Below are 72089 nucleotides of genomic sequence, written 5' to 3'. Positions count from 1 at the left end.
AGTGTCCACCTTCCCGGGGACGCGCGACAGGCGCACGTGAGAAGGAGTCGCCACTTGCCATTTTACGACCCGAAGGTCGAAGGCCGACAAGTTACCCGGGTCTAGGGGTATGGGATACACCTAGTATGTTAAGGCAATGGTCTGTACGGAACTGGAAATTCCGAATTCGGGGGTTCTATTACGTGTGGGCCTATATCCCACACGCTCTTTCGGTACTTTAACTTGCTAGGCTTGCCATTTTATTTATTTACCGCATTATTAAGTTTCGCTCATCTTACGCGTTTTGACACCGTAAATTCGAAGAAACACTCCGACCATCCGCTCTCCGACCGGGATTCTTATAAGAATAAACGTACAACATAAATCCTTACATTGTCCTCTCAAATAAATAAAATACAAATTACAGCAATTGAATCCCAGTCGGTTCGTGTTCGGCCATTATTCCACTCGTGCTCACCGTATGGTTTGGAAAAGACCGAAAATTAAATTAAATGCGCACTTGGTGTATGGGGGCATTGGACCTCGTGATCGAAGGTTATGGGCGTTGGACCCAGTGTGAATCGAGTTCTAAAGGATCGGGCTCGATCCGCATAACAAACAAGTGCAAAAATGTAACAAGCAAGCTCAAATAAACAAACAATGGGGTTTCTTGTTATCGCCGAATTTACGTGAATTAACTGATTATTAACCGGGATATGTTGGCATACAAATCCTACCTTAAAACAAACAAACAAGATGATAGATAGGGTATGTAGCATTCGGCATCATTTAACGGACTTGACAAACATGATGTCCATAGTCAAGTCTCGAATGTGTGGGTTATTTTTAGATTATTTTGTATCATGGCAATATGGCTTTTACAGATTAAGAGTGTTTTCACCTAAAACCCAAAACCTAATCCTCTACTTGACTATTTGCCCATGTTGATTATGCCGAGTTTGAAATTAATCCGTTTTTCCATGTTTTAACCCGTTCTAAACACAAACCTGCACTAGAGTGACGGCAGAACAAGAACCGGTAATCATGCCCTTGAATCGGTAAATATGTGTGTGCATGAAAATCAAGATTACGTTGTACGTATCTCGGTGCTTTTGAAATTGTGAATTTTGAAAAGGGCATGACTAACAGTTCTTGAACTATCAGTGCGATTATAGATTATTAATCAATTCGTGCAATTTATTTAAAAGAGTCAAGTGATTTAATTTAGCCAAATTTAACGTCCCGATTACCCCGTATGTAGAATTTTAGGTTAATTAGAAATTTGCCGAATGCTTTGGTCTACGAATTTCGAGTCGTCGATATAGCCATTAGTTGACCATCCGATAAACTCTAATTTCCGACATGGTCATATAATTACAAAAATGAAATATTTAAATGGGGCACATACATTGTCGGTGGGTGATCTAAGTAGAAAAGGGCCGGATATTTCAGAAAATGTCCAGGGGACTGAATTGAACGATTTTAAAAGAGCAGGGACTGATTTGAAAATTCTAAAAAATTGGGGACTGATCTGAAAATTCTAAAGATTAGGGACTGATTTGAAAATTAAAAAAAATGGGGACTGTGTAAAAAAATTACTGAAAGTGTCCTAGGGCTTATTTGAAAATCGGGACTGATCTGAAAAATAAAAAATGGCCCCAGGACTAAACTGAAACAACTCAGAAAGTTCCTTGGGATGCTTGAAAAATTCTGGGAATTTCAGGACTGATTGGAAAATAGTAAAATGACTGGGACATGATTGAAAAGAATTTTTGAAATTCGGGGCAGATCTGAAAAGGGTGAAAAATGGTCCCGGGACTAAACTGAAACGATTTGAAAAGTTCTTTGGGATTCTTAGAAAAATTCTGGAAATTCAAGGACTGATTGGAAAATAGTAAAATGACCGGGACTTGGTTGAAAATAAATTTTAGGGTTCGGGGCAGATCTGAAAAAAATAAAATGAGTCCTCTGGACATTAATGTAACAAAATGGAAAGTTCGTAAAATCGAGTTCGGGACAAATTCGATCACCCACGCGACCCAAGAACACTCAATTCACATTATATCCATCAAGCAAGCAATAATAGTCAGGAAATGAGCCCTAATCATGCCACTAAGTCGAGAATTTACCTAATCCGGAAAGTTGAGGGGCTTCTCTGTAAATAAAAAAAATCGCCGGACAATCGGGTCGGATCGGATCGGATCGGATCGCCCGCCTGAAGGAGAAACCGCCCGGAAGAGAAGTTGGGCTGGACTGGGCGTTGGGCCTGGCTGGGCTTGGGTTGGGCTTGCGAAAAAAACGAACTGGGCCAAGGCCCGTTAGCTAAAGGGCGGTCGGGATTGGGGGCAGCGGCGGCGACGAGGCTGGGGGCGGCGGTTCTCGCCTCTGGACGTCGCGACGAAGGCCGGAATGGACGCGGGAGGTAGCTCTAGGCGCCGCCGGCACTCCGCCGTGGTCGATCTGGGCCTCACCGGAGTTTAAGTGGTCGGAATCGGGGAGTTTTTGCGGTATTCCGGCGACGGTTTCCCGAATTCTCCGATCTCCAAATTCCCCGAAACGAGAGCCAATTTTTCGATTTCGTTTGCTGGGTTGTGTCCCCCATATCCGAATTCCATTTCTGTTTATTTAATTGCAATTTCTTCCATGTTTCCGTTGAGATTTCAGCCGATTTGGAGAAAATCGCGAAAAACCGCGATTTGGGGTAGTTCCGGGCTGGCGGGGATCGCGGGCAGCCGGCGAGCGCTGTCCGGCCTGCCCGGCCTACCCGAAGACTAACCTTTTTTTTTAAAATAATATTATTAATTAATTAATTAATTAATTAATTTCATAATAATTTTTTTTTAAATGATAAATTGGAAAATGACAATTTTGCCCCCCCTGGAGTCGGTGGACCGAAATTGGGTGCTGACAGAACCGACTAGGGCCCTTGAGCAAGTTCTAATCATATTAAAAGTTGTAGTGATCGAATCAGGTTATATTGGCGCCGGTGAGATTTTGGACGAGGTACCTAGAACTCGCTAGGATGATGCGATGCAAGTGCATAAAATAAATGTGCGTGAAATAAATGTGCTTCAAATAAATGTGCAAAAAGCAATAAATAAACATGCTCGTGTGGTTTTTTGGGCTCGGAAGCTAATTTTACTCATTTCAGGCGATCAATGCAAAGTTAGCCATTTCTGAGAATGTATCTCGTATCTGCATCCCGCATTGGTCATTTTGACGTGCATTGTCAATCAGACCGAATAATTGACCCTTAAGCCGGTATTGCAAATGTGAAGCCAAAGACGTCTTAGGAGTCCGAAGCCGGATTTCTCAGAATGCTTTCTAAGTTGCTTGGATGATCCGGAGATCGCTGCGATTTCTGTTCGTTGAGAACAGACCCCGAAGGATTGAAAAAGTGCGTCTGACACCCTAAAAGCATTGTTTTGAGGGATTAGATGGATTATGCAATTCCGTCTGAGGATTTCACACTGAGCCTTGGGATGGCTAGCACTGTGTCGGGCAACTATCCAGCGTCAAGTTTCCACAAAAAGGACCTCCGAATATGGATTTCCACTGAAAATGGCATTTCCTACTATTCGAATATCACTCGGGAAACTGAAAAAGGGTTTTGCTGTCTGTTTTGCCTAATTGCGTATGTCCGCTAGAGTTATCAGGGCAATGCAGGGTCAACTTCATTTGTCGTTATTCCATCAGATCAGTCTCCGGTTATGCATTTCTGAATAAGGGTATGCTTGTTATGTCGCTCGGAAGTCGTTCAAAGTGTCTGTGTGGCTTCCAGGAGACAATCTGAAGCATTATTCATGCTCTGTATGTTTGTGGGACATAGTTGTGTCTAACATTTGGATTTAACTTTTTTCTGAGAAATCGACATTTTTGGACTCCCACTGAAAAGTTGTCTGTATACAGAAAGTTGTTTTGTATAGAGCAGATGATATGCAAAATGTGTTTGAAGGCACTTTTCATCTGTTTAGCACTGATGTGCATTTTTGGAGTCCAATATTGGCTATCTTCCAATGGTCGAGCGAATTATCGAAAAATAAGACTGTCCGCGTGGTATTCTGAAAAATGCCGGTTTGGGGATTTTTGGCTTCTGCTTGCTCTATTAGCTCTAGATGACCTAGGAAGTTCTTCTGGTGTTCATCCATATCATTTGCTTGCTCTTGCTGACTTGAGATTGAATAATGATTTGTCGTTCTGTTGAGCCGTTTTTTGTATTCCCGCTCAAGTCGTGACTTGGATCATTGCGGATATGCATTGTTCGAATTGGTGAGCCAAAATGGGGTGCTGACAATTGTGTTAAAGAAAATTCGAGGATCGACATTATGCGAATTTTTTTTTTCATTCTCGAGTATCGTTCCGAATTTTGAAAAATCGAAATCAATGCACGTAAAGCCGGAAAAGGTCCCGTAGAGTTTTGTTTTATTTTTCTTCTTTTTTTTTTGAAAATCGAAATTGGAGTTAAATTAAAGAAATTTCTCGAGTTCGACAGTAGTGAGTGCACCAAGCTCTAGTCAAAGATGACTTCTGCGGTAAATGAGGAACGCAATCGAGTCCTCTTTGATAGTCTTTAAGTGCTGATGGACCAAAACAGGGTACTGACAACTATCCAAGCAATCGGAAAGTCAATTGTTTGAGGAATCTATGGACTATGTCACCGTGCAACATGGCCCCTTGGTCCTCTATATCTTGATTGAGCTCAAGACATGGTTGTTGTCATCTTTGTATGACTCAATCTCGTTTCTTGGTTCCAGGAAAGTCTGTCAAAGCAAATAAGATCGATGTCTCTATATCGACTCATTTGGGTATGTCCATACACTTTCAGACTTCACCCACAAAGGGGTCCGGTGAGATATTGCTCCCATTACGAAGAATGAACAAATCCTATCTTGATCACTCACATTCATCATTACGTTTTGCAGCAGTTATTGCCTTTACAACAATCATGTTATGATTGGTATTTGACAGTATCATAGTATATGACATACCATGTATGAATCAATGATGACCTCAAGTCAAAAGACATCTACACCATAGTCATTATGAGAATTGCTAATGACAATCTCGTAATGAACCATGTAGTAATCTCATGGTGGGTCAGTCCAGTCCGCATTACCCCCAATGCATACTTGTGGTGTGACTTAATGTCTGTACATACATGACCTGTGAGACTAATTATCAATCACCACTACACTGGTCTCGTTATAATATCATCATCCTAGTTAACGATAACACTTGACCGGGAACGTTTAGAAATAATGTTCATTATTGATAGGATCTTACAATCAAATCATACTTAGTGCCTATCAAATCTACTATTCCAAGGACTTAAATGATAGCGCAACCACATAATAATAGCAACGCCTTTTGGCATATAAATGTCATAATACATAATTGATGACAAATTGCCTCTAGGGCACACATCAATCCCAACAATCTCCCACTTGCACTAGAGTCAATCTGGCATCTCTCTTATGCCCATAGACCTGGTATGAACGTCAAGCTTGCGTTATGCAGGAGGTTTCGATCTATAATATTCCTATCCGTTGGTATTCTGCATACATCATCATCTCCACTATCGATAATCCCCCACATGAGATGGAAGCGCCTGAGTATATATTTGGATTATTGGTGAGATCTGAGTTCCTTAATCTGTGCAATAGCTCTATGGTTGTTGCAATAAAAATCCAGTGGGTCTACTATGCTAGGAACCATGTCAAGTTTTGCTATGAGCTTTTGATCCAAACAGCCTCTTTTGCAGCACTAGAAGCAGCAATATACTCAGCCTCTGCAGTAGAATTGGTTATTGTTTCCTGTTTTGAACTCTTTTCAACTTACAACGCCTCCATTTAGGCAGAACACATACCTTAACTACTATCTGCTATCATCCTTATCGAATTGGAAGTTATGATAGATGTAAACCCTTATAACGAGCTCATCTTCACTTCCATACACAAGAAACATATCCTTAGTCTTTTGTAAGTACTAAAGGATGTTCTTTACAATAATTCGATGTCTCACACCTAGATTCATCTGGTACCGACTTGTCATACTCAAAGCAAGCGAGACATCTAGCCGATCGCATGACATACATGATAGATACAATAGCTGACGCATATGGAATCCTAATCATATTGTCCCTTTCTTCCCAAGTAGAAAGGCACTGAGCCTTAGAAAGGGACTTGCAATATAGGTAGTGATCATTTCATAGAATCTTGCATACTAAAGCGCCTGAGCACTATATCAATGTATGCACTCTGAGCCCGAGCAATCTCCTGGATCTATCCCTATAGATCCTGATACCAGCATGTAAGTTGCTTTGCCTATGTCCTTCAAGGAGAAATATATTCATAACCGAATCCTTACTGATCACGAGGAAGAAATGTCATTCTCGATCAGAAGTATGTCATCTACACACAACACCAGGAAGACTTTCACGCTCCTACTAACCTACAGAGCTCATCTTTGTTCTTAACCAAAACCAAACTCTTTGATTGCGTTGCCAAAACAAAGATTTCAGTTCCTTAGTAAGATCCCGATGGATTTAAGCATAACCACTGGGGAAATGTTTCATCATAGTCTATACTATGAACTTGTTTGAAACTTTTAGCCACCAACAGGCCCTTAAAGGTAATCACATGGCCATCCATGTCGGTTTTCTTCTTGAAAACCTAGTTACACTAGATGGGGTTAACCCTTTAGGTGGATCAACCAAAGTCCATAGTTGGTTGGCATATATGGACTCCATCTCATATCTCATGGCCTCAAGCCATTGCTCGAAGTCTAGGCCTGTCACAGCTTTCGCATAGGTTATAGACTCGTGATTGTCTACGAGTAGTGCGTCATTCTCTTGAGTCGTGAGAAATCCATATCTTACCTGACCTAAGTAGCTCCTTTATTACTTGAGCAGTCGTCTGTTTTGCAACATATTGTGGAACCTGCTCTTCGTCTGCTTTCGTCGATGGTTCTGTGTTACTTTGCAATTGAACTTCCCTAAGTTCAATCTTGCTCCCACTAGTTCCACTGAAGATAAACTTTCTTCAAAGGAATAGAGCTGCATGAGTGACAAACACTTTGCCCTCGATAGAATTATAAAATAGTATCCTCTAATCTCCTTAGGATACCCCAAAGTAACAATTATTTGATTTAGGATCCAGCTTATTAGAAGAAAGACACTTCACATAAGCCTTACATCCTCAAATCCTCATAAAAAGACGCATTGAGACATTTCCAAACCATATCATTTTATGGTGTTGAACCCATTTCGACGGAGCATGATTCAGTGTGAGAGCGGCTGTCTATAATGCAAATCATCAAAACGAGTTAGTAAGGTTGCATGACTCATCATAGACTGAACCATATCTCATAAGATTCGATTCCTCTTTTCAGCAACATCGTTCAACCATGGTGTTCTGGAATGTGTGAATTGGGATAGTGTCCCTCACTGTTTGAGATAGTCTGCAAACTTTTAGCTCAAATATTCGCCTCCTCAATCTAATCGGAGAGCCTTGGCCTTGTTTATATTCAAAAAAAAAATTAATTCAACTCCACTCAACTCTACTTATCTTCAATTCAACAACACAATTTTTACCTTTCCATTTTTCTAACTGTTCAATTCAATTTTTAATACTAAATTCTCTCAACTATTCATTACTTTTTTCACAATTCAACAACACAATTATTAATTCTTCTCAACTATTCATTACTTTTTCTACAATTCAATAACACAATCATTACTTTCTCTCAGCTATCCATTACCTTTTCACACTTTTTCTCATAATTCAACAATACAATCATTACAAACTAATTAAAACTAAAACTCAATTCAACTCAATTCCAAAACCAAACATATTCTTAATACTCTTTCCAACATAATCCTCTACTTCGTACTTAAAATTTTTTAAACTTTTCAAATGATTTGAGTTTGTTCTCATCGGATACACATATCCATATCTATTGAAATCGTCAGCATACATAATGAAGTAGAGATAACCTCTTCTTACAATTTTGTTTAGGGGTCTGCATACATCTGTATGTATGAGGACTAGAAAATTACTAGCTCGTTCATCTCTATGAGTAAATTGAGCCTCGGTGATCTTCCCAAATAAGCAACACTCCCATGCTTCAAATGATTTCGAATCAAATGAATCCAGCAATCAATCTTTATGGAGTATGGAATGCGATTCTCACTTATATGGCCTAAACAACAATGGCAGAGGTATGTCAGATTCAAGTTATTGAATTTGAGCCACTTAGTTTCCATGTTAGAAACTGGCATGTCCAGATCAAGAACACATAAGCCATTACTCAAATTTATACTGCCATACAAAACATCATACATATCCATAGAACCACACTTATTCTTTATAAAAAATCAAAATTCTTTCTTTCTAAACAACAAATGGCTATGACATTTCTATTGATAGCAGGCACATAGTAATAGTATTTGTAGATTTACTACAAGCCCAGTTCGCAAAGACAAAAGGTAAGGTCCTACGATTAATGCAACAACTCTTGCTTCATTTCTAACCCGTAGGTCCAACTCGCCTTTATGCCAATGATCCACTATTCTTTAGGCTCTACACATTTACATAAATGTGTGCGCCACATCCAGTATCATATATCCAAGATACATAAGTAGTAGATACATTGACTTCCATAACATGGATGCCTAGAGTGGAAGTCTCACTTCCGTTCTTCTTCAACTCCTTCACCACCTTAGCCTTTGGGCTTTAATGCATCCAAACCATTTGGACATGCCCTTGGCCTTTTGCATTTGGTCCATCAATATGGATGTTCCCTTGCTGTTATTCTGCTCTTTTGTTCTCAACATGCAGAGCAAGTCAGACAAAGGCTTTTGTCAAGTAGCGACTGTCGGATTAAGACTCTAGCCAACTATTGACCAAATGAAATCCAAGTCGCTATGGGTTCTCAACATACCTAATCCTCTTGAGCACATGAGGACCTACCAGACTACCCACAGTTAACCTTGCCTAAAAGAGCGTCTTGAAGACCTCAAACTTCTCTTGCCAGGCTTGCCCTTGATAGAGCTACCCATGGTGTACGATCATATCATATGCAACCATGTTCTCGTGTTGTTTCTGCAGCTTCAAATTCATGATGGCCAGCATGAGATAGGCAACATCTAAAGGTGTCTCCCTGATGCTTCCTATAAGCATCACTTCCAACTTGAGAGGCATTATCAGGTGGTCACTAAGAAGAGCTTGCTCTAAGACATAGAAACTTTTCTTCTACTTAAAAACAATTCTCATGTTTCAATACCAATCTAAGAGCTCATTCTCGGACAACTTGTTCTTTTGAACGACAGATCCCTAAAACAAAGTACTAATAGTATTAATTGTCATGGAGACTATCACAGAGATATGCAAAATAAGTATTATGACATCACAATATTTAACGAGGACTTTGTTAATTATTGCTCCCACTATTATAATCAAATTAATGACCTTCAAACATTGATTCGAAAAATCATATTTTCATAGTGGGCCAAGATTCATATTTCACCAGGTTTGATTCAGCGAAGGCTAAAAGTCCCAGAACTGACTATTTAGTTAGGTGTCTCTGCGAGCATGGTTTTTAGGCCTCTGTCGCCGATTTCGGCGTGTTCTGTTAGTTCACGTGACCTAAGATCCAATTTAGGATTGGAGTCGCCACTACACCATTTAATTTTGCCAGTGAGCCACCTAAACTTACTTATAGGGTTAGGGCACTAAACGCCTAAGGATTTAAGTTTGACTCGATCTTTCTAACCAACGAAATAAGTCTGGGGGCTTTGATAATAGATTAGAGGCCCGCAAGCCAATAACTCGCCATTTCGGTACTCTTCTAGGTTCCTAATAGTTCTAACACTTTTTATTCGTTAAAGTCGAGTTATTTAATCCTAGACTCAAGTCACATTCGCGAATGTACAAGGAAATTAAAGAATAAATTACAAACTCCGTACAATATATGTGCTCATACAATTATACAGCCCAACTCAAAATGGGCCACACATTCGGGCCAAGAAAGAATAAAAAGACCATACCTTTAGGCCAATCATACACGAGTCATATATTCAGGTCAACATTCACACAATGGGCCGAGCGGAGCATAGAAATGGGCCTAAGGTCCGAGAAGAGGAAAATGGGCCTATACCTCCTAACCTAGAAAAATTCTAAGTTAATCCCCATATTTACACATTTTATTTACGATTTTTTTTCAATTTTATTTACATGGCCATATTTACATAAATTAGCCAATTGATCCCCGAAATTTTACAAAAATGATCCTAATCCCTCAAGGTCAATTTGACCTTTAAATTTATTCCTAAGACTCACACATGAGTTAGTTACCCGTAATCCCACGAATTATGCTCAAATTTACATGATTATCCATCTTAATCTTGATTAGCACAAGATTCGCAAGAGAATGGGTTTTATTACTTAATTAGTCGATAATTAGACGAATTAAGGACTTTAACTGATTCCCGAGTCCTGAACTCACCTCAAGGTCACAAAGACCTTCTTAAGCCCTAACACGCCTAATTAGCATCTAATTAACCTAATCCCATGGAATTAATCTCAATTTACGTGATTATATTCAATTGGACTTGAATTTTACAAATTGAATTGAATCGACACAATTGATTACCAATCGATTGTCCACATGTATACATAGACAATCCAACCTATGTAATCCAAATTAGATTCAATTAGTCTACCATTACAAGTGGTCGTAGCCTAATTTGCTAATTTTCACTTGATTAAGCCTAATTGGACTCTAAGTCATGAAATCAAACCTAATTAACATCTAATCAAGTCTAATCCCACTCAGCCATCCATGCATCCATCATCATAAATTCACTATACATCAATTAGGAAAGAAATTGGAGGAATTTACTATATTTACAAGCCACATAGCCTATTCAAGCTTCAGGAACCACTGATTATCCCAATTAACAACTAATTGAAACTAATTAACCACGAAATCAAGCAATTGAGGCCTCGAATCAATTCAGCATAGAACGTACAGCATGCATATAAGGTCGATTTCGTGCTAATTTCCCCTAATTGGGTTAAATCAAGTATAATCATAGCCAAGTTCGTAATTAGTCCGATTATACTCAAATTGAGGCAAATTAGACCTAATCACTAGACAACCAAAATGTCACCATGAGCAATTAAGCAAGATTAAACCTAATTAGAACCTAATTAGCACATACATAGACTAATTACAACTAATTATGCACAAATTGACTCAATTAACACCAAATCAAGTCTAATTAACATGCAATTAGTCTTTTTTCGAGTACAATCAAGATTAATGAGCCAAATTTAATCCTAATTAAGCAAGATACTACTCAATTAATCCTAATTAAGCAAGATACTACTCAATTAATCCTAATTAAGTTGTAAGTCACACTATCTACCAACCTAAGCATCTAATCTATGCATAATTATTCTAATTAAGCAAGTATCCACTGAAATACAAGCTAAATAGCTTGATTTCAGCTCTCGACAGAGGCTTAGAGCCTCACATTACCTTGATTTCGAGAAATTTTCGGATGTTCGATCTCAAATTCGGCATTCTGATTATACTGAGGAAAAGAGAAAAGAAAGTGAGGGAAAAAATGAACAAAAAAGAGAAAAATACAAAAGAGGAGAAAGCACGAATAAAAATAGTAGAACTTTGGGATAGCATTCTATTTGCTCAAGTAATAAGAGGTTTCATATTAGTAAGCAAATCGTTTCTCAGAAAATATATTGTATTACCTTCATTGATAATAATCGGGGTTTAAACTCTAAATTATCCTATTAATTAAAAGGAACATAGGCTCAATTAAGAGATTTGGGTCGGAAATTTGGCATTACTTCAACACATGAAGTTGGCCAAAAGTCCATAATCTGAAAAATGACCATCCATTTTTAGAGGAAGTGGGCTCGGGAATCATTTTGTAATTTTCGAAATTGCAGGGACAAAAATGAAGGGATTTTTCAAATTTTGGTGGTCCGGAGGGTGCCAGCTATCTGAACCTGTCCGTTGGGAGTAGTTGGCCTGCGAGCGCAGTTACTAATCGCGCCTCCGTACAGGGACGCGGGAGGAAACCGCGCCTCTGTCCTAAAATTTCACATCGGTGGGAACTCACTTAAACCAAATGAACTGAACTGATTTGGCCGGGCGAAAATGACATATCGACCTTCAAAGTTTCAAAAACCTTTCATTTTCACCATTTTTAGGATTTTAAAGCATATTTGAGCGGAGAAAAATTATCAAAAAATATTCTCGAGTTTAGAAAAATATTTTCACTAGAAACCACCCCAACATGAACATTTTCAATACGTGAAAATATCAATTTTTCCGTCTCGAACCCCTGCCCAGTTATTTGAATCAAAGGGTTTTAATCAGAGAAAATTTATTGTGCCTTTCTACATGAAAAATACGAGCAATTGAGTTTAAAATAAGGTATTCGGGGAGTGAGCATCACCTTTTAAAACTCTTTTTACACGCGCTTCCCCAGATAAAGCAATATTGCCATTTAACTTGTACAAATTTTTAAAAATAGGCATGGACAGTCAAAATTAAATACTCGGCACTCGAGGACTGATCTGTTTATTCTCGATAGTTCGTCTTCATATGGGCAAGCCTTAGGTGCTTTATCAGTTCTCTGATTTGATGTGCTCTTTGAACGATGATCCTAGCCCGAGCCAGAACGAAGTACTTGCAGTAGGGAACTCTTTCCAAATCACATCGTATGCAACTATTGATTAGTTGGGTGAATAACTCTTTATTCCGATCTTGCTTGTAGTTCGATACCCAACTCTTTGCTTCTGAACTTCTAATCCTATCAAGCTTGCTTAGCTAAGTTTGATCGGACAGTAAACACCACGCCTTACCAAGATAGATGAGGGCAAGGTATACACACTCATCAATCTTGGTCTGGACAAGCATTACTTGTTAGAAAGGCAACATTCTTAATATTTTCTTTGAGGGTTTTCAAAATCGATCTAACCACATACTATTAGGCAACTCTTGCATAATAGATCAACATGTGTAACCATTACACATACTTATTCTCCGCAAATCATATTTACAACAAGCCATAGAATATAGCAAATATCACATACCTAGTATAAGTTATAACCTAATGCATGTCTAACAGTCACGTTGAAAGACAATCGGCAAAAGCATGCAAGCTCTTAGCATAAAATCATATTTTATGCCTCTATATACCTAAATTCTAACTAGCATGCTCTGATACCAATTGGAGGAATCGTGTGCTGCAACAATGAAAGCAACGAAAATCAGAAAATTCAAAATTTTATATCGCACGAAACCTAAAACCAAAATCATATTAGAAGAATAGAGATAGATAAAGCGTACCTGGAAAAAAAAAACCTCTGCCAACTCGTCAAACTAAGAGTTCCACATGTCACGCCTCTATCAGTATCCATGCCAACCGCGTCAACGAAACTCCAGGACTAGTAGTGCTAGCAACCTATACCCAAAAGAAAGCCACGCACAAGATAAAATTATTAGACTAATGGACCTAAATAGGGCCCTTGAGCAAGTAGTAATCATATCACAAATTGCCTTGATCGAGTCGGGTTATATTTGCACCCAAACTTCGATGCCTTGAGACATAGACTTAGGTGCCTATTTATAGGCTTGGAAGGACCCCATAGAGGAGTTATTGAATCAATATGGGATGGATATCTCGGCCTCCTTTAGCTGCCATTTGGCCACCCTTAATTGAGCCACTTGGTCGAGTCCCCACCATGCCATGTGTCGCCTCTCAAGTCGCACCACATGTCGTCTTCAGATTGATCCATTTGTCATCGTATGATTGTGCCACGTGCAGACACCTTATTGGTCCATTTTTCATCATATGATTGAACCAAGTTTCATTGCCGATTCGCCTCTTATTCAATCCATTAAATCTAATAATCGAAATCCAATCAATCGAAAAGTTTAATCTCATTAAATTTATGGTATTCCAATTTGTGCCTTAACTCATCTAATCTCTATTAGATGAGGTCGCCTTCATCATCTGTCGATTTGGTCATTGTGTGTGATCTTGTAGGATCCCGATTACACTAGCAGTAATGTTGAAATCTCCATTTCGACATTACAAACAGTGAGTGGCATCTAGCAATGTATCACTACTATCCAAACAATCAGAAAGTTAATTGTTTGGTGAATTTATGGATTATGTTACCGTGCAACATGGTCCATTTGTCCTCTATACCTCGATCGAGCCCAAGGCATGGTTGTCATCCTTGTATCAATCTCGTTCCTTGCTTCCGGGTAAGTCTGTCAAAGCAAATGAGTTCTATATCGACTCATTTGGATATATGCGTACACTTTCAAAGTTCACCCACCAAGGGTTCTAGTGAGATATCGCTCTCATTATAAAAGAGGACAAATCCCATCTTGGTCACTCACAATCTTCACCATGTTCTACGGCATTATCCAGTTACTACCTTTATAATCATCCTATTACAGTTGGCGTTTGACAGTATCAAATTATACGACATACCATGTAAGAATCAATGACGACCTTAAGTCAAAGGACCTTTGCACTATAGTCACTATGAGAACTGCTAATGACAATCTCATAACCACCCATGTAGCAATCTCTTGGCAACATTTTCGACATAATGTTGATCTTCGAATTTTTCTGAACACGACATTGGATTATTTTTCAGATATCCGATTGAAAAAAATGAATTTCGAAAATAATCGAGCAATTACAGGCGACGCATGTTGGAGGTTCGATGTCGATTCTTATCGAGATTCGATCTCCATTAACGCGAGTTGGACTTTTCATAGAGTCTATTATTTTTTGAATTTCTCAATTTTGAAAGATGCCCGCATGAGTAAATGAAATTAAAAATTAAAAAAAGAAAAGAAAAATAAATAAATAAATAAATAAATGTATGTAAAAGTAGCAAGAGAATTCCCCTTACCACCCCGTTTCTTCTTCTCTCTTTCTTCTTCTGCTAACTTTTTCTTCCTATTCTTTAGTTTTCTTATCTTTTCTTCTTCTTCTGCAGCTCTCCCTCTGCTGCGCCTACCAAAATTTTCGGCTACCCCAATCATCCTTCCTCAATTCTCCGCATCTTTATTCCATCTCCATCCTCTGATCCTCTACAGCCCCTATACCCCGCCTACCCCATCGATCCTCTTCCTCACGCATCCCTTTACCATCACCAGTTTCATCATCATTTTCGTTTTCTGCTTTCTAGCTCCTTCAGCTCCTCTCTGTCTTTCTCTCACTCCCTCTCTTTCCATTTTTCGACCTGTAGTAGCTCCACTAGCAAACACATGGACAGCAGTATCCATCTACTGCTTCCTTCTAACTTTCTCGGGAAAAACAGACAGACAAACAGATGCAGCATCCTTTCTCATTCTCTTCATCTCCTACCCTTTCATCTCTGCCATCTCCATCCCCTACTACCACCTATCCTCACACAACCATCACCATATACTCCTTCTCCCTTCCTTCAATTTCTCTCGGCTTTCTCACTCACTCTCTCTCTCTGATCCTCTTTCTCGGGCTCCCTTACTCAGGAAAACACAACACACATAGAGACTTCACGACTATCCTTTCCTTTCCAACTCGCCTTCACGCCGAAACCATCATCATTTTGCTTCCCCACCCTCTGCTCCCAGCTCCTACACGATCCGTTCCTCTCCTTCCTTTTTCCTCAGCCACCGACTTCCATCACCATCGTCCTCTTCATCCCTTACACACAATAACTCCACCAGCCACCTTATCCCTTCTCATTCTCTTTCCATCACCTCCTAATCCTTAGCTACCTCCCGACTCCATCAAAAACGCCATTACCATGCCTCTGACCATCACCAGACCATCACCATCTCATTCTCTTCTTCTCTCGCTCTCTCAACTTCTTTTTCCTTCTCTCTCACTCTCGGCCTTCCAAACAACACACGTACACACACACAAACACAGCCTCCCTTATCCTCTATCGTCACGCCACTTCCATCTTCCTCTTCCGCTCTATTCCTCTCACCTCTTCCATCTCATGCCTACTGCTGCTCCCTCCTCCCTCAAGCTCTAATCGCTACTCTTCCTTTCCATCTCTATCCGTGCTGCCACCTGAATCAACTCTCGTTATTATCCTCATCTACTGTTGTTTGCAGCTCATTGCAGCTGCCACTATGCTACTTGTTGCTCCTACTCCGAGCTCCATAAGCTGTTGCAACTCTGTTGTCTTGCTAGTCCTCCCCGAGTTTCTGCTACACCTCCTCGAAGTCCATAAGGTATTGTCGCTACTGTAGTACCGCCCTTCCTCGACCTCCCGAAGTTGCCATGCTGCTACCTATTCCTTCCTCGAACTCTTGAGTTGTTGACGTGCCTTCGCTGCCACTGAGGTGCCCTTGCACAAGCCGCAACAAGCTTGTTTCGAGGGATCTTCAAGGTTCACGGTGGCCCTTCCTATGTTAGTTCGGAAGAGGTACGAAAAATCCCAAACTTTAGTGGCTTGCATAGGGCTCCATTTTCGTTTGGTTTAATGCTCGTATGGATGACGATGATGTCAAATGGATTTCGAATTGAAACGACAAAAAAAAAGGAGGCATAAATCGGAGTTAATATGAATTTGGAATTTTAAATGAACCGGCATGTTGTGATAAAAACCAACCCAAGCACGAACTTGATATTTAAAAGGACATAACTTAAAATTGGTTGTTTGAAATGGGAATGAATCAACACAAATTTGGATTCTATGTGCATTTGGCCTTAAGGAATAAAACCGGTTCATAACATTAGATCGACTTTCATCGATCACTTGATCTAAAATCGATAAATTAAATCTCGTTGTAATCGTTGTGACCATAATTTGTGTGTTTTGAAATGTTCTTTGTCATTTTAATTAAAACCTCACACAAAACCGGATTAATCACGTAAAGTCGATTTAAAATTGGATTTAATTCCAGGGCAATCGGGGACTAGAATTCCATTCGGACGGTCCGTCAATAATCAATTCGATGATTCGAAACCCGTAAAACCAAAGCATTCGGTAATCTACTCAAATTAATCAATCTCACACGTGTAGTAATTGGAACGATCCATTCGGCTAATTAATTCACTCGACATTTAAATAAATCGCATGAACCATCTAATAACTTGTAATTGAGTTGATAAATCATGAACTGGTAGTCGTGCCTTTTTCAAAACTGATAATTTTTTCTAAATTACTGAAACACGTGCTCTGCATAGCATGAATATCTAGAGATGACTTGCGCGTCCTGACTCGAATTCGAGCCCGATCTGAGGCGGCTCGAGTCGGGATGTGGGAATCCTTCTTGGACCACTTCCGGGCAGATAGATCGGTCTCTCAGCTTCTTAGGGTCCACATGACCCTGCGCGGATCCAAGGGATCGGTCGAAACCTGCTACCGGCTGAGGTGGCCTGCATCACCTTGTCTTATATTCCTTTCATAAAACCATTCTCCCGTCACAAGGGCATAACGATCGATTCATGACTTACCAACAACCCTAAGGTTAAAGTCATTATTATCATAATCGGACCGCACTAGTTGGTTCGACCGGTCGAACTGAAAACCGAACCTATGCCCGATCCGGTTAGCTTAAAAACAAAAAATGCATAATAAACCGAAAAAGTCAAAAAATCGATCGGTTTTTAGGCAAACCCATCAAACCCATGTGAACTAGCCAATTAGATGGGTTCATAACTTTTTAAAAATGAAGGAACTAACTGTAAATTTGAAAAGTAAAATAACTCAAAACTAACAAAACCCTAGTCTTCGTTGATCGTTCTCTTCTTCTCTATTGCAGAGGCTGCAACATCTCGAGCTTGAAGTCTCCCTCTCGAACTCGAAGTCTCCATGTGAGTTCTGAACTGACGCCTCTTCTTGGCTTCCTCTTCTCCTTTTGTCTCTTCTCGGCTTCCTCTTTTCCTTCCATTCTCCTTCCCGCTTCTTACCGGCTCATCTTCTAGTTCCAATCTTTGAGACGTTCTAAACAGAGTTGCAGAAGAGCTTTTGTCGGATTTTGCTTGATCTTTCTTCTTCTTTTGCAGGAGAGCTTTTGTCGGCATTCCAACGATTTGGGTATTGATTGATGTTCTGCACTTGCAGTTTGGGTATTGATTGATTTCTTTCTACTTGCAAATTGGGTTTTGCACTTGCAATTCGGTCACTCTCAGTCTCAGTTCTACACTTTCGTGAGAGAGACAGAGAGAGTCGCCTGTGAGCTCAAGTTGAGAAAACCGAGGGTGAGAGGGGAGCCGGGCGAGTGAGATTGAGCTGAGAACGTGAGAGTTGGAGTGTCGAGTTGAGGGGAAAGGGAGCTGGTCTGTTTTGTCCAAAGCTTAGAGAGGGAGGGACGACGTGAGAGGGCAAGGGATAATAGAGGCTACAGGGAGTGGAAGCAAAAGGGAAGGAAAAGGAAAAGACAGAGAAAAAGGAAAGAATCGGTCGGAGAGGTTCGAATGGGTCACGGGTGAGAAAGGAAAAACAAAAGATAGAAGGAGTAAAGGGAAGAAGAGATGAGTTGGTTACAGGTCTAAATTGCATAAAAGGAAGAAGAAAGAAAGGAAAAAGCATTGCAGGTTCGCAGAAGAAGAAAAGAAAAATAAAAGAAAATGAAAGGCGGGAAGCAAAATGAAGGGGAACAGATGAATAAAACAAACATGGGGCCGACCTCTGTTATATATATATTCTTAAAATAATAAATATTTATTTATTTTATAATTAAATATGCGGTTCGATCCATCAAACTCCCGGTTGAATCCATAAACCCATGAATTCATAACTCGGCCGGTTCGATGTCCGGTCCGGTTCTAATAACACTGGTTAGAGTGATGGAACAAACTTCGAGCTACGGGGAGAGATGGGTGGCCTGTGCAAGTGCGGCTCTCATTTGCATAGCTCTCTCTCTCCGACCGACGTGTTTTGATCATTCTAGTATAGATCGGGCGCTTAGGAATGTGGATTAGAGGAGTAAGCGGGGAAACCCCGTGAAAGGTTGTCTAGTCCTTCATAGGACATGAGTAGTGACTTTGGTACCCCCGTCTATGCATAAAATTCAAAACTGCATTAATCACACAAAGGACCAAAACTGACTAACGAGCTAAGCATTTAGGACTAAATCAACAATTTTAATACTTATAGGATCAAAAGGACTAAAGGGCAAACTTATAGAACTATCGGTGTAATTTTCCGTAATTGTATTCCTTTATCTTGTAATGGTCAATAAAAGAATCTCAAATTTCACCTAATACCATTACATTCCCTATATAGAGTTTACTTCATTTCATTCTTGTATACTATTATGTGCTATGATTAGTACTTGCATTTTTAGTAATTCTCGTAAAGCTTAGTCCCTCTCGAGTCCTCTCCTCTAACTTAGGCATTAGAGGGTCGAATCAACTTGCCACCCCCAATTTAACTTTCTTTGTCATGTGTCAGGATTAGGTTCACTTCAGCATCCCATCAAGGAGTGATTGTCGGTCATTCCATCAGACCTTTCTACAGCCTCCTACCAATTTTTGTACTTTGCTTGTCCTTGTAATGTGTGTCAGACAAATTTCAATGCGGCCAATGTTACATGGCTCGAGTGGCATGGGAGCTCAGTTGCTCCCTAGTGTCAGTCTTCCCTAAATTTTTAATCTTATTTCTTGGCGAGGCTATCAAGTGGATTGAGAGGCATGGGGTCCGTCCATCATGAGGGCCAGTTGTTTTTCTTTTTTCTTTTCAATGTGTGCTCTAATATCAGAAAATCTAATGGGTCCCAACTAATTCAAATCGACCCAATTGAGAAATTAAATTCTCCTAATCATGAATTTTCTTTATTCACATGACTTCTCATTATTATGTCAAGATGCAGGCAAGACTCAAATCTTTGGGGACATAAGCTAGCTCTATGTGAAATTTGGGGGTGCAAAGTGGGTTAATGTAAAATTAGGGTTGAAAAAGAAATTCTCCTAAAAGTAAGCGAGCCCGTCTCCGTTCGTCATCTCCACCTGACCTTCTGCGATCGGTAACCTCTCCCCAGATTCATTCATTTACGTGTTGGACTCCCCGATCTCTCTCTCTCTCTCTCTCTCTCTCTGAACTGCGGCAGATCTGTACACAGCACTGTCCGCGCGGTCGGTGATGGCTCCGCCGGCTCAATCTCACCGATCTCCGTCGCCCTCTCAACCTTCCGGGTAACTCACTAATTCATCAAATTCCATCTCGCTCATTCCGACGCTGAATTCTTCTTTGGCTCCGATGTCAAGAAGTAGAGGCCAATGTCCATGCTTCGCAGTGTACAGTCGTTTTATCGGATTAGTAGGGCGTTTACATGATCCCTGCATTTAGTGTAATTGAATCTTCTGTTGTCTCTACTGGTCCCGTTGGAAGCAGGTCAGGTGCTTGCATTAACCTATGAATAGGTTATATGATCGTGATTGTGAGTAGCTGCTGGCGGAACAGCAATTTATGCTGTTCATAGTGGGTATCTGATATGAAATTGTCCCACGGGTGGAATTATTTCAGTTTGCTTGTGTTTGAATTGGAGGCTAATTTACTAGGCTCACCAGTAGACTGACCTAGCAATATCGAATTCCAGTTGTTTTGGCTTTTAAAAGAGGTTGATCCACAAATATCTTGCCGTTAGCATTACAGTAGTAACATAGTTGATTTTTCCACGGGAAATTAATATGATGATAACTTATGTTGTAGCTCCAACGCATTTGACTAGGGTCTGATAATTATTAAGAAGGAAAAAAAAATGAAAAAACTTGATTGTGCAATTGGTTTTGATACTTGAACTAGCTTTCAAGATCTATATTGCAATTGAGGACCATATCTAGTTCATATTTGGCATATGCTTCAGTTTGGCATTTTCTATCTGAGTTTTCATTGCAGCTTTCAAGATCTATATTGCAATTGAGGACCATATCTAGTTCTTATTTGGCATATGCTTCAGTTTGGCATTTTATATCTGAGTTTGCATTGCAGCTTTCAAGATCTATATTGCAATTGAGGACCATATCTAGTTCATATTCGGCATAAGCTCAAAACGTTGTTTGGTTTTGTGCTCATTTTTAATTTAGTCATAGTACGAGAGAACTTATACGTACAAAATTCATCTTGAACTAAGTCTGAGTTAATGAGCCCAAGGTGATGCATTTAGCAAGGGGCATCCGTAATACACCTTGAAACTTGCGTTGTTCACCCATCAATGAAAAGTACCCGTTATATGTTATTTTGGGTATGGATGCACTTCTCACTTATACGGTAACTTTTCCAGAAAAGGGGAAGTATCAGATTTAAAGTCACAGCTCCGGCAGCTAGCGGGCAGCCGAGCTCCAGGAGTAGATGACTCCAAGCGCGAGCTATTTAAGAAGGTCATTTCCTACATGACGATAGGCATAGATGTCTCATCTCTCTTTGGTGAAATGGTGATGTGCTCGGCAACATCAGATATTGTTTTGAAGAAAATGTGTTACTTGTATGTTGGGAACTATGCCAAGGTTAACCCGGATCTTGCTCTATTGACGATTAACTTTCTCCAAAGGGACTGCAAGGACCAGGATCCAATGATTAGAGGGCTAGCATTGCGGAGCTTGTGTTCATTGAGAGTTGCAAATTTGGTGGAGTATTTGGTTGGACCCTTAGGATCAGGGTTAAAGGACAGTAATAGTTATGTAAGGATGGTGGCTGTGATTGGGGTTTTGAAACTATATCACATATCATCTTCAACATGTATGGATGCAGACTTCCCAGCCATACTGAAGCATTTGATGCTTAATGACCCTGATACCCAGGTGAGATCATTCTTCTTCTGCTCATTTGTTTGAGATGGCGATCCATTTGTTATCAGCCTGTCCTGGATTGTCCTATTTAGGAATGTCTGTAATTCCCTAAAATGCATATTGTTTTATATCAAATGTTGGATTATTATTCTCATCTATTGTCAAACCTTCTTGTCTCAATAGGTGTTAGCAAATTGTTTATCAGCCTTACAAGAGATTTGGACTGCTGAAGCAAGCAAATCTGAGGAAGCATCCCGGGAAAGAGATGCTTTACTTAGCAAGCCAGTGATATATTACCTCTTGAATCGGTATGCTTGCAGCCATGTTTCTGTTTAAGACTCTAAGCTTTTATCTTGACGCTGATTTAGGACATGCATGACTTGAATTATGATTGGCACTTTTCAAATGGTTATGCTGTGAAAAGATTTCAAAACCAAAATATCTATTTGCTTCAATTATCTTTTGGGTGGAATATATCCTGGTATAGCACATGTACAGGAGGAAGCCTTGTTCAGTGTGTGCCACTGAATTATGTGCTGTTCTTGTTTGATAGAACAATGCTCTTATTTGGCATAATTTGTCTTTTCTTGTGAATTAGATGTATTGAGTAACAAATCCTTTGTTTGAATGGTAAAAGAGAGCAGCAAGTACAAATTCTTAGGAAATCTGTGCACAGAGATTGATATATAGTCATGGCAATACTGTTTGAAACACTATTCTCTTCAAACTCTTCCCAAATCTTTACTTGAATAGTAAGTTGTGAATTTGATCATTGCATTGTCACAGTATTGCTTTTGGAAATACTACTCGCTCATACTCTCACCAATTTTTTCACCTATAAACCCAGAACTTTCAGTTGTTTGAAGCTACTGAAAAACTTCCTACTTGCATGCTTTCAGGATTAAGGAATTTAGTGAATGGCCACAATGTCTGGTGCTGGAGTTAGTAGCTAAATACGTGCCTTCAGACAGTAATGAAATCTTTGACATCATGAATCTCCTTGAGGACAGACTTCAGCATGCAAACGGTGCTGTTGTATTAGCTACTATCAAGGTGTTTCTGCAGTTGACCTTGTCCATGACAGATGTTCATCAACAGGTGCTTAATCTAGCTTTGTTAATCTTAAGATATGATATATCTATCACAGAAATCTTAAATTATGATATACGCAATTATTGAGTACAATTTTCTTTTCCTAAAGCCATTTAACTTTTAAATGTTATAATATTGGTGAAATCTTAAAGCAGTTGTTTCATGGTTGTGATTGTTATGTGAGCCCCTGGATACTCAAATATTTCATTTCCTATAGTTGATAATTACTAAGGTCAGAGCATGATTCCATAGGAGTATATTTAAGTCTTTGTTGATAATCTGCCCCTTTTGTGTTGTTTCGAATTATCTCAGTTTGTACTTCTTGTCACTTAACTATTCCAAAAATATTGATTTGGTTGCAGGGATGGTTATTATTCACTATTATTACCTTTAAACTTGTTGAAACTTTTTTGGGTTTAGGTCTACGAACGTATTAAAGCTCCTCTGCTAACCCTAGTGAGCTCCGGCAGTCCTGAGCAATCTTATGCAGTTTTGAGTCATCTGCATCTGTTGGTGATGCGTGCACCAGTTTTATTTTCTTCAGACTACAAACATTTCTACTGCCAGTACAATGAATCATTCTATGTCAAGAAGTTGAAGCTTGAAATGCTTACAGTGGTTGCAAATGAGAGTAACACCTATGAAATTGGTGAGCATATCCCTCAATCACTCTACAACATGCAATTTAAGCACTTCCTAGTAAATGGATGATTTTGAAAATATTTGCTGAAAATGAAATATGTAGGCAATTATTCTTGTTTTATGTTTAGAGAAGAGAGAAGAGTCTATGTTAATTCCTTTCTTCGACTTTCTTGAGATTATTTCAGTAACGGAGTTATGTGAGTATGCTGCAAATGTTGACATACCTATCGCCAGAGAATCCATTCGAGCTGTCGGAAAGATTGCACTTCAGCAATATGATGTCAATGCAATTGTGGACAGGCTCCTTCAATTTCTTGAAATGGAAAAGGACTATGTGACTGCTGAAACATTGGTAAATATTAATTTCGGCTTGTCATTGTGTTGATCGTGGTTCTGCAGTTACCTATTGTACTCAGGTGCCCGAGTAAATATTCGTTTTAATAATTTCTACATATAAAGAAAGACAGTTCCATGAACTGTTGAACTTGTTGCTTTTAATGGCCTAACTGATACAAATTTTGCTTCTATTCAGGTTTTAGTAAAAGATTTGCTAAGAAAATATCCCCAGTGGAGCCAAGATTGCATTGCCGTTGTTGGAAATATCAGTAGTAAGAATGTTCAGGAGCCCAAAGCAAAGGCAGCTCTTATATGGATGTTGGGGGAGTATTCTCAAGACATGCAGGATGCTCCTTATATATTGGAAAGCTTAGCTGAAAATTGGGATGATGAGCATTCTCCCGAGGTAGTTAAAGCTTCTTCTGGTATTGTCGCTTCAAAATTTTTTTTTCCCTTTTCATTAACAATGAAGGTTTGAGTTGTATTATTTAATCACCAAGAGGTAGCAAACACACGCAAAATAATACAGACAAAAGAGAAAAGAAGAAAGTTAAAAGGATTTCAAAGAGTTAATTATATTAAATATGAAGGAATAGGTAGCATCCAAATGCCAATGACCGCTTTGTCCAAAAACAATACATTTTATACCATCTACAAGCAAAATAAGGATGAAATGCTTCTAGCGCACACTTATTTTTATTATAATTCTCCTCTTTTTTTTCTTTCTTCCCCCACCCCCCCACATGAGCTTGATGTGCTATCTCTTGTGTGAGGGATGCTGATTTCTGCTTATCTCAGTGCCTAAGGACAAAATATTATGAGTTGTAAACTTGATGATCACATCAATACTGACGATGTATTGTCAATTTGGATAATGAAAAGTATTTTTTATGCTGTTTCTTGTAATTCATATGTATATCTGTTTAGTGTTAGGTTTAATTCTTTTATCGTCATTTTATGAAAAACAAAATAATATTTGTTATTATATCACTCTTGCTACCAAATGCTGTCTTCTTATACCTGATCAATATTTGTATCTTCAGACACTGAAATCATGTTCTGCCTGAACTTTATTGTCATTAAATTTGTGGATTATTGCGACTTTCCTTGTCCAGGTTCGTCTTCATCTTCTAACAGCGGTAATGAAGTGCTTCTTCAAAAGGCCACCAGAGACGCAAAAGGCCCTTGGGGCAGCGTTGGCTGCTGGCCTTGGTGATTTTCACCAGGTGGGATTATGTCATTTTGTCAAATCGTACCTGCGTAATTGCAGAGAGAAATTTTGAACTGGATATCTGATCGCAGTGTCTAACTGCAGGACGTTCATGACAGAGCCTTGTTCTACTACAGGCTTCTGCAATTCAATGTTTCTACAGCAGAACGTGTAGTTAACCCACCAAAGCAAGCTGTTTCCGTTTTTGCAGATTCTCAGAGCAGCGAAATCAAAGACCGCATTTTTGATGAGTTCAATAGTCTCTCTGTTGTGTACCAAAAGGTAATGAAATCTCTTTTCCTTTTTTTTATTTTTTGGTTTCTTTGAATGCCAATGTTCAGGAGAAGACTGTCCTCCATTTTTCTTTCTCCTCTCCTCTATGTGTATGTGAAAAAGTTTATCTGGGTTGCAGCTTTCTGTGAAGGCTTTGTACTCATTTCTCATTTAATTATCATAAAGGAAGCATTAAATAATTTCATTCCTGGACCTATCTGGAGGGAAAGGTGCTCCCATCAATCATGATTTATCATGATAAGAGAATAGACTGATTGTTAGTCTTTTGGATCCAATTCATAAACCCTAACCACCCAGCCCACTTCAATGAATCTTTGGATCAGTCGCCGATATATATTTTTTGATGTTACTATTTGATATAATATTATTTCTGTCCCTGGTATTCTGCAAAACTTAACTGTCAAATTTGATTGCCCTAAATTCCTGAGTTGGGTTCTAAAGTATAGCTCTATGCAATGTGATAGGAAAAATTTCAAGCAGATCTGCCAGTGCAGCTTTTCTTAAAACTGCTTTATTTGGCACATCGGATTATGTCAGTGAAGTTACTGTTGCATTGATTGATTATTTTGACTTGCGACTTACAAGAGGATGTTAAGTCAAGGTTTTAATGTTGCTTTTTTGTGTTTCGATTACAGCCATCTTATATCTTTACTGATAGGAAAAATTTCAGGCAGATCTGCCAGTGCAGCTTTTCTTAAAACTGCTTTATTTGGCACATCGGATTATGTCAGTGAAGTTACTGTTGCATTGATTGATTATTTTGACTTGCGACTTACAAGAGGATGTTAAGTCAAGGTTTTAATGTTGCTTTCTTGTGTTTCGATTACAGCCATCTTATATGTTTACTGACAAGGAGCATCGCGGGCCGTTTGAGTTTTCAGACGAACTTGGTAACTTATCTATTGGGGCAGAGTCCATAGATAATTGTGTTCCAGTGCAGCAGGTCGAGGCCAATGACAAGGACCTCCTCTTAAGCACTTCGGAGAAGGAAGATGTTAGGGTTCCAACTAACAATGGCTCTGCCTACAGTGCTCCTTCATATGATTCATCTGCATCTCTTTCTGCTTCGCAAACGTCGACCGATCTAGTGACTTTAGAACCTGCTTTACCTCGTCAAGCCTCTCCTAGCTTGGCCATAGACGATCTTCTTGGTCTAGGTTTATCAACCACACCTATGCCAGCTCCTCCTCCTCCTTTGAGTCTCAATTCCAAGGCTATCTTGGATCCGGGAACTTTCCAGCAGAAGTGGCGCCAGTTATCTATATCTTTATCTCAGGTTAGTGATTTCATCCTTGCATATTTTGGCTGTCTGTTGGCTATTTGTTGAGCTTATGTTAAACGTGAGCGAATATCTATTGAAATAATTGTGTTATTAATTAGTTTATGCTACCGGGTGTCCCTAAGGAACTTTTTAAAGATTATCCTTATTTTCTCCTTTCCCTTTCTGTACACTAACTGAAGAGAACTGATCTGTACTGGGGTTTTCAGTATTTTCTCGATAAAGATGAACTATGACATACATATTCTTTCTTATATGCTTTTACCAAATATACCTGCACTGGGAAATTGTATTTGAGAACTCATGTTTTACAGAAGAATAATTGTTGATGCCAATACAAATAAGATACTCGTTCGTAAGAACCTTATGGACACTGTTTAGGTTTTCCATATTTGGCTGTCATGCACTGACTCCATTTTTATTCTTAATTTTAGTCATGTGATTGAGCTCTCGACCTTTTGGGAGGAGAGGAAATATTTCGCTTTCCAAGATGAGCCAATGCCCCCTCCTATCTATATATAGATAGATAACTTTTTGGCCTAGAGTACATATTTATAACCTGTTTATTTCCATTTCAGTTTCATGTAATTGAAATATATGAAAATTTCCATTCACTTATGACTCTTGTTTATTTCTAGAACAGGTGATTGTGTCTCTTTCTAGATAACTAGGTTCGTTTCGTGTTGAATTTGGGTTGATATCAGTAACCCTGTGCCTGGTGCAAGTCATACATTGTGATCTGTTAAAGTTGCCAGCTCTTTTTATTAGCATTTTCTCGTTCATTGTGTATCGTCTCAATTTGTTTTCAATTTTTTCCGTATCCAATTATAATATGAGATTCTCATATGGTGCAGGAACTTCCTGTTAGTCCTCAAGGAATTGCAGCCCTAACAGCACCACAGGCCCTCATAAGGCACATGCAGGGCCACTCCATCCATTGCATCGCATCGGGAGGCCAATCCCCAAACTTCAAGTTCTTCTTCTTTGCCCAGAAATTGGAAGAACTGTCCAATTTCCTGGTGGAGTGTATAATCAACATATCAAACTCTAAATCACAGATTAAGATCAAAGCAGACGATCAGACTTCATCGCAGGCCTTCTTGGACCAGTTCCAGTCCGCCTTGTCCAAATTCGGTACGCTATGATGGTCTTCTTGGGTATTTTGCTTCCTCTGCCGAGAGCGGCCATTATCTTATTGTTATGAAATGCGACAACTTGAGTCCCTTTGTGTGGGAAGGAAAGATCAAATGTATATGAGAACAGGAAGAATATAGCAGGCGGGGTATTTGGCTCCAATTTGTACGGTTTTCTCTGTTGCTAAGCTTTATATAATCGGCTGCTTCAGTTGTGCAGTTAGGTTAGTTATGTACCTTTTCCCGTCGGTACTCTCTGGGCCAATTTCTTTTTTGATTCTGAGATGTATTGCGATTGTTTTTAGATGAGTTGCATAGAGGTGGCAGTTCGGTTCAACTATTCATGACACTAACATTGTAAAGGTTCTATTCAGAAACTGGTCTATGGTCTTGTCTGTTTACTTTTCTTGGAACAGTTACTGTTGTTCAATTCAATGTATGGATTAGTTGGATCAAGTAGCAATGAGAGAACTCAGGATGAAGATAAAACAAAAGCTGTGGGCTATTTGAGTTTGGTAAGTTCATTAATTATACGGTCGATCCGGGAAATCATTATATATGTGCATGACACCGGCATATCTCGAACTTGTGTATTAGTCCTGTCAATGGGTCTTACATTGAGTGTGAGTTTGATATCGTTCATTAATTATATGCTTGATCGGGGGGAATCATTATTTATGTGCGTGACAGCAAATACAGTTCACTCTTACGTTGCCTATGGTTGCCTTGAAATTGGACAGGATTACAGATCTTGTTGATTTTTGTTATCCCATCTTATGTTTGGATGTTTTGTAACATATGATTAGAATATGGTGAAAATTTACTGGAATTCGATGGGATTATAGATCTTGTTAATTTTTGTTATCCCATCTTACCTTTGGGGGTTTGGAACATTTGATTAGGATATGGTAAAAATTTACTTGATTGTACATCAACAAATACAGGATAAGGATTTCTGAAATCTCATCGTCCGCAACTTCCATTAGGTGGTCAGAGACCAGTGAATCAGCCCACCGGGTCCTAACGGGATGGTGTTGACCCTGATTCAAGCTGAGCAGTTGGCTTAGGATTAAAAACCTTCAGGCAGAGATCAAATGCATTATCAAGTCTTTACCAATCAAATCATTTTTCCATCAGTAATAATGTAATTATTATCAAATGAATGTAATATTAAATGATCCTATCTCACAATAGCATATGTTAGAAAAGAAAAATCGGTAAGATCTATAAAGTAGACGAAAGAAGATGGAAGTGTTCAAAACTTCTCGTCTGTTTTCTGGTGCAACATTGAATTCTCTTGCTCTCGAGGTTCGGAAGGAACTTTGCCAACAAGCCAAACTAGGACGACGCCAATCAGAACACCCAAGAGATGGGCAACATGATTGATGCTCTGGGAGTAGTTTCCATGAAAAGGGGCAAGCGTTGCAGTCGAAGCTTGAGCCGCTTCCATCACCTATGAATGAGCCAAGAAGGGTATCGATAAATCCAGTTGCTCTGAACTCTTCATGCAAAGAAAAAAAACCAAAGCATGTTCCACATAGAAAAGCCCATCTTATACAGCGACTGAAAGAGAATGAAATTGTAACATATAAAACCCATCTTATACAGCGACTCAATTGTTATGCGCTTTCCTTTTGTAATCACAATAAATCAACATGTGCTTCCTCCAGAAAAACATTCACCAGCAAAACGAATGAAATTTTATAACTGATAATTTGACAAATTCTGATCTGGAGTCAATATGAGTTATTGACAACTCAGATTTTTTCCCTGTGATTGTCCATGATGAGTTTAGCTAAGATTTGCTTCGACCAATTTCGTGACAAACTTCACTCAATCATACTCGGGCTACATATTCTTAAGCATAATCATGAACTAGAAATGCTCAATCACTTACCCTTTTGATAACAACTTGGGCAAAAATAAGCACTTCGAAGATCTTCCTCCAATCCCATGACATCTGCATTCAGCACGAGGCAGCAGCAAAAGATAAATCTTGCAACAAATAAACTTAATGTCGAAATCAAGGTGCAATTAGATTCGTCATGAGATCTAGGGTTACGGTCAATACTTTTACGAGGATGCTTATAGCAAACTATCCGAAAACAGCACCAGAAGCTCCCACGGAAACCAAATTTCTAGGCAGAAGAAGCCATGAAACAAAGTTTGCTCCAGCACCAGTAATAATATAGAAAAACCAGAGCACCAAGTTTCCTTCCTCCTCTTCAACGACTTTACCTGTTTCGAATACCATTCTAAAGTAGAATCAACTATTTAAAATCTATCTGCTTCATATTACATCCTGATGTCAATATATAATACGAAGCGCCGGATAAAAAGAATGTTCATGACAGGAAATAGCCTATGTAAGAATGCCCTCACCAAAGATGTACAAGAAGAAGGTTGCTGGAAAGATGGTTCCTTAGAAATACAGCACACAGTGATTGGATAAATGAACGATTGACTTTTCTTGGGCATAAAGATAATTGGTGCCCTAAGGGTACTTCAACCAAAAATAAATAAATAAAACTCATTTTCCAAGTAAATGAATACTTCTTGAAGGGAGCTCTTCGAGGAAAGGCCATGTTTTTTTTTTTTTTTTGGTGGGGGTGGGGCCTTCTATCCTTGGCTGCTGTTTAGTCCCATTGTCAGTGATCAAATCAAATCTTACATTAAATCTGGAAAAGGAAATTGTTACAGCATCACGCATCAGGTGGGGAATACAAGTTACTAAGATATATAGGAGTTTGTGAACCTCTCTCTCTTAAGGGGAGTCTTGTGGCTATAGAACGATCCTTGTTACCTGATATTAAAGCCAGGCCAAGTCCATCCGATGGTGTAGATGCCCAATTTTGCAGGAGGAATAATAAGGCTTGTCAATATGCTTTGTAGAGATGCAGGCCCCATCTCTTAATGACAATAAAAATAAGTTTTTGATAGGTCGGAGATAGACAAAATGTAATTTACTAGTGCAAAATCCGTATTGCAGCAACCAACATAATTAAAGCCCGTACACTGCATCTTACATGTGCTCTTGATTTACAAATTAAACGAGACCTTTTGTTTCTAGTTAGCCTACGCTTGGAACATGAATTATATCAGAACCTTACATGCACAGTTACAGATACTGCTAAATGTATTATAACAGAAGGCACAAATTTGATTAGCCCTTTTAGGATTAAGAGCCCCACTTGCACGACCATGCTTGTCTTCCTCCAAATAATTAATACTCAATAAGTAATAACTTTCTACGGAAGTCTCACCAGTCAGCATGGCAGAATGTTGCTGTCACAAACTGGTACCAAGCAGGCCGATTGTGATACAAATACAAGCTATTGATGCCCTGGACCTAAGCAGCAGATATCCAATAAACTTGTCAACACTTAAAAAGCTTTGCCACATAAAGACTTGATAAAGGAAACAGTCAATTGGACCAGAAAATTGTCTGCTGTATGTTTTAGAGATGCCCCTTAGATCCCACCCAATACAGCAGGGTGGGACTAAGACCAGGACTAGGCTAGAAAACCTATCACACTCAGGTCCGCACAGAAGAGAAACAGTGTCCACAGACAAGCAAATTATAATGTGCCGATTCCTTCATCTCTGGGCAGGAAACTATTGAAGAAACCTTTTATGACCGGTAGTACGAGGGGTAACAGTAAAAATTGCAGTTCTTGTTTTTACCACCTAAATGAGTTAATCAAGTCTACGAGTACCTCAGACAAGTGATCTGTAAACAGAAATCACAAGATTAAGGAGGAGTATCCAGAATATCCCGTTCACGCGCTTCACCGGCGCTTCTTGTGGCTTCCCCAGCTCCAGCTATGGTATGATATCTAATCTAACATGCAGATAACAATGTTGCTTGTAAAAGATTCTAAATTTCATATCAGAGCAAATCTAGCAGTCATGCAAGTCCAGTAGAGACTAAGATGTAATTAGAACCATGGATGGATTATAAGTTAACAGGGGAAACGACAACCAAAACTGTGCTTTCCATTAACATAGTTTACCAGCTTGTAACACACTTAAGCTTTTAAAAGGGTGTTTCTCTCTGGAATCATGATATTTTATATATCTTATCTACTACAGAGATTATTTTCAACTGAAGGGTCCATAGCTCAGTAGTAGAGCATTTGACTGCAGATCAAGAGGTCACCGGTTCGATCCCGGTTGGGCCCTTCTCTATCTTTTTCACCTCTGATCCAAAAAGAGAAATATTTTTTTGGTAAGTTCCCAACAAGAGAGATTATTTTCTGAAATTGAATCCATATATTATGACGTGAATGAAACTTTCCATAAACTTTTCAATAATATCTCGCATATTGTCTTAGTTTTCAACAAAATTGCTTAATTAGTCCTGCTTCCACTGTTTCACAAACAAGCTCGTTTTGAATATGAATCAGGAGGTCTGTCCCACAAGCCGGATGACAAATTAAATGCAACACCAAATCAAGATTGAGAATACAGAATTTAGAAAAAGAAGCTGGTTCTCTACTCGTTTTAAAAAGTAGAGAACTAATTCTCACTTTTCTTCTCCTTTTCTAAATTTATTTTTCCCACTGAAAAATATAAAAATACGTTTACTAATGTTAAAGTTATAAAATCGTGAATCATAGTAAATCAATCGCTAATTTATTATTGGGGATCAAATCTTGTAAAAAATAAATGATGTTTAATAAATTAAGAACGGAAAGTCATAAATTAAAAATTAGAAAAGGAAAGAATTGGCTAATGGAAAATGAGGAACTAGAAAACAGAGCTTTTCTAATCTCTATACAAATTTGAATAGTGGAAAAGAAAATTTTCTTAGAAAAATCATTTTACGTTAGTAAACATATTTTTTATAGAAAATTTTCCTTGAAAAAAAAAATCCTCCAAAAGTAAATAGGCCCTTAAGATCATATACATGCTTGAGCTCACAATTGCTTTCTTACCAATGAATTACTCGGACACAATAAAACAAGGACACAATACTAATAGCATACTTTTCCTCAAAATTTATACTTGTCTTTGTAATGGGAAATTTGCATAAAGCTCCTAAATGAAATCATCGAATTCCACCTAGCTAACTCAACAAATTTATCTACCCAGTCTCCTAAATGAAGTCATCAAATCCTGGTTCACCATTGCATATCCATGTAGACGAATTGCACGTTGTGCAAGAGAAGACACAAGGCCGAACACCATCTGTTCGATAAAATTCCCAGCTCAAATTCTCAACTCTCAAAGGCATTACATCCAATTCAAGAAGATCAGAGAACGGTTTTCTAACTGTTGTAAGATTAATTAACCCACCAATCTTTTTCTGCAGCGAAACGAGTTGCTATGTACGAGAAATTACCTGGGTTGGAGCCGCTCAGTCGGCAAGGGAACCGGAGAAGTGGACGGCGGGTGGTCAGACGGAGTGGCAGTTCAATGGTTCCGACGGCATTGAAGGGCCCGGAGAGGGAAGGGAAAAGGCAAGGTTTTGAGTTGAAGGGGAGGGATCGAAATGGCGGAGTGAGATATGGGCATAGCGGAACTGAAGGAGCGAAATCAGAGCTGCCGAAGCTGAAGGAGCTGAGAAGAAGCCATTGGAGAGCTCTCGAAGCAAAGCACCCTCAGAGCAGAGCACTGAGGAGAGGAGAGAGCAGACTCAGCAGTCTCCAATCCAAGTCAAGTGTTTCCACATTGTTCTTGTTTCTTTTCCTTTCTTACTTTTCCCCCCTCTTCTTTTGATAAATTTCCATTCACACCCTCAAGTTTTGATATTTGGAGATTTTGAATGCTGAGGTTTTAGCGCTGCACCCAGAATTGGACCAAGTTTTCCGTCCCACCCATACGGCGGCTCGAACACTGCCCCCGAGGATTTTACAGAAAATCAAGTGGTCACTGGCATTAGCGTCTGAAGGCATGATCACTACTTCATAAGTCGACATGGTACGACTAGGATACCAACACTAATTTTGTTTTGAGTAAAATACACTCAACTCTTCTAAGGTTTTATTTACTGACATTTAACCACATTCTTGACAAAAATTAACACTCCACCCCATTGGCCATCTTGATCCAATAAGAAAATTATTTTTTAGTCTCAACTTTTGAATGTTTTTCAATATCATCCTAATTCTTTTTTTCTTATCTTATTCTTGATATCACATGATTTGTCCACCTAGATTTATTGTTTAAATTTTCAATTCATCTATCAATGTACAATATTTCTTATAACATATTTTTCAAAAAAAATTTGAAAAAAGTTACTCCTCAACATTAATTGATGCTTTATATGATATCTTAAACAACTACTTTTAATATCTTGCTATTGAGAGATGCCTATAACCATGCTATATTTTTGTGAGTATAATACTTTTGCAATAAGGAGTTTGCCCAAGTTGGATGATAAAACTATCACTTAGATCCTTGATGATCTAGATAAGAGGCTATTCAACCAGCTAATAGTCGTACCCCTTCGCACTCCGATTCCAAGTGATCATTGCCAGCTATGTTTTCATGCTATTTTGCCGAGGTGATGGCCCACGCCATCATCCCCTCGTTTGCTCCTTGTTGTCATTCATATTTTTATTTATTAATTTTTAAAATTTATATTTTATTATTCTGAAAAAAAATTCCATATAGCAAATTATATAGAAAACTTGTGGTTCCAAAAAGCCTCCATCACCATAACCTTGGGTGACACTGGGGTTGCTTCCTACTTTTGGATATCGATGTTACAGGAAGGGCCTCCAGAAGCTATGCCTTGCCCCAAATAATTAAGGGGTTTAATATTCGTCATAGACATCGTTCAAAATACATTAAGTTATTTTTATACTTTTAATTGTCCTTTATTTTTAAAATAATTTTTCATTTGCAAATAATTTCCACGTTAATAGATTTAATGGAGGGAACTCAAACAGGTTAGCCAAAGTAGACTAATCGTGACATGTTGAAGACAATATTGAACAAAAGAAGGAAATAGGATAAAATTGAAAAAAGGATTAAAGAATGAGGGCCAAAAGAATATTTTTATATTAAGTCAACATAGCCAATGGGGTTAAGTGTCAATGTCTTGCCAATAACTGGGTGAAGTGTCATTTTTTTGTCAAAAATCGGATGGAGTGTCATTTAATCATACCTTAAAAGAGGGGAATGTAATTTAACCTTTCTTTTTTATTTTTGTGGTCAATGTTTCTCATCTATATATAATATATAATGTCAAAACGGAGAGAGATGATTAACAAGGTCGCTCTAAGTGGAGAGAGATGATTAACAAGGTCGTTTTAAGTATCAAAATCTCAATTCACCATTGTGTCACTTTTCATATACTTATAGAGATAACTTGACCAATAAGGAAATGAAAAAAAAGATAAATTCAATAATAATTGTCCAAACTCTCGTGTTCTATCTTTGATTAAAAAAAAAGTCGCCTCTAAATTCTCATATAAAATCAAAACTAGGACAAATTCAATAATAGGCCAAACTCCCATTTTCATCTTTGACCGGGATAAAGAAAAAAGGATTATCTTTTAAAAGAAACAAGACTTCTCTCACAAATCAAAATTAAAAAAAATCAATAATAACTGTTCAAACTTTCATTTTCATCTTTGACCAAGACAAAGAAAAAATGGCCTTCTCTTAAAAGAAATAAAGCTTCTCTTGCTATTCAAAATTGTAGAAGATATTTTAATTTTGAAAATTTTATATTTTTTACTTAATAATAAATAGTTCGAAGAACTTACATGGGTCATAAATTACATGTAAAATCATATTTGAAAAAATATATATAATAATAATAATAAATTTTAAATGATAAATAGTCTAAACATAATTCATAAGTTCTTTACTAAATGACTACTATTAATTTGATGAAACGTTTATAATTCATTAAGTAAAAAAGACGGTTGACAATGACCTATGTTTGATCGTTCCTCTAGTCGTTGCAGGACAAGCAGTTACTCCCTTTCTCACAAGCAATCGACTACCTTCAATGATCAGTTGATTTCTTCAAATGGGATGAGGTCGAATTCCTTCAACGATCGGACATTTTCCTCAATTGAGGCTAGGGTTTCTATCACGGTGTGAATTTGGGATCAGGGGGAAATCATGGGTGAGACGGAAGGAAAAGGAGCAAGAATGACTTTCGAGGAAGTGGGAAAGTAAGGGGTGGAGAAGAAGGAAAGGAGTGGGTCCCTCACGCATCCAACGTGGTGTCCATGTATGCACGGTTTGCCCCCAAAACACTAATCATGTCAGCATTCCGTCAAATTTTTTAACACTAGTCATGTTAGCATTTCGTCAATTTTTTTACGAAATCCAAACGGTATGCTACGAGATAAAAAAAAATATTATATTTCATGCTCTATCATGCACTCTCTTTTTTTTTTTGTGCTGCAATATGAAATAAGGAAAATTTTCGTATTGTTTGGTGTGGTTTTCCTTTTTAATAAATACACTAATTATAAGTTGATAGCGGTGAGCGCATCCCGATACCACTGGTTTAAAGTGCTCTTCTGAAATCTATTATTTTTCCCTTTCATAGGAAATCAGAGTTTAATCATCGTAATCTGGTAAAGGAAGAAGCGAAAAATTATAGGATAGTCGAGTAGATAAGATATTAAAATAAAGTGGAGCCGAAATAAATAGACTGGAGGTGAAGATGTTAGGAATTAAAATTTATTCAGTAATATGATGAATAAGAAAGCACATGCATATAAAATAAAACATAGCATATATCCTACATAGTATTATATTTTCGGCTCCGGTTACAATTCTAGGTCCTTGTTAAATTAAAAGCGGAACCAAAATCTCTTTTTTTTCACTTCCTAATTCAGTAAATACAACTATTTACACCTATTTTTCGTAGTTCGTGAAAATGCTAAGTCATGATGTGTAATCGGTAATTGCAATGATTTTCCCGAGCATTTGGATGTGTTGATCCGAGTTCGGTGAGCCAGTTGTGAGCATGCATGGGCCAGGTCGGATTGTATCCCAAGTCTTGAAGACCATATCCAAAGACAAGCCCAAGACATTCAAGGAGATGCCTAATTGAAAGAAGCTCAGTAAGGTGAACCATGATGGAAGATATATGTATATGTATGAACGTGCGAATTTTCAATAGAGGTGGTGGAGATTTATTTTCCTTGGCAGTCTATTATTCTTAGTGAGCAATCATGTGATATTCTCGGAATCTTCGAGCTTAGATAATTAATAAGTCGGATATCTCTCCGATATATAATGTTATTATATTTCTAAGTAGGTTAGGTAGTCAATTTAATATTTGAACAATATCTCGATATCTCATAATTATAGGCATATCCATTTAGAAAGATTTTCTAGGATTTCATGTAAACGCCTATAAATACGTAATTTGGAGTTCATTGTAGCCCCTTCGGCACAATTATCAATCACACTACATTTTTTTTATCTTTCTTTCCTTAGCACGTTACTTTCGTCACACTTACATTATCGCACCTCAATACCTACATTTCTAGCACTTTAATACCATGCACCTTTAATTCATTGCAATCACCAATTATTTGGCACTTATCCTTCTACCCCTTTTCGAGCTCTGGGCAAGGAAAAAGCTTTCGCCTGAGCTTAGGTTTACGGAACTAGATGCGGCTTCTTTCGGCTTTACAGAGGCTGAGATCCACGTGCTACGAATCTTTCGAAGTTCGTGGTTGTATCATTCTTATGACCAACTTTCAGGCCGTCTATTCCATCGAGTCTAGGTTCCAGCCTAGATTCCTTCCTTTCGGTCATTGAAGAAATAGTGGAGAACTAATAGCAGCTTGTTGCCATCACAAAATTAGTTTTTCAACCCATGTCACGTGGCATGAATCGAATGGGCCAATACATTCGGGGTCATTGGCCTAAATTGATAAAGATCAGGGACTTGTTTACAATAACCAATAAGTTCATGACTCGAATTCCCCATGTCGTCCAATGTAAGGAGATGATACGCTGCATTTTGAAGATAGACCAAACAATATGCGCGATCAAACCGTCTACTAGTGAAAGATAACCGAATGACACATTCAGCCGAATCATTCTGAGCGGGAGAAGAACGATTTGGCGAGAATTCTGTGTGGTAAAAAATGAAGACATGACCTTCAAGGATAAGGTCGCGTGGAAAATGTGCATGGAAGACACAACCAAGACGGTTATTTAAGTGACTTACTTGGATGAGGGAGCACACAGACTTTTCTTAATCAGCAAGGAAGTTTGTTTCAGCTACTTTGCCCATAATCTCTACCTAAATAGAAACTAGCATAACGAGGGGAGTTTGAAGGCCTATAAATACCAATTGATCTCCTCAAAACAACAACTCAACACACACCTATCAACATATTGCAACTTAGCTTAGCTCGGAAACATCTTTCCTAATATCATAGGAGTAGAGTAATTTAGATAACCGAACTTGTAGCAACATGGCTTATCCCTCAATGATTTCGGTTCAAAGTCTATGGCCATAGGAGCATTCCTCAAAGACACAGTCACAACTCCATCAGTCCTTGCTCAGGAAAGTTGTCACCATCCCACGGTATTTGCTTCTGAGCATCTCAACGTGGTCATAATTCTTCCAAAGTTTTGAACTTGGGCGAGCATGAGTCAAGGTTTTCAGAACCTAAACCTCTGTCAATGGAAAGCGGAGTAGGTCATCATCAGTAACTTTATTTTGAGTCTGTTATTTTTTAATATTTCAATTATAATTTCCGTATTGTTATTAAAAATCGCAATTCATTTTCATTTAATTGCTTTGAAAGTGTGTGTTTCTCGTTATTGTCACGAAATCCTTGTACGCAAAGCATTACCTAAGAGAATCCATAGGGTTTTGACCTAAAAGAAGTTCTCCAGAAAACTAAAAATTGGAAACTGCCTTCTCTAATTTGTCAAAATCCACAAACAATTTTTCTGGCGACCATAGTGGGATGTAGATCTTTAAGTCTTTAGAGAGATGCCACCTAGAAAGCATAATCGCAGCTCAGGTGTGCAAGAGAAGAATCACATTGATCCCCCTTGCCCCCAAGAGACCATAAACTTAACTGCAGATCAGGGAACCAATGTTCTTGTTGATCTTGATAGTGAAAAAAAACCTAGAGAATCACCATGTTGTTTCTCAATCAAGTGTTGACCTTCAGTCAAAACAGACTCCTCGGGGGCTGAAACTTCAGCTTGTCACCGAGCAGAACAATCTAGCGACAACCCACCGACTGAATCAGCAGTTCCTTATAATGAAATACGAGATTTATTAGAAAAATATAAATCCATGTTTGATCAAACTTATCAAAGTATCTTGCAAGAGAAGGGTACTTGTCGAGATGAGATGCAAAATGTGCTTAAGCATGTTGATTCAATTATTACATCCCAATTGGCAGGGTCAGATCGGATCTGAATAAAGCGCTAATTGATTTAACTAGAAAAATTGCCCGGCAAGGCTCTGGACAACCCACTGTTGGGCAAAATTCAATAGCTAGGGGGAAAGAATCTATGTTCGATCTCGGGCCTCCTAGTGCTTCATGTCCCCTTCCTAGGGTAGGAAATTCCAGTAATGATGGCCCTAGAGCCAACAGTTGTTGAGTTCACTTCTCAAACACTGTTTCGAGAGAACCGGAGGGTTCACTAAGGAATACGGGTGGCAATATGTATCGTGTCGTATTTAAACATGTCGTGTCTAAACGAATTCATGTCAAAAAGCTCTAAACTCGAACACGATATGTTTAATAACGTGTCAAGATTTTCAAACATAAATACGACACGTTTAATTACAGATTGACACGGATACGACACGTCTAACCCGTTTAACTAAGCATATCTAAATGTATATGTATACTTACCTGCACAATATGACACTATTACCTTTAGGTAGATGTTATTACGACACTGTTAACTTTAATTACACGTTACTACATGATTGACATGATAAAAACACCATAAACGAATTATTTATAAACAAATTTAGATGATTTTAGTGTACTTTCTTCTATAAATTGTTACAGTATGTGAAACAAATTTATTAACATAATAACACATAATATAAACCGGTTTAACCGTGTCTAAACGAGTTACAATGGTTGAACCTATTTAAACACGTTTATTTATCGTGTCTAAAAGGGTTTGACCTGTTTAGACACGAAACATGTTTAGCCTTAACCCAAACCTGCTTAACTCTGTATCGTATCCATGTCGTGTTATCGTGTCGTGTCAAATACTGCCAGCCCTATTAAGAAACATTGCCAGTAGTGGGAGTAGTTAGCCGAATCATTCTACCTCCTCCTATTCTGATGGTACAAACCCCGAATTCAGGCCATTTGAGCGAACCTATCCTCATAATATTGGATCAGCAGAAATGCAGAATATCTCATTCACAAGATGCCAAGACTACCTATGGCGATTTCAGACCTACCAACTATAGGAACAGGAGAAAATGCCAAACATTGGGGCTGATGCTAAGAATGAAATGCCTAGAGCAGAACAAATTACCATTACTATGAATGAGAGAGCCAATGCAATAACTCATGACCCAATGTTAATTCAATTGCCTAATCCACCCCATTCTGAGTGGGTAGATGATGAACGTTTCCCTCCTAGATATAAAACCCCTTACTTCTCTAGATTTTCTAGAGATGATAAAGTTATGGCTATTGAACACTTGGCTAGATTCACTTGCCAGTGTAAGGAGGCTTCGAATAATGGGGCTCTAAAGTTAAGAATATTCCCAATGTCTCTGACTGGAGCAACCTTCACTTGGCATTTGTATCTTCCTGAGAGGTCTATTCATACCCTGGAAGATATGAAAATAAAGTTTGCTCTACGTTTCTCCAGATATGATTTGGGAGTAACTGTAGGATATCTAGCCCAAAATAGACAAAAGAAGGGGGAAACTGTTGAGAATTACATTAAGAGATTCAAGAAAGCCAAAATCAAGTGTAGGGCTATGCTCTCTGAAATAGATTATGCTGATATGGCCTACCAAGGCATGCGTATAGACCTTAGAGACTAGTTCATTGGCTTTGAATTTGCATATCTATATGAGCTAACCACTAGAGCTTCACAATATGAAGTTTGCTAAAAGAAAAAGAAACAGGCAAAAGGAATGTTCTTATCTTTTATCAGAATTGCTACATTTACTCTGACTCTGAAAATGAAGATTATGATGTTGATATGGCTGAATTCGTGAAGGGAGATTCCATTGTTTGTGAAGCCTTGACTCATAGGAATGTAAAAGCCAAAAATTCAATCAAAGACAAGGTTGAAAGAAAATATTCATTTGATGTTACTAAAACTGACCATATCTTCGACTGGCTTAAGGTTAATGGTAAGATTAACGTTGAAGGCAAACAAAAAGTTCTTAATGATTAGGACTTGAAGGGTAGATGTGCAAATGGCATGATTCTTTTATTCACTCTACTGTCAAGTGTGATATATTCAGAAACTTGATTCAAGATAAGAATGAGTCTAAAGAGCTCAAATTCCCCAAAAAGAAGTTTGATATGGCTATTGATAAAGATCTATTTCCAGTCAGTAAGGAATTCAATATGATTGAAATAATTGGTTCCGATTCATTTAATTAGAAAAGATGTGGATGCTTGGCAAGTGGATGAAAACAAAATAGCCCATGCTAATGAGTAGTTTGACTACATGGTAGCCACCGAACAACTCCAGTTTCCAGTCGTGGTGAGTATTCCCGCAGAACAGCGCGATAGTTTCTATAGATGGAATCATAATGAGAGCCACATCACAAATAAATGCATGGTCTTTCGAAGCGTGATCCGTAATAAGATAAAAAAAATAGAGATTTGGACATTTCACTTGAGCAGGCTATCACTCTAGGTCTATTAGAGACATTGGTGGAGACATTATCGACTCCAACTCCTAATTACTGGCAGCAACTCATGCACAAAGAGTATATTGTGTAGATGTTGGTAGATCGAGTAAAAACAACCATGTATCACATGTGTAATCCTTGCATCGGGTGATTTCCATGGCTAAGGCTTGTTCAAAGATCGAACGACCCCCTTAGGGGACCAATTGCAATACCAAAACCTGTGCCCCCTATGATGCCCATGGAAGCAGGAAAGGTTCGGCCTAATGCATATGTCAAACAAGCTGTTAAAGGTAGAGTGTTGACCTTGGACTCTAGTTTCTCAAACAGCAACCTGGCAATGAAGTTCTCCTGTGGTTGGGAAGAAGGCAATGAATCCTACTAGGCATAGGAGCAAAAACAAAAAGATACAGACCGAAGTCTTCCATGTAACCACTAAAAATGACTATCTCAAAGCCAAGATTGAATCTCTTGGCACAACAAAAGTGGATGGAACATAAGCAAGAGTAGAAGGACACATAAGCCTTTGGGAAGAGAAAAATGTGAGATTATGCCAGCTGACCTTAGGCAGGAGATTCCCTCTCACTAGCGGAATGCAACATGGTGTCCACCATGCTCGCTAATTTCCAAGTAGAATACTAAGGAGGCTTGAAAGATGATTTGGAAGACAACACTTTCGCTAATAAGGAGCTGGACTTAGGTGGAATTGATGAGATGATTGAGGAAGGATAGAAATCAGGTCAAGATTCTGATGAACTTTTCTAGTTATGTTTTGCTAGGCCTGTGAATGATGGTGTTTCCAATCACCTCTGAGCTCCCTTTTATCACCAGTAAAATAGGTAAATTCACCCTAGCTAAGACCCTAGTAGATAATGGGGCTGCTGTGAATTTAATGCATTACAAGACTTTCAAATGATTGGGTTTGAAAGACTCTTATTTAAAGCCCATAGATGTGATGATATGTGGGTTTATAGGATCAGACCTCAAGACAAAAAGTATGATTAAGATTCCTATGACAATAGGGATATATGCCAGACCTACTACCTTTTTTGGTAAATACTCTGTCAACTTACAAAGTATTGTCGGGAAGAGAATGGTTGCATGCTACTTCTTGCATTCCATATTATTTACATCAAATGCTTTATTTTCTAGAATGGATATGGCTATGAGGCTATTTATGTTAATCCAAGTCCTTTCATGTATGACACTTGTGTGGCTAACACATATGCTAATTATGATGTTTGGGAAGATGAACTAATTTCCAATGATGACTTTAGTGAATTTGTTGCCATGAACTTTCCTTTGGAAGAGGACACGACCCAGAAGCTAGTCGAGGAAGCTCAGAATATGTTTTTACCCCCCGACTTTGGGAAGAACTATTTCCAATGAATCCAGTCAGCCCATGGCATACCTTTGATCTTGTCACCCTGTCTGTGACAATATCATTTAAGAGGGCCTTAGGACAGCTTTATCTATTGAAAATTTTAGCTTATTGCAATTTCCATTCGGGGTACATGTTTTGTATCATGTACAAACCTATTTATTTCGTCCCTTATTTGTACATTAACAAAGTGGATATTTTGTTTAAATATAAGTTGCACAAATTTACTACCTACTTCACATCCACTCATGTTGGATCTTGTGGAGACTAATTCACTTCTAGAGTTTGAGTTAGACTTTCTATCTTAAAAGAATGAACATGTTCATAAATAAACGGATTCGGACTTGTTGGACCATTCGGAATTGCACCGATTTGGTTCAAAATCAAAGCAGGTCAATGAATCAAATAAGCATCCCACTTTCACTGACATTGATGAGTTATAAGAACTTGAGCTCCGAAGTCCCGGTGAAGGTAGAATAATCTTGATTAGTAAAAACCTGGATAATGAGTTCAAACAATCACTATTTGAACTCCTAAGAAAGTATAAAGATTGTTTTGCATGGAATTATAATGAGATGCCCAGACTGGACGGAAGTATGGCAGAACATCGTTTGCCTTTAATTCCCAGTTGTAAGCCAGTCAAACAACTGGCTCAGACTACACAAGATGCTTTGATAACTCCAATCAAAGAGGAAATTGACAAGCTAATCAAATCAAGATATATTCGAATAGCGAGATATGTCAAATAGATCTCAAGCATAGTCTCAGTCAAAAAGAAAAATGGCAAAATCAGAATCTGTATCGACTTTAGAGATATGAATAAAGCCACTCCCAAGGATGAATATTCTATGCGTATCGTAGACATGTTGATTGACTCAACTACAGACCATGAGATCATGTGTTTAATGGATGGGTATTTGGGATATAATCAAATTTATATTAACGAAAATGACATTCATAAAACCGCTTTCAATTGCCCTTAACAACATAGGGATTTATGAGTGGGTGGTAATGCCCTTTGGTTTGAAAAATACGGTAGCCACCTACTAGAGGGCTATCAATGCCATTTTCATGACGTCATTAGAAATATTTTAGAAGTATACATTGATGACATCATTGTCAAATCCAAAGAAAAGCATCGGCATTTGGCCGAATTAGAGCAAGCATTCATTAGAATGCGAACTCATAACCCTCAAATGTGCTTTTGGAGTTGCGGCTAGAAAATTTCTAGGACTTATCATCCACAAACGAGGAATTGAGATTGATCATAACAAGCCCAAAGCTATTTTAGAAGCTAAGCCACGTCAATCAAAAGCATAATTACAAAAGTTCCTTGGGTCAGTGAACTATTTAAGAAGGTTCATTTCCAACTTGGCTACCAAGGCACAACCTTTCTCATCTTTGTTGAAAGCAAACAATAAGGATGAATTTGTATGGACCGAAGAACACCAAAAGGCCTTTGATGAAATCAAAAGGTACTTAAGTTCGCCACCCGTGTTAATTGCTCCAAAACCAAGGAAACTTGAAAGTTTATGTGTCGGTTGTTCAAAAGTCCATATAGGCTATGCTAGCACAAGATAATGATCAAAGAAAAGAATATGTTGTCTTTTATGTTAGCAGGTTAATTAGCATGCCATGCTGCCCTCCTCCCCTAGTGTTGAGCTGCTGAGTTACCGCTTCCCTTTTATTTCCCTCTCTTTTGCAGGATATTGCCACTATTGTCATTCCCTCCCCGAGCTACTACGGTGCTGCCTTGCCCTTATCCTTCGTTGTTGAACAGTTAGTTGCCGTTCACACACGCCCAATGCTGTCGTGGTGAGCTTGAACAGCCTACTCCTACCTTGGTTTGTGGGTAACTTGAAGCTTTCCATGGTCCTTCCAACATAAGCTCTAAAGAGGTACAAGTCTCGGCCTTAGCGTTATGCTCTGGGTTCCTTTTATCGGATGCTTTGATTATTATGATCGTGATGATAAAGCATTGTTTTCATCGATAATAAGCATGAATCGGTTTAATGATTAAACTCAGACTCTTAAAATCGGGACGTGTAATATAAACCGACTCGAACACGAACTTGACTTTGAATAAATTGGGATTAAAATGGGTTGATGAAATGAGAACGATACAACACGAAATGGAATCCATGTACATTCTGCCCTAAAGGACAAGATTGGCTAAGGACATTAAATCGGCTTAATCAATCCACTCAAGCTTAAAATTGGTAAATATAATGATGTTGTGATCGTACGTGCCATGATTGTGCGTTTTGCGGTGCTTATTATTATCTTTTTTTAATCTCACACCAACCGGATTAATCACATAAACTCGACTTAAAATTGGATTTAATTCCGGTGGAGTCGAGAAGTCGAGCTCTTATCCATTAATAGCCGAGTCGATATCTGAAAACTTGCAAACCAAAAGCATTTGGCAATTCACTTAATTTAATCAATCTTGCACGCGTAGTAATTAGGACAATCCATTCAACTAATTAATTCACACGGCATTTAAATAAAAACGTACGATTCAGCTAATAATTTGTAATTGAGTCAATAAATCACGAACCAATAATCGTGCACTTTTCTCAAACCACAATTCTTAATAAAATGCCGAGACACGTGGTCCGTGTAGCATGGATATTCAGGAATGACTCGCATGTCGTGACTCGAATTTGGGCCTAATTTGAGGCGACTCGGGTCGGAATGTAGGAGTTCTTCTTGGACCACTTCCGGGCGGAGTGATCGGTCTCTCGGCACTTTCGGGGTTCACACGACCTTGGTGGATCTGAGGGATTGGTTGCCGGCTACCAACCTCGACGGTGCGCATCACACAGTCTCGATTCCTTTTCATAAAACACTTTTCCCATCGCAAGGGCTCGACGATCGATTCTTTGTTTACTGACAACCCTAGGGTTAAAGTGATCGAAACACCTCGAGTCTCAGGAAGAGATGGGCCGCCCATGCAAGCGTAGCTGTCATTTGCAGAGCCCTTGCTCTCCGACTAAAGCGTTTCAATCACTCTAACGTAGATCAGTTGTTTAGGAGTGTGGATTAGAGACGCAAGCAGAGAAACCCGTGAAAGGTTGTCTAGTCCTTCATAGGACATGAGCAGAGATCTGGGCACCCCCATGGTGTTTCGCTTTCCCCACCTCCTAAGTCGGTGCATTAGATCGGGTTTATTTGTCATAAAACACAAAATCGAAAATAATCACGCATAAAAAATAATTAAACTCATGGGAATGGGCGGGCCAGACTCTAGGCTTAGGCTTCAAGTAAAAATCGAACTCCGATCATAATCGGTTAATATCTCAGTGCCATTTATAGATTAAACTTAAAACGGATTCACACATCATCACACTCGAAGAAGAGACCCCGTGTCTTTCGAGTTGTTGTCAAACAAAGTCCGAATGCAACATCCCCTTCAAGGTGACCCATGGCCAATTTTTTCATTGTATATGCCTTAACAGAGCTTGCATGTCTAGTATAGAAACTTGCATGCTAAGCAATCAGGAATCATAGCCTGATAATCACATAAACTTGACAAAAAACTCAACACTTGTCTTATTCATTTTACTTTTATTCAAGTCGAGCCCAAACCCATAGGACACGATCAATACAGGGTCCAACGCCCCAAGTCATCGATCACGGGGTCCAACACTCCCACACAGCGAGTGCGTGCGACCCGAGCGCGGCATGGTGTCTACTCTTGAGTCGCCGTTTCAATCCGAGTAATATCCAAACGGATGATGACTCGGATCGGGATTCGCGAAACGAGGTTACATAACTACTCAGGAGCTCGACCAAGCCCGTGAAAATCTCGAGGACCATTCGATCCTCCTAAGACTTGCTAGTTTGGTCAGACTCGGCCCCCGGCTCTCATGAGCCTGCATCGCATTAATTTATGTTTCGATCTTTCAAAATCCCGGTGAGCACGAGCGAAATATTGGTTGAGCGTGAATCGATTGGGATTCGACTGATGTATTTTGTAAGAGTACATTGCGAATAATTTATTTGTATATTTATTCATGTAATGATCCTAGTCGGTGAGCGAAAGGTTCGAACGTTGAACCGATCGAGTTGATGTCCCCTAGAGATGAGTAAACTTTACATATCTTGGTTTCAGCCTGCGTAGGGAACCGATCATCATGGCCCACCAAACCGTGACGCAAGGACTACGGGCTAAACCCTTGACTTGGGTTTACCCCTCTCTCGGACTCTTGTCCGAATCGATCGCTTCTCAACGTATTTACGGTGTCAAACCAAACAAGAATAACGAAGCCTAACTCATGCAGTAATTAAACTAAAAAAGCAAATCTTAGACAAACTAGAGTACTCGACACGGCGTGCAGGATGTAGATCCGCACGTAACAAAACCCCCGAACTTGGAACTTCTCATTCCGTAAGACCATAGGCTTAGTAAATTAGGTGTATACCCCTAGGCCCCGGCAAATCAATGGCCCTCGACCTTCAGATCGTAAACAGGTAGTCGCGACACCTTTTCACGCGCGTCCATTTCGCATTCCCCAAGAAGGTGTATACTCCCAAGTCGTGCAATCTGTCTCCGCGCGCTTGTGGTACTCAACAAGACAAAATTCGGGTTCAGACATTCATAACAAGGGTTTGTTTAGGTTTCATTCGATTTTTCCCACGTCTTGTGAGATCATGCCCAGTAAGCCCGTGGAATAGGTATATGGGGTGAAACAGGTTGCACAGGTTACCAAATAGAATTATGTTCTATCATATGAATTTAGGAAATATTCTATATATATTTTTCTTTTTTTGCTTGGCATTGTATACTTATTTTTCATCGTTACTTTTACTACTGTTCATATAGTTTTTATTATTTCTTTTCATTTCATATGTATAACTAAAAGAGAACACACCCACGCTACGCTCAGAAACCTAGAAAGTAATACAATAATATATCAAAATAATAGTATAATTTACAAATTTTCTATAACACTTTTCTTTATATAACAATTCCCAACATATCATAATAGTTTTCTTTTTATTGAATATTGCTTTCTTATAGAATATTGGTTGAGCATAGTGAAATAATGAAATAAAAAAAGGCCTTTCTAATTATTAAATATAAGATTTGAATAAAGCATAAAGAGAGATATTAGCTTTTATATCATGTATCTAATATGAATTAATGTACCTTGTAAGAAATCTAAAATCTTATTAATAATTAAGAGATTATTATGATTGTAATTCTATTATTACTATATACTCAGGTTATGTAGTATATTGTGCATTACATAAATTTCGATTCCAATAATGTTGGACCGAAAAGTTTCAGTCCCACGGCACCGCACATGCACTTTGCCTAATATTCATGAAGACTTTTTAGAGTTGACAAAAACTAACCCAGTTTAAACAGAACAACCAATAAGCACGGATTACGTAGCATAAGTTACTTACGCTACGTAACCCATGCTTCATACACACTCGGTCGTTGCTTAACTGCATCGATATATTAATGCACACTAGCATAAAATCCATCTCCAGATTCCTTTCAATGGATACACTAAATTCCTCGATATCAGGACGAACTGACTTCTCTGACATGTGTTATACAATATAGGGCAAGGCAAGAAAGAAGATAGAAGCTGTTCAAAACTTCCCATCTGTTTTCCTGTGCGAGATCGACTTATCTTGCTCTCGAGGTTCAGAAGGAACTTTACTAACGAGCCAAACTAGGAGGACACCAATCAGAGCACCAGAGAGATGGGCAACGTGATTGATGCTCTGCAGGGAGTAGTTTCCACGGAAAGAGGCAGGCATTGCAGTCGAAGCTTGAGCTGCTTCCATCACCTATCAATAGCCAAGAAGAGTACTGATAATTCCACTTACTCTGAACTCTTCATGCAAAGGGAAAAAGTGAAGCTTTTCTCAGAATTGCCACTTAGGAATATCGAAGGTAAGAGAAGTAATTCACACATAAAACCGATGTCTTATAGCAGCTCAATTCCAGTAGGTGCTTTCCTTTAAAATCATGATACATAGATGTGTTCACTTCAAATGACATTCATATGGTGAAATTTTATACATGGAATTTGATAAATTCCCTTCCGGACTGAATGCGCGACATAACAATAATTCAGATGTTTTCCTAGGGATTATCCATAATAAGTGTGATAAGGTTTGCTTCTATCAATTTTGCAACTTCTCACTTATTCATACCTTGGATTACATATCCTCAAACTTAATGATGATCCAGAAAAGCTAAATTGCTTACCCTTTTGATAACAAATTGGCCCAAAATAAGCACTTCGAGGATCTTCCTCCAATCCCATGACATCTGCATTCACCATAAGGCAGGAAACATTAAATCTCATGCAAAAAAAACATAATCTTGGAATCAAGGTATAATTAGATTCATCATCAGATCTAGGGTTACAGTCGATACTTTTACGAGGATGCTGATAGCAAACAATCCGAAAACAGCACCAGAAGCTCCAACAGAAACCGAATTTCTGGGAAGAAGAAGCCATGAAACAAGGTTCGCCCCAGCACCAGTTATAATATAACAAAACCAGAGAGCAAAGTTCCCTTCCTCCTCTTCAACAAGTTTACCTGTTTCGGATACCATTATTAAAATCTGCCTGCTTCATATTACATCCTTATGTAAATAATACGTGCTGGATAGATAAAACGATGTTGATAACAGGAAATAGCCTATATATAACATAACCCTCACCAAAGATATACAAGAAGAAGAGATTGCTGGAAAGATGGTTCCTAAGAAAACAGCATATAATGATCAGCCAAATCAATCAATATATGATTTTTGTTATGCGTAAACATAAGCAGATGGCCTAAGGGCAATATTGGAACAAAATCAAATAAAAAAATTTCATTTTCCAGTTTAATCTATACTTCTTGACCAAATAATAACTTCCAACCACATAAGAGCCTCACCAGTCAGCATGGCAGAATGTTGCTGTAAGAAACTGGTACCAAGCAGGCCAATTGTGATACAAATACAAGCTTTTAATGCCCTGGACCTAAGCATTAGATACCCAAAAACAATTCATCAGCTCTTAAAAGCTTGCAACATTAAGAATCGATTTGTAAAGGTAACAGTCAATTGGACCAGATAAATGTCAGCTGTATGTTTAGAGAACACCTTAGATCCCACCCAATAGAACAACATGGGATTAAGATCAGGTGTATAGTACATCTCTGGGCAGGAAGCTAATCAAAGAGACATTTTTGGACCACTGTTGAAGGCTAAATCTAAATATTATAGCTCCGGGTTTTTCCACAAAAAAGAGTTAATCAAAGAGTACTAGTACCTGAAACAAGTGATCTGCAACATAGATCCCAAGATTGAGGAGGATTATCCAGAATATTCCGTTCACACGCTTCACCGGCTTTTCGTCTGGCTTCCCCAGCTCCAGCTGTGATATGATATCTAGTCTAACATGCAGATGATAATGCTGTTTATGAAAGATTCTTACTTTCACGTTCATTACAGTTACGAATTTTCAAAGGTACAACGTCAATATATCAAAGCAAATGTAGCTGTCAAACAAGCCGTGTAGACACTAAGATGTAATTAGAACCACAGATGGAATCTAAGGGAACAGAAGCAATGACAATTAAAACCGTGTTCTATTAACATATTTTAGAAACTTGTTACACACTTAAGTGTGCTTTAGTCTAGAATGATGATATTCTACACAGCTTTTGTGTTGCAATCATTATTTTCAAATGAAGGGTCCATAGCCTAGTGGTAGAGCATTTGACTGCAGATCAAGAGGTCACCGGTTCAATACCGGTTGGGCCCTTCTTTATTTTTTTTCCACCACTTATCCAAAAAAAAACTAGTTTATCTTCTGAAACTGAATCCATACAGGACATGAATGAATCTCGGTGTGACGGAAAAAGAAAGTGGACTAAGTTTCCTTAAAGTCACAATAATATTAAATGTATGGTCTTAGGTTCAATGAATTGCTTAGCAAAAAAATGCAACAAGCAATCAAGAATCGAGAAAGCTGGAATTTCATATAGGAAGCTGGTTATCTACTTGTCTATAAAGCTTAAGATCATATAAATGCTTAAGTACACAAGCTCTCCCACCAATAATGAGTATAGCATGCTTTACCACTCCCATCATACATGGATGTAGACAAATCCAGAAATAACAAAAAGGAAGCAGACTATATCCATAAGCAAGAAACTGAACTACATTGATGGAATTATCAAATTTCACCAAGCAAACTTAATAAATTTGTCTCCCCATTTGCCCACCTCGCCATCCCAAAATCCTGGGTCACCATTGTATATTCATGTATATGCATTGCACGTTGTACAAGAGAAGACATAGGCCCGGACACCAGCTGTTCGATAAAATTCCCAGCCGAATTTCTCAATTCTCAAAGGCATTACATTCAATCCAATCAGCGACCGGTACTAACTGCTGTAAGATTAACCCACCAATCTTTCTGCAAATCTTTCTGCAGCGAAACAAATTTCTAGGTGCTAGAAATTACCTGGGCCGGAGCCACTCAGTCGACAGGGGAACCGGAGAAGCGGCCGGCGGGTAGTCAGAGGGAGCGGCATTTTATTGGGTCCGGCGGCATTGAAAGGCCCAGAGAGGGAAGAGAAAGGCAAGGTTTTGAGCTGAAGAGGAGGGATAGGAAAGGCGGAGGGGAACATGGCCACGGCGGAATCGGAGCGAAATCTGAGAGCAGCGAGCTGCCGAAGCTGAAGGAGCTGCGAAGAAGCCATTGGAGAGCTCTCTCGGCAAAGCGATGCAATCTCGGAGCAGTAGTCTACAGAGTCTTTCCGTTTTTTCTTAGTTTTTCGCCCTCTTCTTTTGAGAAATTTCAATTTACAACCTGAAGTTTGATATATAACTATATAAGACCGTTTCGCACGCTGGGGTGAGCGCCGCGCGCAGAGAATGCAACCAATTACGGGTTTTTCGTCCCACTTCAGACGGCGTCACGAACGGGTTCCCCCCCACGACTTCACAGACAATTATCAAGCGGTCACTGCATTAGCCACCGAAGGCATGATCACTAGTTCAAAAGTAGACGTGGTACGATTGGAATGCCAACGCTATTACTCTCCTTTCTTTTTCTTGTTTTTTTGGGCTCTTTTTTCTGACATTTTCTAAAATCCTAAAACTATAATTTTTTTTTTATCATTAATGATTGATAATTTTTTAAGTGGAACGACCATAGATCGATATAATATGAACTAATACGCAACAAATAGATTTCTAAAATTTTAAAATACTCTTTTTTAGTCGAAAGATAAATTTTTTTATTCAAACTCCCATAATTTACATTAAGCATCGCTGGAGCGACTGACTATAGACTGCGGATAGGAAATCGGTCATACACCCATGGATGAAAACCCCATCCCTCACTACACAAACAGCGACAATTGGTGGACGTAGCCACGACACTGCCGATGACGAATCGGCCAAACATCTACTGGGTGAGGAAGCACCCCTTATTAAGGAACAGACTAACGAAAGAAGTCGCGTATCATGCAATGATCGATCACACCCATACATCTCCGAGCAGGTTAGAGCCGACGAGGCACAGTCCAATACATGCCACCCACTAACACGAACTAAACAAATCGAAACCACCTCTGGAACACCAGGAAGGACAATAAAACGGACACAATTATGGCATCGGACAACGTCGGTAAATCGTCGACGATGAACGTCCGAGCGGCTAAAGGTTTTAACGTGGAACAAAAAAGAGGTGACCATTAGGGGCTCCAAAAGAGTCTTGCTCGGGTCACTCTGGTGAGGCATGGCATGAGATGAATCGATTTTGGTCTACGATGGAATTCAAGGGCAGAAGGCCGAGGAGGCATGGAAGCGGCACGCAGCAAAGGCGAATCAACGGTGGAGGTGCAGGGTGGGTAGCAATGAAGGCGAATAGCGACGATTGCCACCGAACCCGTCGGCGGTAACAGCGGAAGTTAAAGTTTGGGGGTTTCTGACGGTTTAGGTCGAAAGGCATTTTTAAAAATACTCGATAGTGCTTAGATGAAGTTTGGATTTAATAATTCAGGTTCACTTGGTTCATTAACCATAACTTATTTAAAAAGGCGACTTTTTTTTTTTAGCAAATAGATGCTTGTGTATATGGAAAAGAAGAGAGAAGCAAAGAAGGGGCATTTCGGTAATTCAGTGAGACATCTCTTTAATTTTTACTATATGTGGAGTAACATTTTTCATTCATGTTAATTCATGGAGTTAGACTTTACTTTTAAAAGACTAAAAAGTTTGGGGAGTGATAGTAACAGATCAAGAAAGTTTAAAAAGTACAATATGATATTTACCCAAAAAAACAACCACTTTTCTGTCCAAATTTTTTGATGTGGGTTATGGGGTATGATACTTTTTATACAATAATATTGTATATGTATATATGGATCAATTGAGTTTCACTTTTGAGTATCTTTTCTAATGAAATAATATAGATATGAGATAGGTGACCCGTTGAAAATATGGATGATTTATTTACTAAAATATACTTTACTCTATTTAATTATACTTTACTTTTTATTCAATTCAACAATATAATCATTACTTTTTTTTATCTTTTTCTTCTATTTAATAATAATTTCTCTAATACACTTTTTATTAATCATTATTACAATTAATTTTTAAATTTTAAATTCTTTCAACTATTCATTATTTTCTCTTAATTTAACAATATAATCATTACTTTTTTATTTTTTTCAATTTAATAATAAACTCTCTTACGTACTTTTTTCTTATCAATAACTACAATCATTTTTTAATAATAAATTTCACCAATTACTTTTATCTTCATTCCATGAAAATAAGTATAATAATACTATACTCCCTTACCAACTGCCACTTAAGTAACCTTCCTCGCCACCGCCGTTCCCTGAGATGTGTGACCTTCCTCTCCACCGTCGTTCCCTGAGCTCCGACCACCCATTCTCACTAACCTTCCTCTACTATAGCTAGATCGATGGTCCACTCCTCGCCCTTTTCCTCGTCTCCTTCCCCGCCACTCCCGATTTCTCGCTTCCATCACTCCACTGCCATTCCTTCATCCTCCTTTGCTTCTCACCCTGCTCCTTCTGCCACTCCATCTTTTTCTGCACCCTCCTCCTTACTAGATGTGAATGCCCTGCCCTCCTCACCGGGACATGGAACCAACCCTTCTTATCTCTCCAAGTTAGTGGGCCAAGTTCTAGGTGCCTTTGAACGTGCTTTTTGCCTGGATCGGGTTTTAGAAGAAGAAGACATCTCTGACGATGAAGCTGCCGATGAGTTTGTCACCAACTAACCTGGAGTTCTTCGTGTTCTAACTTGATCATCAATTTTGTATATAAAATGCAAATATTATTCTAATAAAATTGAAAGTGTCCAATACAATTATATTCATAGATTTCATTTCTTCATATTATATGCTTTTTTATGAAATTTAAAATTTTCATTAATTTTAACGATTCATTTATGTTTTCTATAAAATGTATTGTATTTTTTGTTAGTATTTCAATGTTTTGAAATTATATTATTTTTATAATTTTAAAATGGTAAAATTTTAAAATTTTCATTAATTGCAGTGATTCATTATTTATTAGCTTTGAAAAAGAAAAAGGTATTGTATTTTTTGTTAGTATTCATTTGTTTTCAAATTATGTCAATTTTATAAATTTAAAATAGTATTTATCTTTTTGATAGTTTTTCAAACCAATTAATTGAAGTGCATTTGTTATACTTCAAGTTAATTTTACTATATACATGGATGGATATAAATTAGATTATTGAGTTGAGCTATAATATTCCAATCTTCGGTCAATAATGCCTCTCAAAAGAAAAAGGATAGTAATTATATTAATAATAAAATAATAATAACAGTAGCAATAGTAGCAGCAATAGTAATAATAGTAATAGTAGTAGTTGATTGCCAATCATGCCAACTCAAGACCCGACTGATAAAAAATGAGCTTATCTCTCTTTAGTTGAGAGCTTCTCTCTCTACTATTCCCTTAGTTGGAAGCTTTCACCTCCTCTTTTGCTCCTCTTCTACTTTGATGCATCTACAAATCTCTCTTGCTTAACTCAACGAACAACCATCAAGTCTTATGTACCAAATCTGCAACATTCAATTCAAGGAAAGAACAATTGCGCACTAATGGAACTTCAGCTGCTCAACTCATGCAAGAAACAACAAATCCCTGCAACACTTATGAATCTCGGCTACCACGCCTCAACTCACCTCAGCCTTTCAATTCTTGGCAACAAGCAAAACCACATTGTCGTTACTCCTTCAACCAACAATTTGTACTTTCTCTTAATGAGACTCACCACTCTCCTCCCCATTCCATTACAACCTCCCTCATCACCACCAACGAAATACACAAACAAACAACCACACTATCCATTTGTTTCCCCCAAAGTTTCCCCACAAGTTACCCCACCACCTCCAATGGAACCCACCGAGCTCGAAGATTCACTCGCTACGATTTTCTGCACACAAATGTCAGTAACCCAAAGCCAAGAAATTCTCAAGCTACAAACAAACGAAGAAGAAGTACAAGAAGCAATACTATTAGCCCTCCTCATCAAGCCTTTCGGCTTTAAACCATTACCCCTAAAAGCAATCAGTCCTCGTCTCCTGCAAGCAAAGAACATAAAAAAGGGAGTCACCATTGCACCAAAGAAATATTCCGATAAAATATTGGTCTGCCCATTCAGAGACAAATGAGATATGTTATATATGGAAAGAGAACGAGCTTGGTCGGTTCAAGGAGCTCACATGATGATAACTCGTTGGGACAATGGACTCTCACTGGAAGAAATCAAATTTGACACGGTTACCTTTTGGATTCATATCAGAGGCATTCCCCCGAAATGCTCTCAACATTAAACATCACCAGCTTGCTAAAAAGGCAGGCAAAGTCGTGGAAATCAATTGGAAGGACACCCTGTCCCTCCCGAAATGGTACGTCACACCTATTAACGGAAACATTTTGATCAGCCATGAGAAAGGTCTTAGAACCCTAGAAAGCTCTGATACCAAATGAAAGTTTGAGAGAGAGAGTTTGATGGAATGATTTTCACATTACTCATTATGAGTGATGTACATCAGTATATATACAAGTAATTAGAGGATAAGAGAGAATGATACTATACTAACTGACTATCCTATTTACATGGTCTGAAGATTTCTCTGGTACAACAAATGAATCAGTTGAAGGAGAAATATCCGAACTAATAGTTGTCAACTCAGTAAAAGCTCTAAATTACCCATTTCTTTGTCAGATAGACGGTCTAAGTCTCCACTCGAGAAAGTTCATTGTGATCTTCAGGGTCTGAGTCCTGTTTCATCTGTCCAGAAGTATCGCTACTATGTGATTCTTATCGATGACTTTACTCGATATAGTTGGCTATATCCTCTAAAGACGAAATCGGATTTCTTTGGTGTATTTGTTTCTTTCCAAAAATTAGTGGAAAATCAGTTTGATAAAAAAATTAAGATCTTTCAATATGATGGTGGTAGAGAGTTTATTGGTCGAGATTTTGAGTTACACCTAGCCAACAGTGGTATTCATCATCAAATGTCGTGTCCTGGTACCCCAGAACAGAATGGGGTTACTGAATGTCGTCATCGCCATATTGTGGAGCTTGGTCTAGCTATTTTGTTTGAAGCATCTATGCCGCTCCATTATTGGGTAGAAGCCTTTACAACAGTGAATTTCTTAATCAATCGATTGCCATCTTCTGTGCTGGGTGATCGGAGTCCTTATCTTACTCTTTATGGAACTCAACCAGATTATTCCATACTTCGGGTTTTCGGTTCTCGATGCTATCCGAATCTTCGAAGTTACATGGTGAACAAGCTTGACAAGCGCTCTCTTCCATGCATATTTCTTGGTTATAGTGACAAACACAAGGGATATCGTTGTCTTCATCGAGCAACGGGACGCATCTATATTTCTCGCCATGTTATTTTCAATGAAACTTGTTTTCCATTTTCTGATATGTCTCAAGAGGTAGCTCAAGCAGAGAATGAAATTGTCAAATGGTTGGACTTATCTTCCTCTACTGGTGCTCAATCTCGGGAGCATCCCTTGGCCTCTACAACTGCAAAACAATGTATATTACCAGCTAAGGCTCATACTCGAGCTCGATTATTTGCTAGTCCATTAGAAACCCCTCATTTTTGTCGCGATCCTCCACTTGACCCACTTTCTCCAGGCTCAGGTGCAGCTCTCTGCCCTCTGTTACCCTCATCTGTTGTTGTCTCACACTCAATTACAGGGTCACATATAGAGAGCTCTACTGCTTTTTCTACTTCTCCTGCTACGGGATCTTCTTCAGAGAGCTCCACTGCTCTTCCTCCTATGGTTAGCTCAGCACCTCAGGCTTCAATGCACCCCATGGTGACTCGGTCACAAGCTGCTACTATTGGTGCTACATCTTCAGCTTCCAAGCATTCCATGGTGACTCGATCTCAAGCAGGGTTTATCAAACCGAACCCGAAGTATGCTAACATTGTTGTCTCCTCTCTTCCTCTTGAACCCCGTACTGTAAAGTCTGCCTTTAAGCATCCGGGATGGAAGAGTGCTATGCTTGAGGAGCTGGATGCTTTACATCGCAATAAAACATGGGATCTTGTTCCACGTTGACCTATGATGAATGTAGTTGATTGTAAGTGGGTCTTCAAGACTAAGATAAACGCTGATGGGACTCTAGATCGACTTAAGGCCCATCTTGTTGCTAAGGGCTTTCACCAGGAAGAGGGTGTCGACTACTTTGAAACCTTCAGCCCGGTTGTTAAACTCGACACAATACGCATTGTTCTTAGTGTGGCTGTTGTTCGAGACTAGCCTATTCGCCAACTTGACGTCAAGAATGCTTTCCTCCATGGGTCTCTTGATGTTCCCGTCTACATGGACCAGCCCCCTGGCTTTCGGGACTCTTCACGGCTAGATTTTGTTTATCATCTTCACAAGGCTCTATATGGTCTTAAACAAGCTCCCCAGGCTTGGTTTGCAAAGTTCAGTGAGTTCCTATATGAGTATGGTTTCACTTGCAGCTCAGCTGATCCTTCTCTCTTTGTTTATCATCATCTGGGCCATATTATTCTACTACTTCTCTATGTCGATGATATCGTGCTTACCGGTGATTCATCCTATTTATTGGACTCTCTCATTCGCAGTCTGAGTCATGCGTTCTCTATGAAAGATCTCGGCCCTCTTCATTATTTTTTGGGGATTCAAGTGACTCGATATTCCGCTGGTCTTCATTTGTCCCAAATCAAGTACGCTACAGATCTTCTTGTTCGTACTTCTATGGAATATTGCCGGCCGATTGCTACACCCTCGACTTGTAAGCTTCCTACAGTTAAGGATGGTGACAAGCCTTACAGTGATGTTTCTATATTCCGAAGTGTTGTTGGAGCTCTCCAATATCTCACTTTAATGCGTCCCAATCTTTCCTTTACTATTAATTCCGTCTGCCAGCACATGCATGCTCCCACTTTGGCAAATTTTCAGCAAGTTAAGAGAATTTTGAGATACATCAAGGGTACTCTCGATGTTGGACTTCAGTTTCATTCTAATAGTTCTTTAGACCTTTTTGCGTTTGCTGACGCGGACTGGGCAGGTTGTAAACTTACCCGTTGCTCAACAACGGGTTATTGTACGTTCCTTGAAGCTAACTGTATTTCATGGAGTGCTAAGAAACAACCAACCGTAGCTCGCTCGACTGCTGAAGCTGAATATCGCGCTCTCGCTTTTGCCGCAGCTGAGCTCACCTGGGTTTCCTTCATTCTTCGAGATATTGGCATTTCACAATCTCAGCCATCTTTGCTCTTTTCAGACAATATCTCTGCTTTGCACCTAACTGCCAATCCAGTTTTCCATGCTCTAACTAAGCATGTTGAAATCGACTATCATTTCATTCAAGAGAAGGTCGCCCTAGGCAACATCGTTACCCGTTATGTTCCCTCTTCATTGCAGCTTGCTAACATCTTCATGAAGTCACTGTCTCGAGACTCTTTTCAGTCGTTTCGATCCAAACTCGGGCTTTGGTTCTTATCGAAGCCCAGTTTGCAGGGGAGTATTAACGGAAACATTTTGATCAGTTCGGATATTTCTCCTTCAGCTGATTCAATTGTTGTACCAGAGAAATCCTCAGACCATGTAAATAGGAGAGTCAGTTAGTATAGTATCATTCTCTCTTATCCTCTAATTACTTGTATATATACTGATGTACAACACTCATAGTGAGTAATGTGAAAATCATTCCATCAAACTCTCTCTCTCAAACTTTCATTACATCTAGAGCTCTAGTCAAAGTCCTGGTTACAACACCGCTATGCCCTGGCCGACTGATAAACAGGAAGCCTCCAACTTGGGTCGACTTCAAATACGAACACCTAAAAACCTTCTACTATGACTGTGGCATCATGGGCCACAATCAAGGCCACTGCGCATCAAAGATATCAGTGCCACCAAACCTATATGGCCCATGGCTAAGATTCGACAACAAAACTGACCTCCCACCAACGCAGACCATCCTAAATCCATCGCCGATCCCATCTCTCTACCACCTAAAACCAAGTCTCCCCTCTCCAACCAGCTATAAAAGCGCAAGTCCCCAAAAAATGGGGAACAAGGTCAGAATCAAACAGAAGGAAAAGCTGCTTTGCACAATGACAATGATAACTCACCGCGCAATCAATGCTACAACTGGAATGTCTATGCCCTAGATAAAATTGATTATTACCGTTGCAAGATCGAAAGGGGAAAAAGAGGACAACATGGAGACGAATTTCCTGCGTCGGTCCTACAAAGCCTTCTGCCTTTCCACACTAGGGAGAAGAGGATTGAGACAGCCTTCCAGAGCTTTCAGCCTTTCCACCGATACCCTGTACTCGGGCCTGATTGAAGAGCAAGCCTAAGCTGAAGCCCAATTCCAAGCAGCAGCTCAATTCGAATACGGCCTAGACTTTCATCGAATAGCAACTCAATTCCAAACGGTAGCCAGCCTTTACCTGGGCCCAGCCTCTCACCGAGCCTATTTGATGCCCACTTCCGTGCAAGGCCCAATTTGGACAGGAGCCTAACCTCATATCACAGCCCAGAGCAAAAACACTCGAATCAACACAAAAGAAGTGGCCATAGAGTTCAGTATAATCAAGAAGTTGACATGGAGCCTCAAGAAGAAACGTTGATCACCATTTCCAAAAGAAATAGGAAGAATGAAATGCCCCTGGAAAATTTCCTGAAGCTATTAGTTCCCTATTCCAGGATACTAAACAAAATGGCCAAGATTATAAGAGAGGAGGTACAAAGGACTGGTGCTCACTGTAGAAAATGGAAGTTGATGAGGAATACCACCAAAAACCCCGATGGATGGTGTCTCAGCAAATGATTCAACTAGGAACCCAATTCTACATTGATGAGATGGAAGAAGAAGTCATTCCTGATGGTGTCCAAATGGTCGAGGAGGCGGGCCTAATCAAGCCCCCGATAGAGCCATGAGTTTACTAGCCTGGAACTGTCGAGGTATGAGGGGAGAACTAACAGTCCGAGCTCTACGTCCCCTCGTTCGGAAGCTCCAGCCTAATATGATATTTCTTTTAGAAACCAAATCCAGCTCCAAGCATTGTAGTAAAATAGCACAACACTGTAATCTCGATAGTATCTTCACTGTCGATTCCTCAAATGCAACTCTGCAACACCGAATTAAGGGTAACTATTCACAGATCTTCTCTATACTATATCCATGAGACTATTGAACACCATGTGTTGCCTGCCTCTTGGATACTCACTGCAGTATATGGTCCCCCTTATATGCATGCAAAACCTGTATTCTGAGCTGAATGAACTGATATTGTGAATACTATTGATAAACCTTGGTTGATCGTGGGAGACTTCAAATGAAATTCGTGTTGCATCGGATAAGTTAGGGGGTTGAAGCCATGCCTCATCTTCTCGTAACTTTCTTGATACTTTTCTTAGCCAATCGGGTTGTATTGATTTAGGTTTCACTGGAAATCCATTTACTTGGCTTAATAAGAGACTGGGCCTAACTTCTATAAAACAACGTTTAGACAGAGCAATAGCAAGTGATCACTGGAGAACCACCTTTCCAAGGGCAGGTGTATTTCACCTCCCTCAATTTCGGGATTTTTACCTAAAATGACTCATGGTTTGTCCGTTTTGTCAAATCTATCATATGCTCTTTTTTTGTCAAATCTATCCCATGGTTTACTTTTTGCATCAAATCTATCTCGTCGTTATCTTTTCCGTCAACACCTAACAGCCGTGCTAACGTGGCAAATGGAGAGATAGTGGGCCACACTTGCCACGTAGGCGCCACGTCAACACGGCCGTTAGATGTCGACGGAAAAGATAACGCCGGAATAGATTTAATGCAAAAAGTAAACCATGGGATAGATATGACAAAAAAAGTATATGATAGATTTGACAAAACGGGCAAACCATGGGTCATTTTAGGTAAATACCCCCTCAATTTCAATCAAACCACAACCCAATTTTGCTAAAACTGTGGATGGAGTCTTCAAGCAAACCTAGACCATTCAGATATGAGGAAGCATGGACTCGTGACCATTCTAGTAATGACATTGTTAAAAATGCCTGGAATAAAATAGTGTTAGGATAAAAGGCTTATCACCTCTCTTTCAAAATCAGAAATGTCAAGAAAGACCTTAGGAAGTGGAACAAAAAGGTGTTTGAATTTTGTGATGCTAACATTGCAGGAATCATAAAGAAACTCAAAGATATCCAAAGTAAACATCCTACACCTGAAACCAAGGACCAAGAGGAAAAACTCATTGCAGATCTAGAAGAAAATCCCGTGAGGAAAGATCTTATGTGGCGCCAGAAACCTGTTGGGAATTGGTGTATGCTCTAGAGGCAATCTATTATCAGTTCTGTATTTTATTATAATATGAGGCACTTTCTGTTATTGTGTGGATTGCGCTAAATATTAATTTTACACAATAACGTCCTTGGAATAGTTTGTTCAATAGGCATCAAGTGTGACTTGATTGTGAAATCCTATAATTACTGAACACTATTCTTAAACGTCCTTAGTCAAAGTATTATCATTAATTAGGACAAAGATAATGCGGTTAGACTAGTGTGGGTGTTGATTGATGACCAAGTCTTATAGGTCATGGATGTGGAGACATCAAGTCACACCACAAGTATATATTAGGAGTAATGTATACTAGACTGATCCGCCATGAGACTGTTACATGGATTGTTATGTGATTGTCATTAGCAAATCTCATAGTGACTATGATGCAGTGGTCCTTTGACTTGAGGTCATCATGGATTCCTACATGTAATGTTGTATACTTTGATGCTATTAAACACCACCGTAACAGGCTGGTTATAAAGACAGTTGTGGGGTATTGCCACAGAGCATGGAGAGGAATGAGAGTGACCAAGATATGATTTTTCCCTCCTACGTAATAGGAGCGACATCTCCTGGCCGCTTGGTGGTAAGAGTTTAAAAGTATATGCATACCGAAATGAGCTCGATATGTTTTGATAGACTTATCCGGTAAACCAAGAAAAAGAGATTGAGCCATACAATGATGTCATCGACCATGCCTTGGACTCAATAGTGATATAGAAAACAAAAGGATTATACTGTTCAGTAACATAGGTCACAAGGTTCGTCGAGAAGTGACTTTCCGATTACTTGAGTAACAGTGATGCATTGCTAGATGTCGCTCACTGTTTGTAATATTTCGATATTATTGTCAACGTAATTAGGAACCTACAGGGTCATACACGACTACTAAATCGACGAGATATTTTAAAACAATAAAATCGTCTAATAGAGATTAGGTGATTTAAGATGCGACCGATTAATTGGAGATTTAATGAGATTAAATTTACCGATTAATTGAGCTCCGATTGATTAGATTAATTGGACCAATTTATATAAGAAAGAGTTACTCATGGGGCTTGAATTTGAGGACACATGGCTTTTTCATAACAAGCCACTAATATGTGTCTTACATGTGGATGGTCACATGTCATGTGGAAGCTCAATTTGAGCTAATCCCACATCGGGCAAGTTTGCCCAAACCCTTCCCCATTTTGCTTATAAAGAGGGGGCAGTGTATACGTTATATATACATATATATGGATGCTTATATACGTGTGTGTATGCATATAAGTATATATATATATATATAATTTGAGTTGAATTGTTCAAACTCAAATTAGGTCCATTAATCTAATAATTTCGGGCGTCGCATCGGTGTTTCCTTCGGGCATTAGCCGCTAGCACCGTCAATCTCGAAAACTCGTCGACAAAGTCGGTGTGGATACTTATAGAGGCGTCACGCATGGGACGCTCGGTCGACAATTTTAAAATTACAGGTACAATTTATCCACTCCTATTCTTCTAGCAGGTCTTCGGATTAATTTCACGGGTATGAAATTTTGAATTTCTCTTCCTTTTACACTTCCGTAGGTCCTGTGAAATTAGAAAAACTGAGGGAGCTATGGCTGAAAGACGAAGACAGAAATTCTAAAATTTTCCACCTCTCAACTATCATCCGACGCAAATCAAATCACATAGCTACCATTGAAGACGAAATGGGGAACAATGCCAAGATCATGAAGGAATAGGCAATTATTTTCTAAAGAACTTTCAACATCGCTTCAACACTTCTCATCTAGTAATACCGGACAACATGGAAAGCTTGATAAACCAAACCATTATAGAAACTGGAAAACGAAAGGCTAATCCAAATCCCAGATGATAAGGAAATCCCGATGGCCATAAATTACATTCTTAGTGTAAAAGCACCGAGACTAGATGGAGTTCCTTTCTTGTTCTACTAACACTACGGAGAACCAGTCAAGCCACTACTGCTCTCAATAGTAAAGAGCTTCTTCAACTCGGACCAGATTCTCAGGGAGTGGAACAGCACTTTTATCTGCTCATTCCAAAATACCAAGGAGTCTCCACTTTTAAAGATTTCAAAACCATCAACCTATGCAATATATGCTACAGGGTCATCTCAAAAATTATTGCAAACAGACTTAAACCACTGCTCGACGTGATCATTTCCCCAAACCAAACCTCTTTTATTGAAGGAAGATGGATCAATGAAAATGGATTGCTTGCACAAGAAATACTCTACACAATGAAGAGGACAAAAGCACGCAGGTGATGAATTGGGATGAAAATAGACTTTATAAAGGCCTTTGACAAGCTAGAATTTATGAAGGCATTTGACAAGCTAGAATGGAGCTTCATCATCAAGATCTTGGAAAAACTCGGATTCCACTCAACTTTCGTATCTTGGATCTACCAATGTATTTCTACATCCATCTTCTCAATATTACTCAATGGCTCACCCACGGACATTTCTCACCATCCAGAGGTACAAGACACGGAGATCCTATTTCACCTTATCTATTTGTAATATCTATGGAAATATTGTCTTGGCTCCTCTACATGGTAGAAGCCAACGGAGATATCAAGGGCATCCAGATAAGTAGGGGAGGGCCACAAATTTCACATTTAATGTTTGCAAATGACCTACTTATTCTTTCAAAAGCAACGGAAGCAAACATCAGGAACGTAAAGAGCATATTCAACAAATTCTGCTCTTGGTCAGGTCAAGAAGTCAATTGCTCCAAATCAGGCCTCTTCTTCTCCAATAGCACCTCGGCAGACACGAGAAGAAATGCAAAAGCCATCCTTGGCATGAGAAAATTAAAGGAAGATGCCAAATATCTGGGGAACTCGTTGTTCATCAAAAAAAAAAAGGAAGGAATCCTTCCAATTCCTCATCGACAAGATTAAAGGCAAGCTTGCTTCTTGGAAGGCAAAAGCACTCTTTTGGGTAGGAAGAGCTACTCTGATTAACTAAGTGATCGACAATACCCTCATTTACACCATGTCACTATTCCGCCTACCAAAATCCACATTAAACGCCATTGACAAAGTGACAAGAAGATTCTAGTGGGGCACAACAAAAGAAGAAGGAAGTCACTATGCACCTAAGAATTGGGACATCATCTGTCAATCAAAATCTAAAGGAGGCCTAGGCTTTCGAAGGGCGAAAGACTTGAACAAAGCAGTGCTCTCCAAAACAACTTTGGCACTATCAGAAACCAACAATAGCCTTGCCGGTAGAGCTGTTAAGACGAAGTACGGTAACTTCATAAACTCATTCAACCGAACCTCCACATCACCAATCTGGAAAGGGCTCCAATGGTGCAAGGACACCATCCAGGTCAATACATGCTTCACTCGGCTCATCCATCTTGGTTTGGCTCAACCCACGGATCCCAGGTATGCATGATCGTAAGCTATCTCCTAATTTAAATATAGCCCCTAACTCGGAGCTAAAGGTACGCACTCTAATGTTATTCCACCCAAAGAGATGGAACATCCCATTACTCACAAATCTCTTCGAGCAAAGCACAGTGGAGAAAGTACTTAGAATCCACCTGGCCAAGGATGAATATGAAGACGAAGCAGAATGAACTCCAAACACATCAGGCAAGTACTCGATCAAATCCTTCTACCTCATAGATCAGCAACATAGATTCCAAAGCAATAATGGAATAGCGTGGAAAGCCATTTAGAATCTAAAAATCCATGAACGTTTCAAACTCTATCTTTGGAGAATTGTCAGTGAATGTCTCCCCTGGTTTTGTGAAGAAAACATTTCGTGTCATCTTTGCCGAATCAGTTCCGATAAACTTAATCATCTCTATAGAGATTCTATCTTTTATCATGTAACCTTGAGGGAATCACCCTGGGATTTACAGTCAAGTGTTATCCTATGTACATCTGCTAAGGATTTGATAAATTTCATTGCTTGCTTATCAAAGACATTAATTGCAAACATTTTTGATAAGACCATATTTTCTTTATATATAGCTATTACGCTTTATCAATTGTGGAACTCATGAAATGATATCTTGCATGCAAGGAAACCTAGAGACCTCCACAAAACCATCAAAAGCCGTTACATGGAACATAGTACAAGAGGATGCAACTCGGAGAAGCAAGAAGGGAGCTCAGCCACGCCATCTCTTCAACTTGAACCAATGTAAGAACCCACAGGACCCGACTGGAACATCATTAGCACGGATGCATCTTGGAACAGTAGTAGATCATGTCTATCAGGAGTCCTACAGCATCCAAACAGTCCTCCAACTCTATCATGGTTCCAGACCTCACAGGACGACAAGCTACTTCAGGCAGAGGCCCGAGCATCACTCCTTGCATTTACAATAGCAGTAGAAAGAGGATCACCAAAGATTTGGCTACGTTGTGACGCCCTGATACTAGTAAATGTCATTTTGCACCCACATAGCTCACCGTGGGAGATTAGGAGCATAGTTTCATATATTATTTCTACTCTTAATCGTTTTTCGAATTGGATATGTTCCTGGATTCCAAAGTCGGACAACACCCTTGCCTATGACCTAGGCCAATTTGGCTCAAGGTCAAATCTTACTTCACCATGTATCTTCCAAGGGTATTCGAGCCTCGGTACTAATGTAGACGCCTCTATTTATTAACAATATGCATTATTCAGCAAAAAAAAAAGTAGTTGATTACCGATAATTTTGCTCACCTTTACGGGTCTTGTATGTTTTATCATGTGGTGTGGAGGGAATCACCTGCCAATAACTTTCCTTCATCTACTCCTTCTGAAAATAGTAGACTTTATTATCAATCCCCCTGTGCTTTTGCTGAATGATGTTATTGATCTTCATTTGTTTACGTCATATGGGATTATAACTCTCTATACATTGTGGAATCTCATAAACAAATATGTTTTTGCTGTGACTCAAGCTATCATTGCTCTTGCTCTCAATTATATACGTAGATCTTATGAGTGACACTCAGGGGCACAACGAGAACGCTGCACACATACTATTAAGGATCTCTCAGGCGGCTCCACACGGCGTACTTTAGTTCATAGACCATCATCCCGAGATGCAATCGGTTTGAAATGCTGTTGCGCAATGCAGTCCTTTCAATCCACAAACTCAACATCCTTTGCTGCAGCAGGCCAGCACTTGACATTCTTAGCATCTTCTCCTGTAACAGACCAACAACAACTCGCTCCACTTCAAGATCCTGCTTCTCTATAGGTTCTACCTGGTGAAAAGTAAATACAAACGCGGCTTGGAGGGGAAACTTGTCTGCTATAATTGGTGTAGTAAAGCCCATCCATGGAGACATCCTCTACTCATGGTGTGCCCCGACTACTACAGCCTCAGCACACTGAAGCTCAAGCTCTCCTCACTACCACCTCCCTAACTTTAAATTTTGGTTGTTCTAATCTATGGCTTGAATATCATGCCCTCGTTCTTGTTAATGCTTTGTCCAGTCCTCAGGATTCACCTTGGGAAGTCATAAACATTATTTTAGATATTTCGAAAGAAAGAACTTTGCGGATTGGCGTTGTACTAGGATTCCTTGAACCTCTAACCCTCAAGCTCATGATCTATACCAATTTGATATCAAATCAAATTTTGTCTCTCTTGGTATATTTGAGGGTTACCCTTGTAACGATGTCTCTTATCGGTAATATTAATTAATGATGTTTATTCAGCAAAAAAGAAGAATAAGTAATAGTAGTAGTTAAAATATTATTATTATCCTTGCCTATTGTGATCCTTGCAGCATCAATAATGGTTGCGAGAGTTCTCATGTTCTCATTTGTATATGCAAGAAAGGAATAGATTTTGCTAGGGAAGAGCGAAAATAAAGAAGTACGAAAGGTCTCATTGATAGTATTGAATTTTTATTGAGTTTATACGAACATAGGCTCATTTCCATTTAAAAGCTCAAGTTGATAAGTGGTACAACCCAAGTCATATATTAACTCATGGATTTTCCTTTTCTTTTTCGATGTGGAATTTATCATGTTTTACTCCTCAACATCCACCCTCACGTGCAGTGTGTGGTCTTTTTTTTTTCATTTGCCTACACATTGTCACGTGCTCTTAAACATTCGCATTCAACAATTGACATCGAGTCGGACTCATCTTACGTGTTTGGGCGAGGGGGGACTTACTCGAGGCGCATTCTTGGCTGCACTCACACTTTGGACATGGCATGGTGTGAGCTTACATGGGCGCGGGAACGTAACCATCTCTGATGCCATTTATTGGAAAATTCACAGGCTTACTCGGATTTAAGCACATCCGCAATCCAAAAATTTAAACCAATAAGTTGCTGAGCCTTTGTTACTTAAAAGCCCATGAATCTCCTTTCAACTAATAAAAGAGTAACATGGGCTTATATAAGGATTGAGTATCACCGCTTATCAATTTGAGCTTTTAAGTAGTTATGAGCTTAGGTCCGTATAAATTCAATGGAATTTCAATTTGGTATCAAAGCCCAAGTTATGCGCATGCGCGCGTGGGAGCGCATGCGCACCAACATTATGTCGAACCCAATATGTCCGAGAGTAGCCAAAAGAACACCTTGTATTAGTTTTCCTCACCCGAGCACGGAAGATGAGCCCAGCTCTAAATCAATTATTCGGGGTGGATGTCTAAGAGCATTTGATAATGTGTAGGTAAAAACAGACAACACGTTACACGTAATGACAGGTGTTGAGGATGTTAATTCCACATGAAAAAAATAAAGGAATAATCATGGATTTATCTGAAAATTGGATACCACTATTTTAAGTATATTTGAATCTATATCCGATAAGTCCAATGAAATTTCAATAGATAAGAATAAAGAGATATTGAAAGTCTCATTAATAGGAATTAGATTAAAGCCTCTTGTTTTAGATAAAGAGCAATACCACTGTCCCAAATTCCCTTCTCCATGTTCTCTCTTGTTAGAATCCTATCCTAAAATCTTAACAAAAACGAGCTGCCAGAACATAAAAAGCTTCAGCACTAATACGAGAGAGACACATAGTGGGCTGGCTTCAGAAGCCCAATTAGCAATGCAACTTCGATACATGTCATCCTTATCTTAGAGACAAATGCTTTCCAGTAATTAACCGAGCTCTTTCAACCAAAAAAAAGGAAAAACCGAGCTCTAACAAATAAAAGTATAATAATGAATGAAAATTTGATTATTATACGTACAGAAAAAAGACATTATAGATTTTCAAACACTGCAGAGTTTCAACGGGAAATTTGGGTGAATCAAATAGTATTCTTTTGAAATATTAACACCGTCAATTAGACTAATCACAATTCTGTATTTGTCATTCAACAGATGTGGAGTCTCCACACGCCCAATTTAGAAAATCAGTTGAACATGTAACTGAAATTCGAAACCTGCGGCAATTTACCCAGACCTGCAGCAATTGATCGAGACCGTGGGGTTGGACCTCGTACGTTCACGAGACACACGCACATGCGTGATGTTTTACCAAAAATAGTGTTCGCTAATGGGGGCTATAATCGGATCGGTTGTAAAACCACCAACAAGATAGTCGACTGCACTTATCAAGAACATTGAATCGGAACATCCTTTGGTGATTTGGAGTCGGCTTATCCCTAGTTGATTGATTTGCATTTATCTCTTTGACCCCAAAATCATTAATTGACTAATAGACAAATCAATTAACTCCTGCAAATCTTAAAGGGTTTCACCAATGGAGGGAGCTTTCCCGTCAAAGTCAACAGCCTTCATCTGCAATGGCAGCCGTCAACCCGTTCAAACATGACACCAATTCTTTTGTGTTTCTCAATACATGAAACTTAATCATATATGTAACCGTCCCCACAAGAGAAGACTTCAACTAGTTTGGATAAATAAATTATCAATACATTAAATTTTGAAAAATCAATGGTAGTCTAATTTCAGAATTAAAATTTTACTCTACTTCACTTCACTTCACTCCACTTCATTTTATTCTTTTCTCAATTTAACAGTATAATTATTCTCTTTTTATTCTTTTTTTCTATTTAATAATAAATTTCCGCACATATTTTTTTCATAACCATTATTATAGTAAATTTTTTAATAATAAATTTATCGATTTAATTTTACATCCACATATAATATATACATATTTTTTATTTGTTTTCCAATTTAATAAATTCTCCCATTTATCTTTTTCTAACTATTATTACAATATTTTTTTAATAATAAATTCTTCTATCTACTATTACCTATTTTATCCAGACGCGGGTGGAATGGCATCGAATTGAAATCCTACTTCGAAAGTAAACGAAGCACATCTTCTGAATAATTCCACCTTTTCATTCCGATTACAAAGAGAGACCCATAAATCTAGTACAATAAAAAGAATTCATAATAACATGTAAATTGGCACGAATAGTCCCATCACTAGTATCAAACCTATAGCTTTTTTTTATTAGATGACAGCATGCGCCACTGTACTACTACTTTTTTCCTTTTTAAAATTTTGGGGGTCAGATAACCTAAAATACATTCCAGCTCATGCCCCCTTAAATGGATTCAAGTAGGTCATTTAGAACGATCGGTTCTAGCAGAATATTCGACAGTCTTATCAGGTTATTCCCCTTTTGTTGCATTTGGTAACGTAGTAGAGTTTAATTTGATTTGATTTAGTTTGATTTCGTAGAATGAATATAAAAGTAGTTGAGAAAATTTATTATTAAAATTGAATAAGAAGATTAAAAAAAAAGTAATGATTATGTTATTGAGTTGATGGAAAAGTAATGAATAGTTAAAAAATTTAGTATAACAAAATTAATTATAATAATATATAAGAAAAAAATATGTGAACAAATTTATTATTAAATTGAAGAAAAAGATAAAAAAGAAATGATTGTGTTCTTAAATTCAGGAAAAAGTAAAATTAAATTTAACTCTGTTTCCAAACAGAGAAAATTTCAACAATAATTAATGAATGATCTCAAAAACAAAAACAAATTTTCTTATCATCTTAGCCAACATGATGTTAGCATCGATTCAAACTGTATATATTTTTTTAACCATGATATCTGAAAGTCCAATGAGTTTCGATTAATCCAGTCAGTCCAGTCGGGTCGGACTATTAAAGAATAAAACTTTTCTAGATGAATTTTCTCCGTTTATAAAACTCGATTCAAACTATACTTTGATTATCACTTTCTTTTTAAATCTTTGCTTTCCGCCAATCTTTTTCTTCCCTTGCATATTCTCCGGGCTTTGCCCATCTACCTGCCATTGGAATTGGTCAACTTCATCATGAATGAAAGACATAGCAGATAAAAACAAGTTGAGAAAAGAAAAAGCATTAAAGAAGAATTATAGTTGATCTTATTTTGACTGAAAAACATAGTAATCAGAGACTAGCTTTAAGAGTTGTTCGCATCAAACCATCCAATAAATTATCCTTAATTAGTAGAAAAGATATAAATCAGTGAGAAGTTCAATCATGGAGGATTTAGTCAAATAGGCATGTCAATGCATTTTGGGTTTTGAACTCTTTTTCTTTTTTTGATAGATCATTGAATTTTGAACTGAAAATATATATATATATATTCGTGATTGAATTTTCTTCTCTTTTATCCTTTCTGATGTCCAAATTAATATGTGCTCTGATAACTTTGTGAACATAGATTTTAGTATCTAACTTTTGTTAGGCGACGTATGAAAGGATTTAGGAAAGGTCGATAAACAAAAAGCTTCGTATAGTCCTGGTTAGGTTAAAAATGTCCAATGTCAACTTTTGTTTCTAAAATAATATATAAACACACATTTAAACATTTTTATAAAGAATAAAGTCTATCTCCTTTGACCATTATATATCTTCAATATGAAAGTTTTTTTTTTTTGCCTTGTTTAGTTAAAGACTAATTTCATTTCCTACCGAAAAAGAAGTATTTTTTTCTCTCTCTAGAACACGTGTATATATATATTTATATCAATCTTGTGAGGGTGCCCCAAATATCACTCTTGAAATCCCACAAGGGTCAAATTGTTCACACACACTTACTAATATATATATATATATATGAAATTAATATTTAAGGATATATAAGTGAGAAATGTTAAATGTAGGGAAAAACATTTTGGGAGCAAAACAACACCCTATAAATATATGAAATAAGAAATGGATCTTAAATAAATACCCTAATTAAAAGGATACACGATGATATATATATATATATGTGTGTGTGTGTGTGTGTGTGTGTGTGTTTTTCTTCTTTATTT

General features: G+C 38.6%; 3 protein-coding genes, 1 long non-coding RNA gene, 2 other non-coding genes and 1 pseudogene across 8 annotated transcripts; 4 read left to right on the top strand and 3 right to left on the bottom strand.

Annotated features, from left to right (window-relative positions):
* Window positions 1–12984: 12984 nt before the first annotated feature.
* Window positions 12985–13589, bottom strand: LOC116193174. The gene is made up of 2 exons (XR_004154214.1): window positions 13360–13589; window positions 12985–13256 (listed from the first exon to the last, which is right to left on the bottom strand). It is a non-coding gene; the product is annotated as an uncharacterized LOC116193174 (long non-coding RNA).
* Window positions 13590–19977: 6388 nt separating this feature from the next.
* LOC116193233 (beta-adaptin-like protein A) lies at window positions 19978–28208 on the top strand. The gene is made up of 11 exons (XM_031522039.1): window positions 19978–20173; window positions 21262–21778; window positions 21950–22074; window positions 22666–22864; window positions 23279–23507; window positions 23686–23852; window positions 24033–24242; window positions 24952–25062; window positions 25152–25328; window positions 26170–26616; window positions 27474–28208. Exons 1-11 carry the CDS (start codon window positions 20121–20123, stop codon window positions 27762–27764), a joined length of 2526 nt encoding a protein of 841 aa, XP_031377899.1. The 5' UTR covers window positions 19978–20120; the 3' UTR covers window positions 27765–28208.
* A 632-nt stretch (window positions 28209–28840) lies between these two features.
* On the bottom strand, window positions 28841–33419 carry LOC116193235 (annotated as a pseudogene).
* TRNAC-GCA lies at window positions 31863–31934 on the top strand. Its single transcript has one exon. It is a non-coding gene; the product is annotated as a tRNA-Cys (tRNA).
* Window positions 33420–40158: 6739 nt separating the features above from the next.
* On the top strand, window positions 40159–42945 carry LOC116204556. The gene is made up of 4 exons (XM_031536705.1): window positions 40159–40708; window positions 40882–41042; window positions 41150–41251; window positions 42709–42945. The coding sequence occupies exons 1-4, from the start codon at window positions 40159–40161 to the stop codon at window positions 42943–42945; spliced, it is 1050 nt and encodes a 349-aa protein (XP_031392565.1).
* Window positions 42946–48174: 5229 nt separating this feature from the next.
* LOC116192426 (rhomboid-like protein 11, chloroplastic) lies at window positions 48175–51766 on the bottom strand. 3 transcript variants are annotated; one of them, XM_031521153.1, is made up of 7 exons: window positions 51433–51766; window positions 50233–50351; window positions 49856–49941; window positions 49635–49675; window positions 49344–49510; window positions 49173–49235; window positions 48175–48795 (listed from the first exon to the last, which is right to left on the bottom strand). In XM_031521153.1, exons 1-7 carry the CDS (start codon window positions 51668–51670, stop codon window positions 48784–48786), a joined length of 726 nt encoding a protein of 241 aa, XP_031377013.1. In that variant the 5' UTR covers window positions 51671–51766; the 3' UTR covers window positions 48175–48783. The 3 variants fall into 3 exon arrangements, with proteins under 3 accessions (XP_031377013.1, XP_031376938.1, XP_031376872.1); XM_031521078.1 differs by having other exon boundaries at window positions 48175–48788; XM_031521012.1 differs by having other exon boundaries at window positions 48175–48748; window positions 51433–51762.
* Window positions 50656–50727, top strand: TRNAC-GCA. The gene has a single exon. It is a non-coding gene; the product is annotated as a tRNA-Cys (tRNA).
* Window positions 51767–72089: the final 20323 nt, after the last annotated feature.

The sequence above is a fragment of the Punica granatum genome, chromosome 1 (genome assembly GCF_007655135.1).
Source record: "Punica granatum isolate Tunisia-2019 chromosome 1, ASM765513v2, whole genome shotgun sequence".
NCBI classification, from domain to species: Eukaryota; Viridiplantae; Streptophyta; class Magnoliopsida; order Myrtales; family Lythraceae; genus Punica; species Punica granatum.
This window is presented reverse-complemented; position numbering and strand designations above follow the sequence as displayed.

Excerpts from the sequence above, each read along its gene's own strand:
- LOC116192426 (XM_031521012.1), bottom strand. The coding sequence starts at position 51,670 with ATGGCTTCTTCGCAGCTCCTTCAGCTTCGGCAGCTCGCTGCTCTCAGA. Across the intron at positions 49,511-49,634 it reads CTTCTTCTTGTATATCTTTG|GTAAACTTGTTGAAGAGGAG; the intron begins GTGAGGGTTATG and ends TATCCGAAACAG. Across the intron at positions 48,749-49,172 it reads GCCAATTTGTTATCAAAAGG|GTGATGGAAGCAGCTCAAGC; the intron begins GTAAGCAATTTA and ends GGCTATTGATAG.
- LOC116193233 (XM_031522039.1), top strand. The coding sequence starts at position 20,121 with ATGGCTCCGCCGGCTCAATCTCACCGATCTCCGTCGCCCTCTCAACCT. Across the intron at positions 22,865-23,278 it reads TGACAGATGTTCATCAACAG|GTCTACGAACGTATTAAAGC; the intron begins GTGCTTAATCTA and ends TTTTGGGTTTAG. Across the intron at positions 24,243-24,951 it reads ATGATGAGCATTCTCCCGAG|GTTCGTCTTCATCTTCTAAC; the intron begins GTAGTTAAAGCT and ends TTCCTTGTCCAG.
- LOC116204556 (XM_031536705.1), top strand. The coding sequence starts at position 40,159 with ATGCCAAACATTGGGGCTGATGCTAAGAATGAAATGCCTAGAGCAGAA. Across the intron at positions 40,709-40,881 it reads TGCTGATATGGCCTACCAAG|ATTATGATGTTGATATGGCT; the intron begins GCATGCGTATAG and ends CTGAAAATGAAG. Across the intron at positions 41,252-42,708 it reads TTGATAAAGATCTATTTCCA|AATGGATATGGCTATGAGGC; the intron begins GTCAGTAAGGAA and ends TTTATTTTCTAG.